The 72,089-nt window shown below is 34.6% G+C and overlaps 4 protein-coding genes and 1 long non-coding RNA gene across 5 annotated transcripts; 4 read left to right on the forward strand and 1 right to left on the reverse strand.

The window, feature by feature from the left end:
- Window positions 1–11,997: 11,997 nt before the first annotated feature.
- Window positions 11,998–33,932, forward strand: LOC106794987 (uncharacterized). The gene is made up of 7 exons (XM_041006205.1): window positions 11,998–12,974; window positions 19,995–20,045; window positions 25,003–25,291; window positions 32,502–32,714; window positions 32,818–33,081; window positions 33,179–33,704; window positions 33,796–33,932. The coding sequence occupies exons 3-7, from the start codon at window positions 25,007–25,009 to the stop codon at window positions 33,930–33,932; spliced, it is 1,425 nt and encodes a 474-aa protein (XP_040862139.1). The 5' UTR covers window positions 11,998–12,974; window positions 19,995–20,045; window positions 25,003–25,006.
- LOC121172971 (uncharacterized) lies at window positions 21,692–24,885 on the forward strand. Its single transcript, XM_041006204.1, has 2 exons — window positions 21,692–22,775; window positions 22,868–24,885. Exons 1-2 carry the CDS (start codon window positions 21,692–21,694, stop codon window positions 24,883–24,885), a joined length of 3,102 nt encoding a protein of 1,033 aa, XP_040862138.1.
- Window positions 33,913–35,216, forward strand: LOC102662887 (uncharacterized). The gene is made up of 6 exons (XM_041006206.1): window positions 33,913–34,252; window positions 34,335–34,502; window positions 34,575–34,679; window positions 34,778–34,850; window positions 34,942–35,037; window positions 35,115–35,216. Exons 1-6 carry the CDS (start codon window positions 34,083–34,085, stop codon window positions 35,214–35,216), a joined length of 714 nt encoding a protein of 237 aa, XP_040862140.1. The 5' UTR covers window positions 33,913–34,082.
- Window positions 35,217–35,424: 208 nt separating this feature from the next.
- Window positions 35,425–37,320, forward strand: LOC106794908 (uncharacterized). Its single transcript, XR_003263115.2, has 5 exons — window positions 35,425–35,623; window positions 35,741–35,830; window positions 36,031–36,115; window positions 36,481–36,611; window positions 37,247–37,320. It is a non-coding gene; the product is annotated as an uncharacterized lncRNA (long non-coding RNA).
- A 4,741-nt stretch (window positions 37,321–42,061) lies between these two features.
- LOC102663025 (receptor-like protein 52) lies at window positions 42,062–47,695 on the reverse strand. Its single transcript, XM_026124244.1, is given in 5 exon segments — window positions 42,062–42,091; window positions 42,175–44,009; window positions 44,012–44,419; window positions 45,984–46,721; window positions 47,692–47,695. Coding segments are annotated over 5 exon segments (3,015 nt in total).
- Between the last annotated feature and the right edge of the window lie 24,394 nt (window positions 47,696–72,089).

Here is a 72,089-nt window from a genome sequence, read left to right on the forward strand (position 1 = left end):
AAATGAACATACCACGATACTATCACAAATTTATACTAACCACAAGAATATCATAGACTATCAGCCTATCACCGATTCATGAAGGAAAAACGGTTGGCAAATAAACAATAAATTATTCATATAGGACAAAAGATCATTGCCTTATTACTAATTCATATAAACAAAAATAATATATATGTATGAAATTGTGTCACGTACAAAATACCAATGTTGGACACATACAAAATACCAACTTTGCATTCGACGTAAAGAGTTTTCAAAAACCTTATATGTATAAAACAAAAAAATAAAACTTTCTTGCTCACAAAATATATATTGTTCAAGAACACAACGCCCGTAGAACCTTTATCCCAAATACAATAATATGTAAGCACATGCGACACAAACAAAAACTGTGTACAAACCCGTAAATCAATGCAGAGGCCTTTTATTCTTTTTTAAAAAAAGAAAAACTTTACGACCATAACATAGAAATTCACGGGTTTTGCAATTTTATTGATTGAAATAGTTTCTCCCCAAAATAAAATTAGGGTTCATATAACTAAAACGATCCAGATATAATACATATCAAACAACTTTAAATCCCAATAATCTAACAGTAATGGTGGCTCTGATACCACTTGTTGGAACTTTTAATAAACCTTAAAATATTAAATAAGCACCAAAACACATTACGTCAGATTATCAAAAGGTTTTAAGGAATACCTGGATCCATAGAGCTTGATCAACACATAGCGAAATCTTACAGCGGTCACGAACAATTGGTTTAATGATCTTCCTCAACCAAATCACCTTCTTTCTTATGGAACCTTTGTTTTCTCATCAGATGGGGAGAGGAGAAACTTTTTTTTATTTGGTGTCTTGGGAATCATAATCATGCCTTAGGTTTTAACCTATTAGGGTTCTCATTATCCTCTAATGGGCCAAACTGGTTTCCGTTCATTAAGTCCATATCAATTTTCTGTTAGCAGTCTAATGGGCTCATTGAATTAGATCACTTTATATTGAATTCATCTAAATATAAATAACTAATATAAATGTTATAGTATAATATGTAGCCCATGTAACGACCCGCCTCGTCGCTACGGTATCCACACTCTAATATTCGATGATTTCAATTTTTTTTATTTATAAAAAAACTTCCTTAATTTTTTATTATGAAAATAGAAGTGATTTTGTCACAACATAAATTCATCCAAAAACACGCCATTACTTAAGTGAATATGCATAATTACATAGAAACAATAATTCGGTACACGTCATACACATAACGAAAATTAAATCTGTTCATAGATATAATTAAAATCCCAGTTTTACATCTTTAACTCAACAAAATAAAACTTAAAAACCAACTACGGAGGAGTTGATTACAAAACACAACTCTTTTCCAAAATAACGCCAATGTCATCACGTCGACTTGGCGGCTCCTCACCAGAATCTTACTCCCTGCCACTGTCATTCTGCTCCCACGAACAAGGTTCGTGATCATCACAGGTATCAACCCCATGATACAAAATTGCAAGGGTGAGTTCATTATAAAAAAAACCAATACCAATTCCAAATAACCACAATTAGCAAGGAACATACGCAAACATGATGAGCATACATAACAATCATTTTTCAACACTCATATCCAACAAATATTCATCATCCACATCCAACAATTACTCATCATCCATCCATGGACCCAATCAAGACTGCACAAAATGATGCATGCACCTGACTCAACACTCAGATGCAATGTGGTACGTACCAACAACAACCAAATCTCAGGAAATAGCCTAAGCGTGTCCACATGACACTCTCACTTAGGGAACTGTGCTGAGTTTGTCGAGACCACCCGGTTGTGCACGTAACAACCCCTCTCCCATAGGTGATCAGCCTAAGAGCCCAAAGATGTTCCCTACCAGGTGACAACCCCCTAGTACAAAGTACACTTGGCCATAGTTACTTTATTTCCTGTGTAGTATGAGCTATGATCATGACCAAAAGTAAGTTCCAAAGACCATGGACCAATTAAAGCGCCTAAGCATCCCCTCAGAAATGCTTAGATTCTCTAACCACGCTAATTACCCACGTTTGGGCCATCCGACAAGGTCAGTGCACTCTACCCCCCATGACATACACTCCATACAACGTATGATCGTGGCCAAAAGCTAGTGCTAAAGATCCTGGAAGGTCAGTGCACAATGCCCCCCATGATCATACACAACATCCAACGTATGAACCTGGCCAAAAGCTAGTGCCAAAGACCCTGGAAGGTCAGTGCACAGTGCCCCCCACGAACATACACAACATGCACATGCCAATGCATTTCCAACATCAATCAACATTCCATTTTCATGTCATTCACAACATAAATATCATCTCATCTCAATGACGTTATCAACAACAACAACAACCTCATTTCATATTCACATATTCATCAATAATAACAATTCATGTTGACATGGTCTTTATTAACAGCGTCATCTCAAATCAATATCATCATAATTATCATTGTCATCACATATCAATTAAAATCCTTAATAGCGACATCAATAACAAGTCGCATTTCGCGCACACACACACACACACACACACACACACACACACACACACACACATATATATATATATATATATATATCGCATCCCATTAGTCAAAACGTAATTTTCTTTGAAGAAAAAATCAGCATGCAACAGGGACAGGCAGATATCCTCATAGCTAGGTTTCCTGACCCTAGCTATGGTGTTAAAACGGTAAATTTTATAATAAACTCCTCTCACCTATCATGAGCTACCCCGCAAATTCCTCATCGCGTCACTTGAAGATTCCTTTTCGTCCTTGCTCTTCGATTCCACGCAAGCCTCTACCATGCCAAAACGAAGGAGACTTAGTATGGATTTCAGAAAACAAAGCTAGTAATAGTGTTTTGGGTCAAACACCCACATCACTACATGAAAGAGCTTAGAGCATTTCGGGTTTTACAAAGGAACATCATTTGGAAATTCCGACCACGCCAATGTGACCGGGGTTCAGTGTAGGTTACGAAAATAACATGCATTTCATGGAAGGATAACGTTTACAAAGTCTCTTTCTCTAAGGTTTTTCAAAGGAAGCATAAGACATGCAATGGCGGTTCCAAAGTCAGAAAAGATGCAAAGACAAAATGAAACTAACAAGAAACAAGCGTAGAACCATGGTTACCTCAAAAGAAAACGAAAGGTCAGATTAGGGTTTTGTTCTCTACCGAAACCGCAAGCCAAGTTGGAAGATTCTGCTTCGGTTGAAGGGTTCCTCTCGGTGTGGGGTTTCAATGGAGAACAACGATGGTTTGTGGTGGCTAATGGTGGCTGTGGGTGATGGAGAAAGTGTTTGGGACATTAGAAATGGCTTTGGAAGAAAGAAAGGAGAAGAAATAACGTTTTTCCTAAGATACACGAAAGCAAAGGCTGAAATGCTTAAATAAGAAATGTTCTCGGGAACGGAAGCTTTGAGAACACTCCGGACATCTTCTCAAAGATCCCAACGGTCAGATCATGGACAAGTTTCTTTTGAAGCTGCAGACCAAATTTCGAGAAGATCCAACGGTTAACAAAGGCTGGGCAGCGTTTTTACCGAGGCAGCTTCATGTAGCTTCCTCGAGAAGCTTCATTAAGAGGCTTCTTCAAGAAGCTTCCCCGTGGCTTCTTTGAGAAGCTTTCTCAAGAGGCTTCTTTGAGAAGCTAGATCCTTATCTACCCACACCCTTCTATTAACTAAATTAACCTCCTTAAAAATAATTACGGATAAAAATAACACAACAAATAATCAAACATCAAACATAATTACTAATAAAATATATATATATATATATATATATATATATATATCAGGGTGTTACAGCCCATATTAATTAATTAGGAATTATAAAATTCTTAACATACATTCCTCCTTTGGAAGCACTTCTTCAAGTTCTTTAAAAAAAATCATCACTTATAAGCAAAATATTAGAAAATATGATTTTGCATTTCTTCTTTGAACGCACTTATGCAAGTTCTTTCAAAAAAGATTCATCACAATAAAACAATGGATTAGAAGAGAAACAAAAATATTTTCTATTTTCTTTTTTGCTCTCAATTCTTTTTTTTTTTCATCTATTTTTCTTTCAACTCTTTTTCTATCTGTATTTTTCTCTCCTTTTTTTTTTTCACTATCTTTCTATCCCTAATTTTCTCTCCTTTTATTTCAACTCTTTATCTTAATGAAAACTGCATCACTCAATGACAAGTATTTTATCCTCTTCATAGATGATCTTACAAGAATGACTTGTATTTACTTTCTTAAACAAAAAATTGAAGTTCTTTTTAAAGAAGTTTAAAGCCCTTGTTGAAGCTTAAAGCCTTTTTTTTGGGAGTTAAGCACCAACTTATAATTAATGAGTTATATTCACCCTATAACAAAATGCATATGACAGAGAGGAAAAATATATTAGTCCTTGAGGTGGCTAGATGCATGATTTTTTAGAAGAAATTGTCAAGGTCTTTTTGGGTACGTAGAACCTGTAAACATAGTTGTCTACTTTTAAAATAGACTTCCTACAAGGGTAGTAGAAGGGATGATGCCTAATGAAGCTTGGACCGGAATTAGGCCGTCTAAAAGTGTTGGATTCTCCTTGTTACACTCTTGTACTAGATGTAAAAGAAGCAAATTGGATGAAAAGAATGAAAAAGGAATTTTGATATGCTATAACTAAAATCTAAGGGCTATAAAGTCTATGGAATTTATTTGGGGAAAGTTTTGTTCACGGAGATATGAAGGTGGATAAGATGTGTATTGGAAATGGGAGACTTCTCAAAAGGAAAGGCATACAATTTTAACTTCTTTTGAGAGCACAAATGAAGATCAAGAAGAGTTTGATGATGATTTTGTTGTGAGAGGCACTAGACCTCTTTCAGAGATTTATCATAGATGTAAAGTTGTTGTGATTGAACCTACCAGCTTTGAAGAAGCTAGTAAGGTTGAAGAATGGAACCAAAGATAACAAGACATAGCAGCTGGTTGACAAACTAGAAGACAAAAATGTTATTGGAGTTAAATGGGTATGTAAGGTAAAGCTGAATCTTATGGATCCATCAACAAATACAAGACCAGAGACTTGTTAGAGACAACTCGGAATTTGACTATGCAAAAACAATTGTTACAATAGCAAGAATGGACACTATATATTTGCATTTTGTGGCTTTGGCAACTCAAATGAAATGGAAATTTTGACATTTAGATGTTGAATCTGCTTTCTTAAGTGGAATTTTTATTGAAGAAATTTATGTAGCTCAACTTGAACGTTTTGTTGTGAAAGAAAGTGAAGACAAGGTGCATAAGCATCATAAAGCTTTGTATGGACTAAAACAAGCTCCTAGAGCATAGTAAAACAAAATTGATGTCTATTTTTGCGGTCAAGGTTTCACGAGGAGCGAAAATGATGCAACTCTTTGTTTGAAAAGGTTGATGGATGGTGGCTCTTTAATTGTTTCTTTGTATGTTGATGATATGTTAGTCACAAGCAATAATTAAAAAGAATGGTGCATCAACTTATGGAGGAGATGCAAAATTAGTTTCAGATGTCTAGCTTAGGAAAATGAACTATTTTCTAAGCTTGGAAGTACATCAAACCGATGATGCAATTCTTCTTAATCAAGAGATGTATGCCCATGAAGTTTTGAATAAGTTCAAAATGGAAAGTTTCAAATCTGTCCCAACTCCTTTGGTGCAAAATTTTTGAAATTGTGCCAGGATGATGGAGTTGGAAAAATGAATGTTTCTCTTTATAGAAGTTTGCTCTATATCTTACTTCATCTAGACTTGATCTTATGTATGTAGCCAGCTTACTCTAAAGTTCAAGTGTGACATATTTTGTAGCAGCAAAGACAATGCTGCTTAGGTAGTTAAAAGACACTACTCAACTTCGAATTTGGGGTAAGATTGGTAAAGTGGAAATTTATTTGGTTATATTGATAGTGATTAGGCTGGAAACCTTAATGACATATACGAAGAGCACTACAACTTACATTTTTTTCCTTAGGCTTTAGCATTTTTTTCTTAGAACTCAAAGAAGCAAGAAATTGTAGTTCAATTCACTGCTGAAGCAGAATATGTAGCACAAGCTATAACCAAGGGCAGACCCACGTTGATGCTAAGGGGGCCTGGGCCTCCCTGATCTGTTTTTCTAATTTTATTTTATATATATATATATATATATATATATATATATACTTTAATATCAGAGTAATTATTTTTATTTTGGAGTTAGATATGCTATTAAAATGTCATTTCTTTCTCTCTCTCTTTTTTTTTCAAATTTATAATTCTCCTTTTATACTTTGTAATGTGAATATACTGATATTTTATTTATATTTTTATAGTATTTATTGTGAAGATAATTGTATTTTTTTTGTTTAGACAAGATATTCAAATAATATCTATTTTTCTTTTCAAGTATTTTTTATCATCTATTATTGCTATTTTAATGACTATAAATGATTATATTTACAAGACTCTATTAGTTTCTCTTTATATGAATTTGGTTATAAATAATTTGATGACTAAAAGCTATTTATTAACATTTGCAGTAGGTAAACTTCATTACAAATACTTTATATAAAATATTAACATAATTGAGGTTTGAGACACACTAACAAAAATTCTTTGTTTCTATAATAAAAAATCATTGTTTCTAATCACTTCTTTGTATTTTTTTTCTTCCTTTCTCCTCTTTTGTTTGGTCATTGCTAGTATATGGATCGAAACACGTCATCAAATAAATCTTGAAAAACAAATCAAATATGAAGTTCTACTAGAGATATGTCAAAATTCTAGCTAGACACGGACTATTTTCATGACATAACATTATTAATCTTCTAATTTTCTTTAAAATGTGGTTAATGTAAACACTAATTTTTATTATAAATTCATGAATTTTCAATGACATGTTAATGATTAAATCTTGTAATCTTGGGTCTTAAAAAATGTTTAGTTTGTTTTTTGTTTACATATATATTTTTTTATTGATATTGTAAAAATTTAATGACATAATCAGTATACACCACTGCATAAAAGTTATTCAAAGATAATTATTTTATATTTTTCATGACGATTATGAACCATCTTTAAATTTACCATCGTGAAAAGTGTTAAGATTTTACGATAATTTTCAAATATTTTAGAATCTTGCATTCTATTCGGTTTTTTAAGAAACTATCTTCAAATGTTTTTAATTTAAAAAATGTTAAAAAAAAGTAACAATTTTATGATTTTCTAAAGAATTATCTTAAAAAGTATATTTTTTTTTATAAAAAAAAGACCAAAATTAATGTATACCTGATTAATGTGCATGAAAAAAAAAAGAACTTGAATCATTTCTTCAAGTAAAAAGATGACATTGGAAAAGAAATCATATGCAAAGTTCCAAGGTTGCCAAAATAATAGTTACAAAGTCCCTCAAACACATCACAAAAACTATATATATATTATTGGCTACAATTTACAAAAAGAAAAAGAAATTGCTATATAATACCTGACTATAGACATGTAAAAAGGGGGTGAATTTTCTTAAAATAAATTTATTGGGACTGTCATGCAGCTTAGCATCAGAAAAAATCTCTTTGATCACCATTGTTCACCTTGATCTCTACAAGTTCCTCAATAGGCTGCCGGCATATAGGGCAGTTATTGGATTGATGTCGAAGAGCATTTGCACACTCACTGCACATACACTGGAAAAATAGAACAGATGTAATATGAGAATAATCAAATAGAGTTAATTTCCCTCTATCATAGAGGTAGTTTTCAAACTTGTTTCATCACATAAAATCCAGCTTGTTATTATTAAATAATTGCATTTTACGCACATAAAATCCCTCTAAGTTGAGGGGAAAACAAGTAAACTTGTTACATTAATTAGATGCTATATCCAACAACATAAATATAATCTAATTTGTAGGTATCCAACACATGTCGTCTATGCCTAGCATAGGTTTATTCAATATTTTGATGTATCCTTGTATGAGGATCACACTTAGTTCCCATATGTTTAACTTAGGTTCCAAAATGTCATTGAGATGTATACACCAGGGTAAAGAAAACAGTTTCAAAATCAGTCAAACTTGCAAGCAAAGATAAACTGCAGAGGAAGAGATATAAGTACCTTCTGGTAACCTGTTTCAACTACAGCTTTCAAAATCATGCTTGAGATGAGAAATCCAGCAAGGGAATCTAGAAACTTCACTCCAAGAATAGACCCTCCTAACATGGAGATGAAAATCTATTGTTAGTGAACCTAAGCAAGACTCAAGACATAACTGGATCAAGTATCCAAAGTCAAAGCCTGCTCTGTAGACAGTAACACGACACTAGTTATATTTTAACTTTGGGAATATGACAATTCCTTAGGAATATTATGGTGTTTTTGGTTTGACTGTTTTCTGTTTTCATTTTCACTGAAAATAGAAAATGGTGATGGAAATGCGTTTGGTTGGATTTTTGAAAACATTTTCAGTGAAAATATTTTCTCAAATGAACCAAAAACTGGAAACAATAAAATCTCGTTTTAAGTGTTTTCAGTTGAAATCAGAAACCTCATTTTGGATAAAATGAAAATGCAGTGATAAGAAATGTAATTTTAAACAAATCTAAAAATACATTTTCTTTTGAAAATGCATTTTATTTCTTGAAAGCAGAAAGCAAGAAGTCAAACCAAACATGTTTTCAGAATTCTAATCTTTTGAAAATGAAAATAATTTTCAGCAAATAAAAACAGAAAATGAAAATGCAAACCAAACACACCCTTAACTTTCCATTCTTGTCTCTCACGTTTTCAATAAATCACAAAGCAGCACCCCCCCTCCCCCAAGCAAACCAAGTTATAAGGTTTTTGCATAAAATGAGTCTTTAACAAAGAATATATGACTAGCACAAAACACTTGGTAAATTTTGTCTGATATCTCCTAAACAGATAAGCTATATAGCTTACACAAACTAGGGACTGACATCTTTATTACCAGGACATGTCAAAGATTAAGTCAACAACACAAATATGAGATAATGTGAAACCAGCTTAGCTCTCAATCGGCTATAACTTGAGCCTGTTTTAGTCAATGCACACTTACAAACTCCGTACGTGAGACACTATTTGTAATTAGTTAAGCCACATTGTGGTAGTTGCCAAGTGATGCACTACTAATAAAGTCTGAAACATAATTCAAACATGAAATTCTACAAAAATTTAGAGATGATTTTAACCTCAATTCTCTATAATCTAGACAGAATGTCTTAGTTCTCCAGCATAACCATGTTGGCAGCGAAACCATTACTCTCAATATCATATGATTAGAACCTATGATCTATTCACAAACTGACAACACATTCTTTTGTTAAGAATAAGCTGAAGAAAATTTGGGTCTAAAGATATCAACCTCAACCAGCATAACCATTCTTTGAGTTCCTTTCTCACAAACTCCTGAGAATGATCAATGTTTGGAGCAGCATGAAAATTATTTTTTTCTCAGGTTCACACAGAAAGTAACAATATCATAGCATGAAAATTATGAATGAACAAAATGTTAAGGCATGTGCTACTGTGTTATAGAAAAAGTACAAAACCTTTTATCTTATTCTGTTTTTTTATTATTATTTTTAGTGCCCAAACCTTTTAACCACATGCATGCAAGTGAGATATTAAAGTTTATCAAGGGGTCAAGAGTTAAGTCCTTGTTGAAAAATTTCATTAATTAAATTGTAATTTCATTCTTTTTTAACCTTCTTTTATTTTTTATGCTTCTAGAAAACTGGAGATCCTTTAGAAGAGAAGAACTCCAAAACTATAAACATCATACTTCGTTGAGTATATGCCTTTTCTCACATACTCAGGAGGTACATACCCACCGCAAAAGCCAACAGGAAGTGATTAGAGACAAGAAGGAGAAACTATAACACTTACCAAAGCTATTTTACTTACTATATTCCAACGATCCTGCTTGTAAAATATAAATATTTTTTTTAAAGATAAATTGAATTAAACACAAATAGATTTATCTGAAACATCTTAAGTGCGGATTAACACCCTAATCTTTTTAAAGTTGAAAAGGCAAAATATCTGATTTGGTAATTCATCGTTTCTACTTTCACAAAGTCAGAAAGCCTTAAATGTTAAGTGACTAGTAGAAGTTTCATAAGCTGCGGTTTTGATTCATGCATATTAAATTTAATGTAACGTTTTATGATATAAATTTGTTAATGAGTTATTCATATCTATTACAGCATAGAGCAGATTTCAAACCTGGAAGTTCTTATAGATGCAGAACATAGAGAAAAATAGTATCATTCAGTAGAGCCACTCCATAAGAACTAAGAGGCAGGAGTGAAAAGAATAAAATGACTCCCAGGATTGAGAAACACTGAACTCTCCTCACAAGACTTCCTACTCTAAAACTATTCCCTCTCCTGGACAGCTGCTCCCTATATATAGCCATGGCCTAAGTATCTCTTTCACTTGCATTCATTTAGTTGGGAGGTTATTGCCAGCTTTCCCTCTATCTTAATAATATAAACTCTCTTAACTGCAGATCAGCTATCACAGGCAACCCTTGAGTTCCCATATAAACTTCCAATATCAAGCATATTCTCAAATGCATCAAGGCCAGTGGGACAACTAATTGACTAATCAACAGAGAAATTTTATCAACTGGAGGGAGGATACTCGTTAACTAATTCATATATCAACATACAAATGTTATCAACAGAAGGAAACATGGGTTCACTTACTCATTAATCAGCATACAAATTTAATTTTATCAGTTTCTTTGGGTGGGAAGGGATAAGATAAAAGTAAAAATTAACAGTTTCATGGAATGACCTTTAATTTTCCAACAACTAGTATTCAGTACAGCAAATTTGATGTTTTATGTAGGAAAAATGAGAATGAGCAATGGACCCCAAAAAAGTAAAAATGCACTAGTTATTAACCTATCATTGTATTTTTTATCATTATTTTATATGAGCTCATTGCCTACAGAAACCACAAGAAATTTTTAATACAAAAGAAATTATACTCTACAAACTAACCGTAATATTATATTTGAAATAGACATTCAGAACTGTAAGAAAATAATCATACACTACTAACTATATCCTATTTTACGACGCACATTCTACGTCGGTCATTCAGTAGCCGACGTAGTAGTCAACGCGGTGGCATTTACGTAATTATATACGATTTTTAAACGGTACATTTCGTAAACGACGACGTTTGAATTTAACCCCGGCTTTGTACGTTTGGTTCAACTTATCGAAGACGGTGCTTTTGAAGACACCGTCGTAGAAATAAAAGGATACAAAGACGGTGTTGCTTATACACCGTCGTAAATTTCGTACTATATATACTCGTGTTTCCATATTGATTCAACACTTCATCTCCTGTCTTCGAAAATTCTACGACGAAAACCTAAAACCTAGCGCACATTCTACTCATCCCACTCGATCTCTTTTGTGCCCACCCTCACATCGCTGTTCCCTGACCTTCGTCGTGCCCACCCTAGCTACCTGTTGGTCCCACCACCGCCATAGCCGAAGTCGTGCTCTTTGGAGTGGTGTCGCGACCTTGCTACTGTCAAGGTAAGGATGTCGAAGTACTCAGAGTTCTTGTTTGCTGATATATATGTGTTATAGTATTAGGGGTTTACTTAAGTAAGACTTTTAAAATGTGATTATTAATGTGTTGAGTTGCCCTAACAATGTCATCGTTGAATATGCCAAAAGGATTATCTAGTCTTGATATATATAGTCTCAGATTAATGGTTTCAGCCATGATACATATTGAGTTTTATCTAGTCTTTATTGTGAATTGAAAAACTCAACTACGTATCACGTAGAGATTGACTAAAACTATAGATACATAGATCATATCATAATTTCTACCAGACAATAGTATAATTTTCAAAATGAAGAGCTTCCGGTGAACATGAATGTAGCCACTATGAACAGTAGAAGTTGAAAACAATTTCAGTTCTTTTTGGTTGAAATTCATGTGTGTCCTATTATTTTGGAAATGAAACTCACCAAATGAGATGGGAAATTTAGTAGTAAGTATGTGAATTTCACCCAATAGAAGATAGTGTGTTAGAAAGAGTGTTACTAAGTATATCAGTAACATTTGTTTAAAAACCAATCTTAATCCACAGATTGAGAGGTATACATGAGACTATACTCCAGATAAACATTCCATAACCAAAATAACCGAAAGATATAGCATTTTAGTGGTTCAGCCATTTTAGCAAACATGTATCAAGCAGGAACAAGAAAAAAAGGAAACAACACAGAAAACCAAAACTTTAAAAATCAACACCAATGTAACTCAGATCAAGATATTAATAATAAAAGAAACTCTTGGCTCATAAAACATACATTAGTCTTAAGAAATTCAATACTTTGTATTCTCTGAATTAGTCTATTAGTCTCTTCTCTTGGTGCCTCTTAGTCTACCTTTTTTGTCCTATGATGTGTCTCTGCAAAATGATAGTGTGTGATAGTAGAAGAATAACATGTGTTTTGCTTATTTTTATTGTGTCCTTCTTTTGTTGGTAAAGTATGTTTTTCCTCCCTTGTTTTATTTTTATTTCCATTTTAATTCTCTAAATAATACTTTTTGCTATTTTTAGCCCATTATCAAATGTTTCACATTGTTTTTAGTCTATAACGTTAATGGTATATCTTTGTATTTTTTAAACATATTTTTTTAGTACTTACAAAATAGTATATGAAATGAATACTAGTGATAAGGTTTAGAATGCGTAATTGAGAGTGAGATCCTTATCTTCTAAGTTGACAATTAATTTCGTTACATTTTTTCAGAGGAAGTTATATCGATTGGAAGAGTTACTCAAGAAGTTTTTGAACGTATTGCTGCCACAAGCATAAGGACTGAACCAGCTTTTGAATCTATTGCTGCCACAACCACAAGGTACTTTTTGTTTATTAAATATACTTTGTGCGTTTAGAAATGATTAAAAATATAAAATTTTGTTATGGGTTCTTATTGGTTGGTAACTTTGTGTATCTTAGTTTTTTTTGTTGATTGGTAAGTTGGTATTAAATGCATGCGTGTCAATTTTGATTGATGCTTTGCCAAGTGATTCAGCAATCTTACTGCCAATACAGTAAGATGTAGACTGAATGGTTACCATGGGTTCATTCAGCAATCTTACTGGCAATACAGTAAGTTGGTATTAAATGCATCCATGTCAATTTTGATTGATGCCCTTTCACCTCACCAAACTCAACACTTTTTCCTTTTGTGCTCTTCTCATTTATGTCTACTTTCTTCATCAAATCTTGTATGGTGATTTGGAGGTTTCTCAACTCCTGTGCATCACAATGAAGTCTTTCTAAAATCTTGCTTTGGTTCCCTATTTCTCCATTCTTTGTGAAAGGAAAAATCTAACTATTTCATATTTCTCCATTAGGGGTACAAATAATTTGAAATGTAGAAGAAACTAAAGACCTTCTCTTTTAGTAGTGATTAAGTCAAATTGAATACATATATTATAAGTGGAAAAATTCTTGCTTAAAGTATTTAACCCACTTCCATATACTTAATACTTGAATTTTAAGACTATTAGTTACTCCATACACTTGATTGATAAAAATGTCTGTAAATAAACCTCTAAAATGAATAGAAGTTCTTTGAAGTATCAAGCACACCAAAATATACTATACCTCTTCGTTTCTTTTTTGTTAGTTTTTCCCTCACTCTTTGGCAGACTCCACATGCTCCTAGAGAGAGGCCCAAGCCAAATACCCACCCACGTTATTGTGTCTGCATACAAGTGCTATGAAATGACCACAACATATCTGCCTCATCTCTGACCCACGCATTCACACACCTCACTTCCCTCCTTTTTCTTTATGTTCTTGGCAAAAAGTTTGTCTCTTTTTTCTCCGCTTCCCTAACACCTTAGACCCTTCACCTTTATAACGAACATTATTCAGACATGACAAAGGCTCGACAATACAACACATCCTTTTACATCTATTTATGCCACTTGACCCGATGGGTATATAGGTGAGTTTGACATTAATTATGAGAACTGGATTTTTTTTCTATCTTTCCTTCTCATGTATTATGTTTGCCAAATGAAAATTTTCCTCTGCAAGGGTTTTACTTTGTTATTTTTTCAATGTGCTGCGTAAGGTTGCATATTTATCTTCTCATTAATTAGAAGCAAAGAACAATTGCAACCTATAAAAAACTGCATTTTTATTCATTTACTCCACCCTCCCCCATCATTTCCACTATCATTTCCCTTTTTTTTTCATACCAAGAATTTAATGTGAACAATATAAATACATGTACATTTTTCTTTTACTGGAACTGGTTTCACACAGCCCTTGATAAGTCCAGAACTGGTTTCTTATGTATTTTAACAACTCTTATCTGTGTCATGCACTCAGATTTTGACACCCCAAATTCCACCCTTTTTTTCTTACGTAATGTAATTAAAAAAATAATCATACATTTTTTTATGATTAAAAATAATTGTAGGTGAATCATTTTTCATTTTAAATACATCATCAATATTTTTTTGCTATCACATTATAAATTTTATTATATTTATATTTTTTATTTCTTTTTTATTTTCTCTCTAAGTGTAGGATAATATATGGAGTATTTATGAAACATTTTCTTAAAAAAAAAGTTTTCACTGTGAGTTTTTTATTCTTCCGACCCAATTTTTTCAACACTTGCCTTGCCATCTTCATATATATAGACCCCATAACTCCTCTCTCACACACTCTTTAGGCTCCTTTATAGCTGTTTTGTTCCCTCTGCAAGAGAAAAAAGGAAAAAATTAAACATAGAAAATAAAGATATTCCTCTGGTCAGTTTAAAGAAAGAAAAGCATCTCTTCTTGGGTCACTCAAATTTTTCTCTCTTCTCTGTGCATCATCACTTTGGAATTGCTTGGTTTCCACTTCTTTTTGTTCCTTCTGCTTCTGCAGGAGATTGACACACACTCACACACATATATATATTCTCTCTTCCTCTATTATGTGAAAGCCCAACATCATCCAGTTTTATGCAATTTTTCTGCTTTTGTATCTCTTTCCTCCATTCAAGGTCATGGACATTCTCTTCTGTTTTCACATGCATACACCTGTAATACATGTAATGTAACACACATAAGCATGATGAAATTTGCATGACCAAGTCTAAAGCAAGTTCTAGTCAATGCACTAGTGTTATCAAATTGTCATCCTCATTAGCATCTTCTCTGCCCAGAAGGCCAATTTCTACTTATATTTCAAATTATTTGTACCCCTAAAAGAGAAGGTCTTTAGTTTCTTCTACATTCTTTGTGAAAGGAAAAATCTAATTATGTCATATTTCTCCATTCCTGTTCAGCGAGTCTATGCTAATTGCTAAACATATATATTTCCAATGAGTGTTTTTTTTGTTGTCAAGCCAATAAGTACTTGGTTTGTATTCCATGGACCGTCCTTACCTATGACCAAAATAAAGCTATTTTTACAAATTGTGTTGCTTTGCTGCTGCTTGAAGATAACCTTGAGGTCTTTCCACCAAGGAGAGTCTAAACTGCAGTTCCTATGAGAAATCAAATTCCTCCAACCACCATATCTACACAATAGAATTGTGGCCCACAACTGATTCTGATTATTTGCCAACTCCCACCCCCATTTAGCAAGCAAAGCCTCGTTGAATTTAATCAAATCTTTGATCCCTAACCCACCTTTACTCTTAGGTAGGCAGACTATGTCCCACCTCACCCAAGGAATCTTAATGGAGTCTTGGAGGCTGCCCCATCAAAAATTCCTTTGTATAGATGTAATCTTTTGCACCACAAGCTTAGGAATCTTGAAGAAGGATAGCAAATAAATGGGTAAGGCTGTTAAGACTGAATTAATGAGGGTTATTCTACCCCCCATTGATAGATTTCTTTGCTTCCATTTTGTAAGTTTAGCCTCGCATTTGGTAATAATGGGCTGCCACACAGACCTATTTTTAGAGCTGACCCCTACAGGAATTCCAAGGTAAGACAATGGAATATCCATTTGACTACAATTGAGAGAAGATGCTGCCTCCCTACACCAGTCCTCGGATTTGCCCAAACACCCAAATTTTCTCTTATTGTAGTTTATCTTAAGACCAGAGACCAATTCAAAGCTTTTCAGGATACACTTTAGAATTTTCCCCGTATCTTCTCCATATGCAATGGCCACCTTCACGATTTGAAATCAAATAAAGATTGGTTGGTGGTGCTTTCTCTTGTGTCCAGCAATTTCTTTGGAAGAACATGAAAATTTTAGATTTTAAAATATATAATATTTAAGTGATTTTTTTTTTGCTTTTTTATATTTACAAAAAAATTATTTATTGATTGAAATTCAAAGTGAGGTCTATTTAATAACCTTCTCATGTGTAGAGATATTCATTTTAGTAGACATGTTTGTCACATGTGTTTCTACTTGATTAATTTATAATATGTAATTTCTATTTTTTAATGTGTTGATTAATAACAATGAAATTTCTTTTTATAGTTTTTAATTTTAATATACTTACAACAAGCAATATTAATATCATTAGAAACCCTCAATGAAAGACTGATTGAATTTTTTCGAAAAATATCATTTTTGTAGATATTTATTACAATTAATATATTTTTTCTATGATCAATTAATGTTGTATGATTATGTTAAGAAAAAAAAATACTTATGTTACAAAATATAACAATTAGTATGTTTTTCTCTCGCAAGTACAAGATACTGCTAATAAACACCTTAAGCAACTCTTGTAACAAAATTACTAATGAAATATGAATTGTCTATTAAAGAATAAAAGATTAATTATTTTATTTTAAATAATATTTAATTTTAATAGTTTTCATATAATTAATTGTTATTTATATTTACATATTATTCAAAATATTATTATAAATTTTAAATATCATAAATTAATTAAATCATACAAGTGAAGGAAATTTACTATTTTGGCTTTTGATTTGTAATAAATATTTCATTTTTCTCTTCGGTCTCTAATGAATTTTTGGTTTACGCTGAGTCGTTACTAAAATAACAATTTTATATTTTATTTTTGATATTTTGTTTTAGTCTCTCATAAATTAGTTAATTTGTATTTACTCCATAATAAAATAATAATTTTTTTTTACTGTCGACTAATAACAAATAATTTTTTTTATTAAGGAGTAAATACAAAATTTACTAATTTATTAGGAACTAAGAATAAGTGTTAAGGGTCAAAATAAAATTATTTTTTTCATTAAGAACTCAACGCAAAATACAAATTTATTAAAGAGTAAACGCAAAATCAGATATTTATCAGGAATCAAAAATATATTTAAGCCTACTATTTTTACTCACAGTCATTTAAAAATAGCTCTCCCACTAGATATATTCCTTACAACATTTTTAATATTATTTAAAATTATTTATTTCCCAATTATTAATAATTTAAATAATTGAAACAAAATATAGAATTTCAATTTGAAAATTTATAGTTATTGAGGGGCATAAACAACGTAATCCTTAATGATTTTCTTTATTATTGTTATTTATATATAAAAATTTATTTTCGTGAATAGCTCTACTTTACTATTTTCCTTTTCTTTAAATATTTAACGAGAAATTTATATAAACAGGAAATAATGTAAACAGTGAGTATGGTCTATTCTTGTCTGCTTACATGAGTTGAAATCTCACTATATTCTTAGTTGTCATGGACTCATCGCGAAGATGGGATAATGCAGTGTGTTTTAGCATAAATGATAGGAGGTTTGCACTGCAAACTTTTAGTTTCTAGTTAATTATTTTCTTGGTGCAAATTATGTCTTCGTAGCATACTAGTCCACTAGAAATCATTAGAGGATGAGTCTTGAGAAAGCCACATGCTGAGATGGTTACCTTGTATTGAATTTGGAGTTTCTTTCTTACCTTATTCCTCCAACTTGCTGCAACAATCACTCCTAAGCACTTCTTTTTCTTCATTCCATTCTTTACATTTTCAAGTATGAATCTCTCAGCTTTACATCCAGTGAGGATCACTGCACCATTGCCTACAGAATCAACCAACCAAGTGGAGTCAGTTCCCTTCTTATCTCTTGTTCTGCAACCATAACAGCATGAACCACAATAGTCATCTGCTGAGGAATTTATAGCCACAGACTCTACTTTGAAGCCCATTTTCTCACATCCTTGTATGAGAATTTGGTTCAGAAAGCTTTCATTGTTGCACTTTTCTGTTACACCAATCCTTCTTTGTATGATGCAATCAAATTTTATAATCTCTACAGGCTGATATTACTAATCAAGGAAAAATAGACATTCCTTGGTTTCTAATTTCATTCATTTGTTAGAGTTTTTTCCCAATATCTATGGGGGTGTTTGTTCCAAGGTTTCTAATTACATTCCTTGGATTCTTATTTTTGGTGGCATTACTATGAGCAAGAACTCCATTCTCTGGTATTTTAGGAAAAAAAAACCATTTGCTTAGTGTACCGTCCAGATATGTCTTGACTAACCATGATGTGGCCCTTTATGAAGCTCCATCTGTGTTTAGAGCTTCAAGGACTGTGTACCATGGCACTCGGATATAACTCAGTCAATCCTGATGTGCCCCCCTATCAGGCTCCATTGCCTCTGTTGAGTGAACAGCTTGGGCCTTTGCATCATCTGGATATAGAATCCAACATGTTGTACTCAACCTCAACCCATCCCGTTGCACATTCACTTCTCTACCCCTCCAGCCTGATAAATGTTTCTGCCCTATTAAAAAAACAAATTGACCTCTAATTCCATATGAACAATAGGTTCATTTTCAACAATATCCCTAAGTCAATCAAACCAATACCTCCCACCAATTGATATCAGGACTGGTCACAATTTAAGATCCCATTAAATTTTCCATCAATATACCACCAGTTTAACCCCATCACATGGAACCTTCACCCTTTACACTCAGGCTAGGCTAGTCCAAGCTCCCTTTCTGGGCTAATATGGTCAATGAGAGTTGTATGCATCATTATCAATTCCTGAATACAGATGCAGAGCATTTCACCCCAAAACTGGTATAGTAGGATAGTAGATAGTGGAATAACCACTATTATGAAATTTATACATATAAATTAAGTAATTTATATTACATTATATGCTTAATCATATTAAAAATTTACAGAAATAGTTTCTTTTAATTTTTTTTTTGTCAGCAAACATAGATATGATATATTAATAATGAGTACCAGTGGTACTGAAGTTACAAATTTTAGGGGCCAGCTGGTTCCTATGATTATTAGTAGGAACAAAGCCAGCACCATAGCACCCTGCTACCTAACCCATGCTACAAAAGTCCAGCCCCCACACTCCCAAGCTAAGTACAGAAACCTAGTGTTACATTGGAAGAACATTGATTAAAGTGAAGTGTAAAATCTTTCTCGTTGGACTTGAGCCATGACCAAAGTAAAAGCAGAGCATCATCCAAATGCTAGCTGTAATTTGTAGATGCCAAGATATGATGTTGTGATATCAGATTCAATAAAGGAAAGCAAAATCTAAGTACATGTCAAATGAAACAGGGCAAGGGCATAGAGATTCCATCCAAATGCTAGGACAATAATTTCTACAATACAAATCAGATCATATTGGAACATTTCCATTTCAAAATTTACACTAATTGTTTTTTTGGAGCCATTTCTTAATTATATATTCCTGTCTTGCAATGATGATTTCAGCTTTATATAGCTAGAAAGAATATGATGTAGTGAAGACCTTCTTCCATCATTTGAGCTTTATATATGACTGTTGGAACTTTGTCTTCACTGCTTTCTTTAGTAAATGCCTTGCAATTTAATTCTGTATCATATCAAGTTGATTGCCACAAATTATTTTCTACATATTACACAAATGTTTGTCATAGAAGCGGTTGATTGACCAAAGTGTTATTATTTTTCAGGCTGAATCAGGCACCAAAGAATCACCAAAGAACTCCTTTCATTATTTGCAGGTGTGTTTATTGTTTCTAGTAATAGTTTAAAATATGTTTTTGAAATTCCACAAATCACAAACATGTATGATGCCTGAAAGCATGTATTCGTTTAATGCCTTCATATTCATGCCGTGTAATTGTTCTTTTGAGCTGTCTAGTATGATGTTTATTATGTATTTTTGTGCCAATATCATACAATTACGAGAGTACCATAGGTACTATAGGAACAAGTATAAATTAACCCCAATTGTGGTTGAATTTGAGGATTGTATTGTGGACCAGCTACACCCCATAACTTAATTACATGTATGCTGCATCTCTTGGAAGAGGTGTCAACATTTACCCTTCCTTTGTTGTTTTTTTTGCAAGGCAAAAAGCAAATATATTATGTATAAAATTCAGTACTAGGTGTACTGAAATATTCTACAATAAATCTCTTCATCTCCGCCTTTTTATGTCCTTACCCGACCACCCCCAGAACATGTATTGCAAGGTGTTCAAATTTCTCGAGTCCCGTTGCATGCACACCATGTCATTGACCGCTGGAAGATGGCTAATGGAGTTGTCGTTCATGAGACAACCTGGTGTTGACCTCCACATGCAACTGCTACATATGGATGGTGTAGTCCCTGGTGTAGTCCTTCTCTGCACATTTTAACAAAGACCAAGTGTGGAACAAGGTATCATCGATAACCTTTTCAGGATCAAACGGGTGGTTCTTGAAAATCATAGCATTTCTATGATGCCATACGAAGAAGGATAGAGCTAACCACAGAAATTTCCATCTGTTGTTTATACTAGCTTTGTTGTTCCATTGAGTGAATTGCAAAAAGTGGTTCTTTGGGTCTGTGGAAAAAGGACCCACTCTATTAACCCATCTCAAAGGCTCCCACCAAAGTCTCCTTGTCATTGTAGAGTTGCAAATAACATGTATGTGACCAGAATGAATCTCATCTACAAAGTCAGCTGCCATTTGTATTTCATAGTCAAAAAAGTCCCTTCTCCAAGATAACTTCCATTCCCATCTACCGTCCACAAATTCTCCCATAGAATTAATTAGAAAATTCTGCTGTTTACTTATTACATATAATTGGGGATACTTTCGTTGGATATTACAGTTGTCCTGCAGCCATAAATCGTTCCGCAAACTAATATTGGACCCCGTACCCACCCTCCACTTTAAATTATCATTAAAGCAGTTATTGTGTTGCTGCTGAAAGATACTCTTTAAATCCTGCCACCATTAGGAAGTGAAATTTCTTCTACCACCAGAAATCAACTACTTTGACATAGATTATTTTTCCCAAATTCAGCTGATTTGATTTTATAAATGTTTAAAAAATGATGTTGAATTTCAATTGCACCACTTTCGTCATTAAATTTCGATGTTGTCGTTTGTGCAGTTTTTCTTCATTTTTTCTTATAAGCATTGGTAATAGAGGCCAACAAACTGAAAAATGCCGAATCCCTTGAAACAGCCATGCACCAATTTTCTTGTTAGCATTGCTGGTCCAACTAACTGCAATTGCTAATGTGTTTTCCACTGCAGCGTTTTGTACAAAAGGTGCAGTTCTGGTGTGTTTTCTACTGCAATTGGTGCTCTATGCTTGTGATGCATGTCAAGTAACCCCTAAGCCACTAACGTTTGACATAGAAGGTGTAACATGGATCGAAGTTGGATGAACGCATCACGTATAACTGAAGAGTACGAGAATGGTGTTGAAGAGTTTTTGCTGTTTGCTCAAAGTAAAGCGCAACCTATGTGGGGAAATTTTTTTTGTCCATGTGTGAAGTGTGGAAATGGGAGGCGCCAAACAATTGATGACATAAGAACTCATCTTATTTGTGAGGGAATAATTCGTAGCTACACAAAGTGGATATGGCATGGGGAATCCCTCGATACAGCTGACATGTCACAGGCTGACGATGTTACTACAGACAGCGGAAATCCTATAGAAGAAATGATTCGTGATCTTGGGCAAGAGGGGTTTGAAGAGGCACATGCAGCGTTGTATGACAACATAGAAGTTGATTCAAAAATGCCTTTGTATTCCGGCTGCATATCTTTCACAAAATTGTCAGCTGTGTTAGCTCTGGTTAACTTGAAGGCTCGATTTGGGTGGAGTGACAAGAGTTTTAGTGAGTTGCTGATGTTGTTGACAAACATGCTTCCTGCTGATAACATCTTGCCAAAGAATCACTACCAAGCAAAGAAGATTTTATGTCCAATTGGGATGCAGTACGAAAAAATTCATGCATGTTGTAATGACTGCATTTTGTACAGAGATGATTTTGCTGAACTAGATTACTGTCCTGTGTGTGGGGTTTCTCGGTACAGACCGACCAACGGAGATTCTACTGTACTAGTCTCAGACGCCGACCGCCGTCCAGCAAAGGTGTGTTGGTATCTCCCAATAATACCAAGGTTTAAACGGTTGTTTGCTAATGGGGAAGATGCAAAGAACCTTATATGGCATGCAAATACTAGAAAATCAGATGGATTGATGCGACATCCTGCAGATAGCCCGCAATGGAAGGCAATTGATCGTCTGTATCCTGAATTTGGGGCCGAGCCTAGAAATTTAAGGCTTGGTCTTGCAACGGACGGAATGAACCCATTTGGAACCTTAACTACTAACCATAGCTCGTGGCCCGTTTTGCTGTTCATTTATAATCTCCCTCCGTGGTTGTGCATGAAGCGAAAGTATGTTATGCTGAGTATGATGATAGCTGGTCCAAGACAACCAGGTAATGATATTGACGTATATCTAAGACCGTTAATTGACGATTTGCGGAAATTGTGGGATGAAGGGGTTGATGTATGGGACGCAAATTTGCAGCATGTTTCAAGTTGCGTGCAATGGTTTTTTGTACCATCAATGACTTTCCAGCCTACGGAAATTTAAGTGGATATAGTGTCAAAGGACATCACGCATGTCCTATATGTGAGCAGAATACTAGTTTCCGCCAACTTAAACATGGAAAGAAGACTGTGTATACTAGGCATCGAAGATTTCTCAAACAGTATCATCCGTATCGACGCTTGAAGAAGGCATTCGATGGAAGTCAAGAACATGAAACCGCGCCAAATCCATTAACTGGTGATGAAGTATATCAGCGGGTCAAGGATGTCGTAAATATGTTCGGCAAGTCCCAAAAAAAACCATCATCCACTTCAAACATGTGGAAAAAGAAGTCTATTTTCTTTGATCTTCCGTACTGGTCCGATCATCATGTTAGGCATTGTATAGACGTCATGCATGTCGAGAAAAATGTTTGTGATTCTTTAATTGGGACCCTCCTAAACATTAAAGGCAAGACAAAGGATGGTTTCAAGTGTCGTCAAGACTTGGTTGACATGGGTATACGTCAAGTGTTGCATCCTATCTCAAAAGGTAACAGGACATATCTGCCCCCAGCCTGTTACACAATGTCAACAGCTGAAAAGAGAAGTTTTTGTGAATGCTTGCGTAATATCAAAGTCCCACAAGGCTACTCTTCAAACATCAAGAGTCTTGTGTCTGTGAATGAGCTTAAGTTGGTTGGCTTGAAATCACATGATTGTCATGTGTTAATGCAACAACTTTTGCCTGTTGCAATCCGCGGAACATTGCCTGAGAAGGTCCGTGTTGCAATCAGTCGCTTGTGTTTCATTTTTAATGCTATATGTGCCAAGGTCATTGACCCTAAACAGTTGGATGCTTTGGAAGATGAGGTTGTCGTTGTCCTTTGTCAAATGGAGATGTTTTTCCCTCCTTCATTTTTTGACATTATGGTACACTTAGTTGTTCATCTGGTAAGGGAAATAAGGTGTTGTGGTCCTACGTATTTTAGATGGATGTATCCAGTTGAGCGGTACATGAAGGTCTTAAAGGGTTATACGAAGAATCGACATCGACCAGAGGCCTCAATAGTGGAAAGATACGTTGCTGAAGAATGCATTGAGTTTGCCTCACAGTACATTGACTCATTGAAACCTGTCGGCGTTCCTGCATCCCGGCATGACCAGCCAATAGCCGGCAAGGGTACTCGTGGATACAATGTTATGACAATGACTAGACATGACGTGTCACAAGCACATTTGTATATATTAAACAACACAACAGAGGTGTTTCCGTACATAGAGGCTCACAAAAAACATGTTAGAGATAGTCACCCCAAAATGAACATGATGAGGGTATTGCAAGAGCACAACAAAACTTTCATAAATTGGTTTAGACAAACAATACTTGCTGATAAAAGTGTTTCCAGACGACTCACATTGTTAGCCATTGGCCCAAATTTGAATGTCCCTACATGGAAGGGGTATGACATTAACAATTATTCATTCTACACAAAGTCCCAAGATGATAAAAGTTCGGTACAAAACAGTGGGGTCTGTGTTGATGCTGATTCGGAGCACTTTTCCAGTACATCGGATAACAACCCCATTCGAGCATCCATGTCTTACTTTGGTGTCATTCAAGAAATTTGGGAGGTTGATTATACATCATTTAGAGTGCCTGTTTTTAAGTGTCAGTGGGTGAACGGGACAACAGGTGTGTTTCAAGATCCATTGGGATTTACTTTGGTAGACCTTAGTAAGGTGGCATATATAGACGAACCTTTCATTATGGCAGCACAAGCCAGACAAGTTTTCTATGTACAAGATCCATGTAATTCAAGTTTGTCTGTGGCTCTGCAAGGAAGACCAAGTGGAATGAATTACCATAATGATGAGTCAACCCTTGACATTGGTCAAATGTCTAGTTTTTCAAAACAATTGCCTTCAATGAATGAAGCTGATGAAGTGGATGATGGACATGCAAATCGTGTAGATCATGATGAAGGTCTATGGGAAAACATCCCTACAGGCTGAGTGCGAAAGTAATGCTTTGTTTAATGTGTAAATATAATGATTATGTTAGTATTACGCCTTTGCTTTTGTTAATGTGTAAATGTAATCGTTAATATTAATTGTGTATTTTATTTACAGGATCATGGCCACAGATCCGACGTCTCCTCCGCAGTCCGATGGTCAATCAGAGGCGACTTCCAAGAGGAGTAGAACAACGACACGGCTGAGAACATTGACATTAAGAACCGTGGATCAGCCCAGACCGGCTGTTTATGTGGATCCCGCTACCGGGAGAGCATCCGGACCGATGCGTGAAAAGTTCCACAGCTACCTAGGCGTAGTGGCGCGAGAAAAGGTTCCCATTATCCACAATAATTGGAAAGACGTACCTGAAACGCTAAAGGAGATTGTGTGGAATGACATTCTAGTAAGTCCTTCATACCAATTACAATATTTGAATTAAGAATCAATTTTTCTGTTAAAAACATAATTGACTATAACAAATAGTTGTCCTTTATAATCTCTACATGTGTTTCATGCCCTTTATTTTAAATGACTTGTCCTTTATTTGAATAGTTAATCACTATCCTAGACTCCTATATTTGTAAAGAACAGCACAAGGGCAGTTTTTATTTTAAACATGAATATTAGTTAGTTAGATGAGGTTGAGAACAAATATTGTCAGATCAAAGTTAGAGACCAGAACAAATCATGTGTATAATAAGTTCACAAATTTAAATTGATAACTTAAACAAATGAAAATTGGCATGGGTTTTGTGTTAGGGAGCAAGGGTAGTATTTTTATCCTTAAATACTTAATAGGGTAATGCATATTATTTTTTATGCTAATGTAACCATAAGTTTGATTTTTATGTTATACTATTTTTGTATGGAATAAATTGATTTGTATCACTGTAAACATCCCAAATTTCCTAAAACTATGACAATAGCTGCCTACCCACTTGCACCGCCAAATAAAGCATTGCTTTCCAATCCACATAATCCAGTGGCCCTCCAAATATTATGATTAATAGGAACTTCTTTTCTTTTTTGTTTTTTACAAACACTTAGAATTATACAAACTCAGTTAACACTTAATAGCATTTTTATCACCCATCTATTGTCTATAAAGCTTTTGCGATTCCAATGAGAGAATTGCATAAAATGATTTTTAGGTTCAATGGGGAAAGGGCCCACTCTATTGACCCATCTCAAAGCCTCCCACCATAAATTCCTAGTCATTCTGCATGAGAACATGATGTGGCCAATATCTTCCTCTTCACTATCACATAACGGGCACCTATACGAAGGCAAAGTGATGTGTCTCTTTCTCAAGTTAGCCTTAGTAGGCAATCTGTTTATGAAAATTCTCCAACAGAAGGCAATCTGTTTCTTTCGTAAAATTAGTCAATAATAATTTAATATGTAATTTCTATTTTTTAATGTGTTGATTAATAACAATGAAAATTCTCCAACAGAAGGCAATTGCTCTTGGGGGGATTTTCAGATTCCAAATAATCTTAAAAGCTCTGTCGTCATTAACAGATCTGCCATCATTCTTGAGGATATTGTAGGCTGACTTTGTGGAATAGGCTCCACTAGGATCAACCTTCCAAATAAGGGAGTCCATACTGGTTGGGCAAATCTGGACAACATCAATCTCAGCATCAATTTCTCCTCCATTGCATCCTCCATTCCCATTTATTATCAACAAGAATTCCCATTAGGCTGATAGAAGAATCCTGCTGGTAGCTCACTTGATACAAAGTAGGGTATTTTTCTTGAAGAGTTAAATCATCGTCTCTCCATTTATCCTTCCAGAACCTGATTTTTGCCCCATTACCCAACTTCCAACACAAATTATAAAACAGCCTATTAGTGTGCTGCTGCTGGAAAATAGATTTTAAGTCCTTCCACCACTTAGAGAAAGCTGTGGAGTTTCTCCCATGAATCAGAGCATTCCAGCCACCATACTTGGACATTACAATTCTGGGCCAAAAGTGATTCTGATTAGTCGCCAATTCCCAGCCCCATTTGCCCAGCAAGGCCTCATTACAATTCTTGGACATTTGAATCTGTTAAAATTTTATAAAACTGTAAATTATTTATAAAAAAAAAACATCAAACAAACAAAACCCTGATTTTTTTCTTTATCGGTCTGAAAGAGCGGCGTGTGTTTGGTATGTCCTAGGGCCCAAGAATTTTTAGTTAAAATGAGTGTAACCCAGAACTTCCATCAATTTCACTAGACAGGCAAATCAGACAGTAGGTTGGCCCAATAATTTAAACTCCAAGTTCAAACCCAATGGCTCTTCATCTTAATGTCCCCACGTGGCTAAAACTTGTCAATTTAGGGGTAACAATCCTCCAGCAACACAGGATCTATATTTTGTAGCTACAACAAGCTCTTTTATATGAACCTTATAGATGTGTGTAGGGGAGAATTTCTTGCTACATGTTTAACATCAAATACTAGTTCTCCTAGTTTTATCCAGTTGTTTCTGGACCAATATGATCTTAACTGCTACTAACAAATACCTATTGACTTCCGATTGCAGTCGTTTTCTTTGATAGTTACTACTCATGCTATTATGCTTTAGGATATTGTAACAAATAGAAAAACTAATTTGTCCCAGGTCTATCAGAATTTATTTTATTTCTTAAGCATACGTCTCTGTTTAACAGCTATATATGCTCCAGCGAGAAAATATTTCAATCATCAACTTTCCTTTTCTTGTTTTTCGCAAATGAGTTAATTATATTTTCCTAAAATATTGTTTTTATTCACCTGGACTTTCAATTTATAAATTTTATTTTAAACTACTGAGTCTACTCTAGATATTCAACAACTAGGTACAATTAATATTTTAATAAGAATTTGAAAGATGAAACGAAGGGATAGAATAAGAGTTGGAGATAACTAATTCTGACCATGGATAGAGTGTGGATACAGGAAAGATAAAATATATATATTAAAGAGTACCAGAGGTACTAGATAAGGTACAAATTAGAGATCAGATTAGATTCCAGGTAGACCTAATTCTGACCATGGATAGAGTGTGGATACAGGAATGGTTATAATACACATATCAAGGTATTCTTAAAAATCCTGCACTAAGATTGGTAGACCAGTGATTATGGTACTATCATGCAAGTACCCTTTGCACTATTAAAATCTTACTTTCAAACCTCTTAGCCTCTTATGTTTCAAAAATTAACTTTGTTTCTGCTCCCACATAATTTAATTTTAAGCTTGGCAAAAGTTCCTTGTATCTTGAATTCATTAGTCTGCTTCAAGTAAATTATGCCAATCTGCTTCAGTAATTTAAGGATATGTTTTTGTTATCTGAGTCAAGGAAGCTAAAGTTTGCAAAACAAAAGTTTACTTCAGATCTTCTCTGGCTTCAAATGGTATAAGAGAACTTAGAGAACAAACATGAAATTAATCAAATAACAATTATTGAAAGGGCCTTCCTAAAATATTTCCCAAACAAGACTTCTTTGGCCTCTTCGAAGACATTATTTGGGTCAGCAAAGAAACAAATCCTTGTTTTATTATTTCTACTTTCTATACAATATTTCAAAGGTCATTGATATTGTTTGAGAACACAAACTTCAAATTTTCAGGTGTCTCTACCTGCAATAGAAACATACAACATATTCATGTATACAACTCTAGTGTCTTATCTAAGCTCGAGTCCACACCACATCATGGAGTTGCTTGCTGATTGATTTAACAGTTACTTGGTCATCCTCACCATATAGAATCCAGAAAGATTAGTCAAACCTAACTTCTGGTATATGAAATTTAGTATTGAACAGAATGTTAGAAACTAAAATCTTCATAGGGTGCAGAAGTTTATCAGTCTTATTTACAGTTTTCAGCCCTGTATTTACTGTTCCAATAGAACTTAAATCTTGCAGTTGCTGGGGTGGGGTAGGACAATTTTTAGCATGCTAAAAATTCATGTCTAGCAGTTTGTGCTGGGGACATCACAAATTCGTCTGCAGAATCCTTGGAAGCAGCATCTTTGTACGAGCAGGCAGCAGTTATTTCCTTGTTTATTGTGCCATGCACAATGTCAACAACTTTAACATAAAAGAGATGAAGAGGTAAGTTACAATTGCAAGTCTTAAGTTATTTCCTTGTTTAAATCACACCAAGCTTAATATTGTTAGGCTTCTTCCTTGTGTCAACTTGTCAAAAGGTGCCCTCTTAGGAACAAATAGGATAGGCTTACAGGCATAAGTGTCCCTCACCTGAGAAGTGCTTCACAGGCAAATGCTCTTCCAGTCATTGGAGTCAATCTTGTAGAAAGCATAATACTCCTCCTTTGTGATCTCCTAAGGCTCTGTCATCCAAATGGCCTTATGCTTGTTCACGAACGAGCATTCATGTGACACTTCCTTGCTGAGGAAAAAAAAATGTGACACTTCCTTAATCTTCTTTAAATTACTTTCTTCCTTCTCGTTCTCTTCGTCAACATCCTCCACCTAAGTACATTAAAAAATTAGATATTGAAGTCAAATTGTAATTCAAAAAATACCAAAAAAAATAAATAAACGTTTTGAAGTACTTCTTTAGATGGTATTCCTTATGGTTCAAGTAGCAATAACGATGACAATTGTATGCATGTTTTGTTTGATATTGATTTCATTTTTTGCATAAAACAAAGAGGGGAACGAACAACAATTTGAAAGTTGTACATTCAGGAACTAAAGAATTCAAAATAGCTAGTAATAAGAGGGATTTGTTTTTGGGATTTTCTGAGCACCAAGAGCGGCTACGCAAGAAGCTTGCACTTGAGGAGGGAAGGATGTTTGCAGATAATGAACAACTTTCTTAACTACTTGTCCTTCAGACTTTCCTGGTTCTTCTTGTTAATATGTACATCACAATAGTATAAGCTATGGCGTAAAAACATGGTCTATATTGACTTCTAATATTGTTAGGGGTCAAAAAGACCATGTCCATAAGCCATAGCCTTATACTATTTATATTTACATATTACCAAAAGAAACAGTCAAATCTGAACGGCAAATAGTTAAGAAAGTTGTTCATTAGCTGCCAATATGCTTCCCTCCTCAAGTGCAAGCTTCTAGCGTACCCGCTATTGGTGCTCAGAAAATCCCAAAAACAAATCCCTCTTATTACTAGCTATTTTGAATTCTTTAGTTCCTGAATGTACAACCTTCAAATTGTTGCTCGTTCCCGTATTTGTTTTTTGCAAAAAAGAAAATTAATCCGAAACAATTCAGGCTGAATTGTTATCGTTATTATTACTCGAACCATAAGGAATAACAGCTAAACAAGTAATTTAAAATGTAACTTTTAAATTATGTGGTATTTTTTTAATTACAATTTTACTTCAATATCTAATTTTGTTAATCTACTTAGGTCGTTTTTTAAATATAAATATGAATTTAAAGGTGATCTACTGATAATATAAAGTACTTGCTAATCACAAATTATGATACGTATCATTTTAAATTTTAACTTAATTTTATAAATATTAATAAATTTATAATAAGACAATTTTTAACATGTGCTGCCGTGATTCCTTTGACTTCACTATAATCTCCCTGACATAATTAAGAATTAGAATTAGACCTGGGCTGCAGTGATTCATTTGACTTCACTATAATCTCCCTTCTCAAGCCTTTGATTGTCTATGTTAACTTCTTTGCCTCTGATACTGTATAACTCTTCAACATGCCATTGCAGCAATTATTTTACCAGGCACATACATTTTTAATTACAATTCCTTTAATTTGTATAAGGATACAAAAATAAAACACGTGTAGCTGAATGGAAAATAAAAAATGAAGGAAGCATGAGACTGTCAAAATATTATGTTTATACATAATATGTTTATATATGATAGCATGAGACTGTCAAAATAAGTAAAGGAAGCATGTACTTTAATGTATTATTTTTTTAAATCATTAGGTCTTAGTCTTAGCTTGTTTTCATTTGGCTTTATGGCTACTGCATAAGGAATGAGACACAGTCATATGAGTTCTTTGTCTGATTTGACAGTAGAGGATATGAACATATATATGGGTGCTTTATTGTGATATTATTCAATATATCAGTTTTTTTAATGTTCTGCCACTGCTATATCTAGTAGTATCTATTTTCATATCTAGGATGCCTTGAGGGTGTATTCTGATTTGGGGTTCAGCCGCAACTTGATGGACTTCATGGTTACCACTAAGGAGCCTGAATTTCTTAGAGATGTTGATGGGACGGAACATAGTTCTAATTCAGCTGAACAAGTATCTGGTAGCTCCAGCAGGTTTGGGAGTGGAAGATATTCCACATTTTAGGTCAGAGTGAGACTACTTCGAAACAGGATGGGGTTTCTGCTTCGAATTCGAAGAATTTTAATTCTGTTGCTACTAAGCTTATCTGGTTTGAAGTTAATTGCTGAGACATTTGATTGGAGTCATGATGCCTAGGCTTGTGAACTTTCCTTGCTTGCAAAATGTGTAGATTTGTTGTTAGTGCATTATTTGTGGATTTCAGATTCATTTTTAGGAAGTTTTTGGATTGAAGGGCACATTGCTTCTTGGTTGAATAACCTGTTTGTACATAGCTGAAATAAAATTTTCAATACTAGCACTACTGGTCCTTTTTTTTGCAATTCTATTACCAGCTTTTGGTTTTTTTATGTGTCAATTTCTTGGCTTATTTTACCTAAGATTTTGAATTAATTTAAGACATGTTTCTTCGGAGATAATTAGGCACCAAACGTAAATACCTCTTACAGCATACATTCAGACCTTTTTTGTCGCCTTGTGAGAGATAAATACCTCTTCATATTTTATTAAATTTGTAATAAAAGGTAGGTATTCTTCTATTTTAAACACTTTGACTATATTTTGTTTCTTCTTCTATCACATCATATAGTTTATTATATTTATATTTTTTAACCATGTATCTCAATATTTAATTAGATGTTAGGTGTTAAATAGGTGGTATGATGTCCACAAATTAATTATAATGCATAGTTGGTAATTTGTGATAACAACATCAGCATAAAGGTAATTTGTGATTGAACCATGAAATTCTAGCATCCAAATTTTGGAAAACAGCAAATACTATCTGCATAGTTGGAAGATGAATTCACTAATCACCTGCACCGACTTTTATTTTGTTTTATTAGTGAATAATCTGCGTATGCCATAAGTTTTGATTATTACTCTGTTGTTTTAACTACTATGCAGAAAACATGAGAAATCAATGTTTTAGTAATGATTTCAAATTACTTAAGAATTATCAATGTACATGGATTATCAATAACATCATTGATAAAAACTCAAATTGTGCGAAGGCTGAAGCATGTTCTTAACAAACCATGAAAAGAAGTTTTTCTAGGAATTCATACTTTAAGGCAATAACTGTTATTAGTGAGTGTCACAATATTTTTTTTCATTTATTATTTGTTCAATTTGGATATTAAATTTGATGGCTGTGACTGCATGGTAAACTTACATTATATGCTGATTGGATGCTTTTGCTTTACTTGGGGTATTATGGCAGAACATTGTCATTAAATTGTTGATTGCTAGTATTGTATAATGATATACATTTGGCTGCCTTTTTCCACAAATTTTGACACCTGGTTATGTAGGCAAAGTTTGATATCGCAGAAGCTACGAAGGTGAAGACGAAGGTTATGTCAACAGTAGCGACGAGATGGCGGCAATTTAAGTCCACATTGACTAGCAAATTTGTGTTTGCTAAGACTGAAGGTCAACAAACACAGGATGTTGTGACAAAATATGGACTAGATCCTGAAGCGTGGAAACAATTTGAAGAAACCCGCCTGACACCTAACTGGGAGGTTAGTTGATTCTGTTTATGGTAACTTCAAATGAATATTTTTTTGCCAATTTGATTATTTTAATTTCAAAAAAATCTCCGCAATTATGTATGTCACATTACAGGGTATTAGGAAACGAGCACAATCAATTCAAAAACACAACGACTGCCCTCACGTACTTTCACGTGGGGGATATGATTTGCTTGAGAAGAAATTGTTAGACCAGAAACGAAAAAGGATACAAGAGGAAGCATTGTTGAGTGAAAATCCAGCAAGTGTTGATGAACCCCCATCCCCAATAAAAAGGCATGTTAAGTGGAAGGTTGCTCGGACCAGGGCTGTTGGCAATATGACATCTGACTCTGCACAGGAAATTGCAGATAAAATAGTAAGTTCACCAATATGTTGCAATGTTCATATGTTTAAGTATTTTGTAATGAAAATGACTGCACGTTGTGTATTTTTGTGTCACTTGTTTTGTGTAGGACTCCTTAGAAGAGCAGGTAACGCAGGGTTCGTTTGTACCCCATGGTCGGCAAGACATACTGAACACTGCCATTGGACGACCTGACCATGGGGGTCGCGTTCGGGCAGCAGGCTCAGGTGTCACTATTACTCAGTACTACGGAAGGGCATCAAGGACATGCAGCAGCTCGTCCACGTCCATCAGCCAACAACAACTAGATGAAGTTGTTGCAAGGCTTAGGGAAGACATGACTGGCCAGATTAGGGAAGAATTGAGGACTCAAATTAAGGAAGAATTGAGGACTCAGCTAGAAGAGGAAAATAAAAGGAGCTTGGAAATAATGACCAATGCATTGAAAGAGGCTATTAAAAAAGAGTTGTCAAATAAAGGATCCCAAGAGGCACTCCAAATTCAGCCGGACATACAACAACTAGGTGCGCGTGTCAGCACACAGGGAAGTAATGCTGTTACCAATGCGCAGGCTTCACAAGAACATGATGCTGATGCCATACCATTGATGGGACTGTTTGTGCAGTGTAACGATGGTACACAAAGGTTTGTAGAAATATTACCTTACTTACAATTGAATCGGAGTTTTGTTTTTTCTTGCAGCTGTAATTGTTGGGTTTGGTGTAGAAACAGTTATTGATCCTGATTTTGTTTTATATGCACTAAAAAAAGCTTTGTTTATGGTTCATACCGTCAATACATTTGTAGCTTGGCCCACACACCTTGTGAAAGTTGTATTAGATGAGGTAACATGTTTCATTTGACATACGTAAAGTAAAACATTCATAGATTACAGTACAAATACTCACCCACTTTCATTAACCATGTAGCATCCACAACGTATTCCACACAACGAGGATGCACATGTGCCGAAGCCGGCTAATGTGAACGCAGATGATCCGTTGCGTGAATTGATGAAGTACAGTTTCGATCTTTACGACAAGCCACTTCAAATCAGCTTTGATGGGAGATTTCTTGGAATTGTAGATGCATCTACATCGATATTCATCACATATTCAGATGTTATTGAAATAATAGCAGGAGACAAAAGTCTGAACATATCTGTCATACAATTATGGTTAATGTAAGTGAATTCCTTCATATAACTCATTCCTCATTCATTCAATATCATGATCCACTACAATACTTTCAAATCATGTGAATAGGTATATTCATGAGTGGAGTCAGATATTCAGTCAAGGTTTCATGTATGCATTCCTTGAGCCACAGTCGTTGGTTTGTTCAAAGGATAGACGCAGCGAATGCGAACAATATCTTGAAAGATGGCTTAAGGAATCTGACCGAGAGGTGTACATTGGACCTTACTTCCATCAGTAAGTGCTATTTAACAAACATACTTCAAATGATGTTTGGGTGTATACGTATCTAATGTGAATGACATGCAGGGAACATTGGCAACTCATAATTTTGTGTCCTAGGCAACATGTTGTTGTTTGGTTCTGTTCTTTGCGTAGGAAACCTGATATGCATATCAAAGCTACAATTAATAGGTTATCTCATACCATATAACTTTTTGCAAGCCTTCTTTAATGGTCATTATTGATTGACATTTTGTTGTATATGCGTTGATGTGGTTTTTTAAAAGCAGTGTAATGACAAAATTGAAGAAGACCTTGTCTCCTGAAACTAAGGCAGTTGCACCAAAGTGGATTGAAGTAAAGGTAAGTCAGCTATGTACCATGTGTTAGTGTTGTCTAGTTAAGTCATGAACTTATGTAATGTATACGATGTTCAAATGTTTTCCATATGTAGAGTCACGTTCAAACCGGCTGTTATGAATGTGGATATTACATAATGCATTGGATCTGGAACATCATAGCCAGCGACATAAAGAGTGATTGGTCCATGGTATGCATAAACTTCAGTACAATTGGAACTGAATTTTTATATTTGCAGTACTAACTTACAATTATGAATACTTGCAGTGGTTTGCTAATGACACACCGTTGGACATCGGCATCATCACCACAATTCGAAAGAAATGGGCAACATTTTTTTTAAAGACAGCAATAAGTCAAAACGGCTAATGATGGCGTTGGAGTATTTTTTTTCCCTGTATTTGAGACAATTGTTATGTTATTTGACACAGCGGCTATTTTATTTTCGGTCATGCTACTAATATTCTATTCTTAGTATTACCTTCTCAATTTCATATAATTGTAGTAATATATTGTCTTTACCCCCTTGTACTGCATTGCATCTGCATTTGATTACCACAGCAACAATTTAGTGCAGCTATAGTACCACCAAGCTTGCCACTGCAGCAGTTAAGTGAACAAATGAAGTGTCCACAGTCATTGGATGGTTGCTTGGTAGAGGTACATGCTAATAACTAATAAGATTTCCTGTGCAGGGTATCATTGTTTTTGCATGACTGATGGCTACCTTGGGGCTGGAGATTTTGGTTGAATCTGCCTCAAGTGTTATTTTGAAGGTAATTGAGATAATCTTTTGTTGTTGTTTGTTTATTATATACCTAAATTTGGGTTGAAGACTAGTTATTCAACATGTGGATTATCTACCATAATAAGTGATTTTATCATTTGAGCAGATGATATTATCATTTGACCTTGCTTTTGCTTTGATTCCGCTCCTAAAGTTCAGTAGCAGCAAAGTGACTAGCAGCACAAGCATTGAAGAGGTGTGTTTCCTCCTTGTTTGTGGATTCATGAACTATAAGTTAATACATGAAACTGAAAAATGTTCTAGTTATAAAATTTGATTAGCTAGGCTTACATGAATTGTTGAATTGATCAGCTAGGCATACATTATATCAACTGTTAGTGTCATTTTTTCAGTCTAATAATATTTTGGTTGATATTATCATTATTATGATTAAAGAGATTGCAGGGATTCCAAGGGAAGGGGACCAGGGGATGAAAAATATGATTAAAGAGAGTTCTTGAGGAGTTTGTCACATGCTCAGGTAATTAGTGCTAAAGCAGTTGGGTGAAATTCTCATATTTTGAATGCTGCATGCAATTAATATCGTCATTTGATGAAATGCAGAATCTTCCTGACTGGTTTAGTGCATGTTTCATTGATTGCATAAGATGTAAAATATTATTAATCAAGAGGAGTCTTGCTTAATTGACTTCAGTGTTGAGCGTGCTGCATTTGTCTTATGTACTAGTTCATTCATTTATTTAATTTTAGTTGACAACTTCTGGAATGGTGATATCAAAATATAACCTATGAAAGAGGATAATCTTGTCAGCTAATTGTTGAGTGGTTTATTTTTTTGTTTTGTCTTTTATGTTGCATTTGATGACTTTGTTTCTTTTCTTGTAGGGAAGTGGAAGATTTTGCACGAAGGTTAAATTCTGCTTGGCCTGAAAGGATGCAAATTTGATCTTTGGCCCAACACAGAAGACTAGTAACAATTTCTATGAATAGCAATGGTTCAACGCAGTTGTATATAGGTATGTTCTATCTATCTTCTCAATATTCGCGGTGAACCCTACTTGCTGCCTTGTTTTCTATCAGAAGCATCATTAAATTTTGTTGACATGAACATGACTGGAATCAACTAGTTATAAGTTACTTCATCACTCTCATGCATTTCATTCATCACATACAACACTCTCTCCAAAGTTCAAATTAAGACTGAGGGGTGACAAAGAGACAATTAATATGGGTGCCGGTCTACTTGCAATTGGTTCTTGTGCAATTGGTCTATGCAGTGATGAACATTACTTAAATGCTTGCAATAGAATCTGGAATGAGCCCTCTTATCCTTGTTGCTTATCGACAACTCTTTGCTACTGTGTCCATTGCTCCCTTTGCTTATTGGCTCGAGTGGTAATTATATATATATATACCCTATCTGGTTTTGTTTTATTTTCATATATATAAACAATGCATGCATGAAAGGCTTTGATGAACTTTGAACCACCTATAACATTCTCACTGTGAGTGTCACCGTCGATATCCCTTTTCTTTTGGTTGATGCATGATTGTGTTATTTATCCTTTAAATGTATTTATATATGTTTGCTGTATATAAATGTAGCTTTGTTTTTGAAATTTGAATGGTATAACCCAAATTTTGTGAGCAGGCAAAATACTTCAACGACGGTCCTTATGAAAACCCGTCTTTATAGCCTTATTTACCAACAACGACGGGTGCTCCAGCCACCGACGTTGAAATCTCAAACAACAATGACGGTGTACACACCACCGACGTTGACATACTACCAAACAACGTCGGTGGTGAGCCCGCCACCGATGTTGACAGGAAACAAAACAAATACGGGTGTTATTGGTACCCGACGTTGATATGGACAACAACAACGATGAGTCTTGCGAACCCGACGTTGAAATGGACCAAAACAACGACGGGTTGTCTAATATGTGCGTCGTTGAATCCTTTTTTATAACGTCTATTCTTTTATAGCCACTGACGTTGTATTCTTGCATTACAAAGACGGGTCCTAGGATGACCGATGTTGTTGTTGTCGACATACAACGACATCTGGAACAAAGACGGTGTGGGGCCCGTCGTAGATACCGGTTTTCAACCGATGTAGAAGCTTCTTTTTGTAGTTGTGATATTCTTTTCGAAACTCATGATAAGAGCATGTGCCATATTTGCTCTGCGAGTGAAATTGCAATATTAGAAAATTGGAATATTAGTACAAGAAAATATATCATTTTGCCTCAAACTAAATAGAAAAAATAATAAACAAATAAATGTGTCGGTAAAGAAATTCTGTAACTACTAATAAAGATATATGTGAAGCTTTGAACACTTTGTTCGGTACCAATTTAAAACTAAATAGAAGCATCTCTATCCATATTCCACAAGTAGTAGATTTTAGGAAAACAGCTCAACTATTATTCAAGAAATGTGCCTTTGTTTTATAATGTACCACTTTTTGTCGTCTAAAAGTAGCATTAATCAGATAGAATGACATGATTTGATAAAGCATTGACACCCTACACAGATAAAATGTCTAATGTCTACAAGGAATGAAAAAGAAAATAGTCACCACCTCCTTGAACACATATCTACGAAAATGTCACCGCCGTATATATTAAGATTTAGAACATATAAATACTTCATATGAAATTTAATATGCATATATGAATCTTAGTTTTCATATTTGACCCCCTTAACATTGCAGTATGGGTCGATCCCTGGCTATAGCAACAAACCAATCTATTTGGTTGAAGAAAATTATGTTTGATTTGAGAGTAGAGCAGCTGGAAGCTATATATTGGAATTTATTGTGACATCAAACCAGCAATTACTATTGCTGAAAATCCAGTCCATGTCAACATGGAAAGGCTAAGCATATTCAAGTGAAATTTTCATGTTGTTCGGGAGGTTGTTAAGATTTGTGAGATCAAGCTAATTTATTGTTGTTCTGATCTTCAAATTGTTGATATATATATACATGACTAAAGCTCTTCCAAGATCGACATTTGAAAGAGCTAGAGATTTTCTTGGAGTGTCCATAAATGCAAGGCCTGCAATCTTTTTGGTCATATGGAGAAGATTTTTAAAAATAAGGCAAACCAACAGGTACAACAAGCCCAAGTTGTTGAGCATGAAGAATAGAATAAGGAGTATTTATTTTGTTGCTCAACAAGGACTAAGAAAGAGGTGTGGATTATATACAGTCATATGACCCACAATGCCTAGCATTTTCAAGGAATTGAATCACTCCGCTTCTCCAAAGTTACCTTTGGCAATAGAGAAAGTGTTGAGGTCAAAGGAAAAGGAGTTGTTGTTGAAACTCCCTCAGCTACTAAATACATTCCAGATGTGTTATATGTATCTGAGATAAATTAAAGTTTGTTAAGTGTGAGACAAATGCTAGAAAGGAATCATTCTGTGTTTTAAAGATATGAGCTGCATTATATTTGATCCTTTTGGATGTGAGTTAATGTCGATTAAAATGAAAGATAGAAGTTTTCGGGTGGAGTGGAAGCAAGAAACCACACAAGCTGTTTCAAAGGAAGTAAATGATTTGGAAAATTCGCCAATTGAAAAGGTAGATCAGACAATAAAGTGTGATTCAAATGAACCCATTACAGAAGTTGCCGAGGAAAAGTTTACCGCTCTTGTTCACAACAAACTTGAGGAGGAGAAAAAGAAGAACAAGTTTCTGAATTTTTTCAGTTTTATCTTGAATCCTTTTATATGGGTCATGGAAGCTGCAACAACTATGGTCATTGCTTTGGCAAATGCAAGAGGTAAATCTCTTGATTGGACATATTTTGTTGGAATTATCATACTCCTCCTTATCAAGTAAAATTACTTAAGAGTAAAATATTGATAATGTAGTTGTAAATTTCATGGCTCGTCTAGCTCCTAAAGCTAAGGTCCTTCGAGTTCAAAATTGGATTATGAGGGTTACAAACATTTTTGTTAAGTAAGGGGATGCAAATGATTGTTTACTTAAAGGTGATCCTCCATAGACGTGGGATTGTGTTAAGATCAACTTGAAGTGTTGAAGAAAATTTTGAAGGAGGAGCCTAGGCAGTTGAGATTTTTGGAAGTTGTTGTATTAAAACATTTTAATGTCTCTGCAATTTTTGTGGTTCCTTGTACATTTGGTCAAAGTTTGCTTGTGTTCAGAAAAAGCAACTTGTAGCTGCATAATGATGCCTACTTTTAGCTTAGTCATAATTTGCTGTTTGTTTTGCCCAAATGAGGGGCTTCATAGTTTTCTATTTAAACAGGTTACTGTAACAGTTTTTAGAGTGCAAAACTGAGTTACAAAATTGAAATACATCACATCAGTTTTGTTCCTCACTTCTTCATATACGTTTATGTTTCTGGTTTATAAATACCATATTTTAATCTTCCGCATCTCTGATAGTCTTTTGCTTCAGTCTGATTGCTTCGACTGCTAAATCTGATTGCATAGTATGTTCGATCTATTGCTTAGTTTGTTCGGTGTGCTGCTCATCTACTTAGTCTGTTAGTTGTTTTTGCTCAGTCTATTAGTTATTTTTGTTCAGTCTTATACCCACTTCTACATGCCATCTCCTAATAGTATTCAAAAACAAATTTTGATTTCAGAATCATTTTCTAAAATAGACAGAAGTAAATCTGACCATGACAGCAAAATACTTTATACTATAAAGAAAGAACTGCTTAAAATTTGCTGTCCTGTAAGGACTGGATTTGCTCTCATGCTGCATCGAGTTTGACATGGAAAAATGGATTTTCATTAACATTTCAATATACTTTTTCGTATTTCTTTTATAGAGTATTGGTGCCTATTCTGTTTTCTTGGGGTTAAGTTATCAGACTGTTGAGATTAGAATAACAACTTAATCATATATTTGTAGCCAGATATGTATTTTGATGCTTTACTTTGTTGGTATGAATATCATTTTCATTATAACGCGACCTTTGGCCATTAACTACCTGTTATGGGTGTATGTCAATTATATACAAAGCCAAGGGACTTGATATTTAAATTATTGAAATAATTTTCATGAGGGTTTTCTCGGATTTATGAATTTCTTTTGGATAAAAAAGGAGATAGGTCCACTACCTAGTTAATTTTGGGACCTCAAGGGCATTTGCTTGCTTCATTGCATGCATGGTTTTGGTCTATAAGTCTGTTTAACAGCCACTTAACCATAAATCATAGCATTACTAGCTTCCACAGTGGCGAAGCAACTTCAAAGCAAGCAAAATAATCGTCCAAGGGTATAGAACAAACAAAAGGCGTAAAGATTATTAATTACGTGTCACTCATCAACTTAAACCTTGCTAATGTATTGATTATTCAAAATGTTATATTTGTGTTCTAGGTTAACTTATCAATGCATCGAATATAAGCATGCCCCAAAACAAGTTGAACTTGCAAAAGCCTTCAAACATCAACTGAAACAGCACGACAATGAACTAAAATATTACCATGTTAGTTGGTGGAAGATAGCATTCATTTGGTTTTACATGCACTAAATGATATATCTCTCATTACAGATATTAAAATATAGTCAGTTGACCTATATTTCTATAATGTCTCATGCATGTCTCTCCCATGGGACTATCCCAATTCAACTTGTCCAGTTCATACAAGACATCCATTGCAATTATGGATGACAAATGAACTTTGAGAAAACTTAATAAGATCTGCTAAAGCTTAGTAACACTGTAACAATAAGGACAGCCAGCTTCCCTTTTCTGACTCAACCATATCAAAAGTTATCCTCCAGATTACATGACCAAAGCATACCAACAACACCAACAAATGATATAACCCTTCCAGAGACAATTTAAGTAAGACCTTGACACCTTGTGTTTCATCTTTCTTGATTCTAAATGTGTTTTGAATCCATACACCCTCTCTCCCTTACACTTGCAGAATCCTTTTATTGATTTTCATTAGATACTGAAAGTTTATTTAAACAGAGGAATCAGAGTAAAACAAGTGTATAAACCGGAGAATTAAAATAGGTAGGCATAGAAAGAGTTTCAGGTAGATGTAAGTAACATTATGATTGGGGCCATTACTTGGGTAATCATCTTTTCCTGTGTTTGGTGTAAGTTGCAAGCATTTCTTTTGCAACCGGTAGATGCAGTAACTTCTAATTTTTTTTTATTATAAAATCATTTATCATTAAATGCATGATAGCTTGTGCATTGGGCACCATAGACCTAAAGGGTACCAATTACCATAGTAAATCTCCTATAACTGAGTATGTTTACTGGTGCATAAACAACTTCCACCAAATAATAAAGCAATAATCAGATTATTGGTGAATAGAGAAAGCTAAGCTTGCAACATTATTAATTTAATAAACTAGAAGAAAATAGCACTACCCTCTAGGCATGACATGAGCATGACAACGCAAATTCTACAAGTAGCAGGTAGCATTACTACCCTTATACAAATGTGAAGTAATCACTTATCAAGCATAATAAACATGAAATCCTATAAATGCATAAAACAAAAACAGAAAGCATAAACACTCCAATAATGTGTGACTCAGCAACAGGGCTTCCTGTAAATCTTGCCTTGAAATTTGATAAATGTATTGCCCATGATACATTTATCCTTTGAGTTGAGTCGTCAATGTATTGAAAGTAAGAACGCCTCCAACTTGTCTTAATCAACAAGCTTCCAATCACAGCCCAAAATCCAAGAGCATAGCCAAGTGCAATGATAAAGTAAAACCACAATTTTGCTACTTTATCCTTTTTGCCATCTTCATCTTCATCTACATTGTCATGTTGGGAATCATCAGCAGAACACTCATTTGGCAGTGGAGGCCCACAGAGAAATTGGTTGCCCGTATAAATTAAAGGATCATCAAGGGTTGACAATTGAGTTCCTTTTGGAATTGGTCCTGAAAGATTGTTGTAGGACAAATTCAAGTGGCTTAACGAAGTTAAACTTGATATGCTGTCTGAAATTGTGCCTGAAAGTTGGTCATGAGAGATATCAAGAGATTCTAGAGATTTCATGTCCCCTATCCTTTTAGGGATATGTCCTGACAGATGATTGTGTGATAGATTTAGGCCTTGCAATGCAGAAAGCAATGCTATTCCTTCAGGAATAGTACCACTCAAATTGTTATTTGAGAAGTCCATGTTGGCTACCAGTTTTAGATTCCTGGTATAGTCAAGTTCCCTTCCTTTAATGACTTGTCTGACCTCTTGTTCATACCATTCAACATCTCTAGGCTCTTCACTAGGTTGGATGACAGAAGATTTCTTTCCTAAAATCATTGCTGTGAGATTTCCAATGCAGTGAGGGATTGATCCCATCAGGTTGTTGTTTGAAAGGTCCAAGATTTGCAGTGCAGAAAGTTGGCATAGTTGTGAAGGAATTTTTCCAATCAACATGTTTTGCCGTAGCCTTAGAATCTGCATTGAGTAGAAAATGTTCCCCATCCATAAAGGTATAATCCCAGACAGATGGTTCTCTCCTAGATCCAGAATTAAAAGTTGCTGTAAATTTCTCAAAGATGATGGAATCCCACCCTGAAGACTTTTATTGTTCAAATGAAACCATGCCAACATGGGTAGGTTACCGAGACAGCTTGGAATAACACCTGATAATTTGTTGGATACCAAATTTAACACATTGAGACCTTGAGTAGCACTCCAACAATCAGGAATTTCACCAGATAACAAGTTGCTTGAAAGGTCAAGATTGTACAAGGAGTCTATTTTGCACAATGAATTTGGAATGGAACCATTTATAAGGTTGTTTCCAAAAAGCAAGTGACTAACATTGGGCAACCTATCAGCAATATCTTGTGGAAGTGACCCAGTGATATTGTTATTGGTGAGGTTCAGGTAAACAAGTTGCTTAGGCCATCTTATGTCAGACACCGAACTCTCCAAATGATTTAGGGACATGTCAAAGTTTTGCAGGTTTAGAAGTTGACCAAGACTATAAGGTATGCTTCCATGTAAATTATTATAAAAAAGATAGAGGGTGATCAAATTTTTAAGTTGACCAATATTTTGGGGAATTGTACCGTTTAAAGAGTTTCTTGAAAGATCTAGAGATTTTAGGCTTACAAGTTGCTCTAGACTCCTAGGAATGACACCATTAAAATGATTAGAAGAAAGAAGTAAGGTGGTTAAATTGAGAAGTTGGCCAACACAGTTAGGAAGACACCCGTTAAAGTTGTTATTGGAAAGTACCAACTTCTTCAGATTAATAAGTTTTGTTATCATATCACAAGGATAGGTCCCAACCAAATTACTGTCATGAATATACAAGTCAGATAGATTTTCAAGTTGTCCCAACCATGGTGGCAAACTATCATTAAATTTATTGTGACTCAAATCCAATTGCATTAATCATACCTAATGCATCCGTACTGTATGTAGACTCCAAGTGCATCTCCTTTAAGATTGTTACTTGACATATCTAATGAATGAAGATGACAACAGTTTCCTAGAAAAGATGCTAGAGATCCTTCAATATGTTTTAAATCATTGCCTGAAAGATACAAGTATTGAAGACCCTTTAACTCACCTAACCAGGATGGAACAGAATCAAAATTGTTTTCTGAAAGGTCGAGGTAAATCAAGGAAGTCAGATTTTGTAAAGTAGATGGAAGTGAGCCATAAAGAGCATTATTTTCAACAGATAGATAGACCAGATTACTATAGGTTCCCAACCAGAATGGAGTGGAACTCAGGTTGTTGAAAGAAAATTCAATCTCTGCAATGGAAGACATGTTTTGAAAAGCATTCAGAATTGGAGCTTGAAGTTTATTTTCTTCTAGATTTAGGACCTCCACTTGGGAAAGGTTTGTGTTGGATCGAGTGGCCTCAGAATAATTAAGAAGGGGGGGTTGAATTAATTATTCATAAACCTTTACTAATTAAAAAATTACTCTTCTAAGGCTTTTACTATGTTGTTAAGAGAATAAGGAGTAGAAGAGAAACTTAACAGAAAGTAAAAGCGAAAATTAAATGCACAACGGAAAGTAAAAGAGTAGGGAAGAAGGAAACAAACACACAAGAGTTTTTATACTGGTTCGGCAACAACCCGTGCCTACATCCAGTCCCCAAGCGACTTGCGGTCCTTGAGATTTCTTTCAACCTTGTAAAAATCCTTTTACAAGCAAAGCTCCACAAGGGATGTACCCTCCCTTGTTCTCTTTGAACCTAGTGGATGTACCCTCCACTAGAACTGATCCACAAGAGATGTACCCTCTCTTGTTCTCAGTCAAACCCAAGTAGATGTACCCTCTACTTGTACCACAAAGGATGTACCCTCCAATGTGTTGAGACAAAGATCTCAGGCTGTTAAACCTTTGATACTTTGTGAATGGGGATACAAAAGAATTCTCAGGCGGTTAGTCCTTTGAACACTTTTGTATTAGGGAAAGGGAAGAATCAAAAGAATTCTCAGACTGTGTCATTTTGAATTCTTTAACAAGGGAGAAGGGAGACACAAAAGAATTCAGGCGGTTAGTCCTTTGTTCTTTTGGAAAAGGGAGAAGAGAGACACAAAAAGAATTTAGGCGGTTAGTCCTTGGCGAATTCATTTTGGCAAAGGGAGAAGAGAATGAAAAGATGAATAGCACAAGTTTTCAAGGTTTGGAAAACCAGAAAACTTCAGAAAGCTTTTGGTACAAAGAAGAAGAAGAAGAAGAAGTTCAAAGAGATTCAAGGCTTGTAAAGGATTGATTGAATTAATGTGAAAAGTATATCGAAAAGCAAATCAAAGCCTTGCTTTTATAGACTCTTCATGTCTAGCCAAGAAGACCATTCAGAAGAGTTATAACTTTTAGAAAAACTTAAAACCAATTTGAAAAAGTCAAAACCTTTTTGAAGAGTTACATCTTTGATTTATTCAGAAACAAACACTGGTAATCGATTACCAAATTGGTGTAATCGATTACACAAAGCTTTTGTGTGAAAGGATGTGAATCTTCACATTTGAATTTCAACATTCAAAGGCACTGGTAATCGATTATCAAAACATTGTAATCAATTACAGCTTTTTGAAAATAATTGGAACGTTGTAAATTCAATTTGAAAACTTTTTCAAAACAATTTTGCTACTGGTAATCGATTACAACAATCTGGTAATCGATTACCAGAGAGTAAAAACTCTTTGGTAAAAGGTTTTGTCAAAAACTCATGTGTTATTCAAAGTTTTGAAAAACTTTTTAATACTTATCTTGATTGAGTCTTCTCTTCATTCTTGAATCTTTAGTCTTGAATCTTGATCATGATTCTTGAGATCTTGAACCTTGAATCTTGATTATTCTTGATTCTTGATTCTTGAAAACTTGAAACTTCTCTTGAATCTTTCTCTTCATTCTTGAATTCTTTGGCATCATCAAAATAACCTTTGAAGGCATTGCTTCCACAGTTTGTGGCTCTAACAAGTTGATAAGTGTGTAACTTGTTTAGTCCACAATTCCTCAATTCTATTTCTATCAAAGAAGGAAGCATGCTGAGTGCCTGCAACAAATTTCGTGTCTTACCAAGATGCACATCACGCATGTAAAGGTATTGGAGTGATGGAAGTTGAGAAATCCAATAAAAGTCATCAGCATATAGAAGAGGATTGAAGCTGAAATCAAGAAGGAGCAATTTTGTGAGGTTCCCAAGATTGTAAGGGATCCTCCCACTAAAATGACAATCAGAGAGAGAAAGGAATTGCAGATGCTCCATAGTTTGGATGAACATTGGTATTGAACTATTAAATTTGTTTCCACTCAAATCTAAATAAGTGAGATATTTAAGCTGCAATATAGAAGGATGAGCATGTTTAGCTTTAAGAACATATTTGTTAAAGTCACAGTTTGGTTGACCTCCTTGGTTCCTCCGTGGGAAGCAAGGATTCCTGAGGTCCAACTTGACAATATATCCTGTAATATTGCTGCAAACTACACCTTTCCATTGACAACAATCCTCTTCTTCCCAAGAGGAAAGCCATGATGATGGATCTTTGAAGCTTCCCTTGATCCATTGAAGACCATGCCTTTCTTCTTCATTGCAACCAAGTGGTGAGTGGCCACATGAAGATAACACTACAAATGCAGTTAAAAGGAAAACAACAGCAAAAGCCAAGCCAAGCATGCCTGCAGAAAATTAATAGAACACAAAGATAGGAGTTGAAAAGGAGCAATGAATGGGAAGTATACAAGCCTCAGGTTTTATTAAAATAACTACGATAATATATTGGATAAATACCAAATTTGGTCATTGAATTTACAAAGCACTAACAATTGGATCCCTAAATTTTGAAAAAAAAATTGTTCGTTAATTTGTAAAAAGTGCGACAAATTCGTCCCACCGTCAATTTTTTCGGTTAATGTAAATGGCAAAGTCTACATGGCATCATTGGAATATTTGGACAACGAGAAATTTTCTAACTATGCTACTAACTTAGATGGACTAAATTGTCATCTGAAATTTCTACAGAATCATTGTGGCTTTCGTCACTACAAATGTAACTAGACCCCAATGACCACCACATCAGTACACTCAATGACATAGGTCAATATGGATAAGCAACATGAAAATTACATGCAATGTGATTTTAGTCATGCTTATTTCCAATTGGTCCAAACTTTATTCTTTATAAAGATCTATTCAAACACAACATAAATATTGCAAACAAAACAAGCAGATAATGAAATGATAAACTTCAACTTTATTTCTATAGAAAATCCCAACAACAAAATTTTTGTAAAACATAAGATATAGAACATAAGTAAGACTTCCACTAAACTAATATACTATTAGGAATTACACCCATATGAGCAGTGTGTAACACCCTGAAATTTCGCTAATTATAAATCAATGTTTAATTGTATTCATCGTGTTATTTGATTATATGATTGACTTGAATGAATTTAGGTATGGTGTGAATTAGTCATGTGTGATTTGTTTGATGTGGATGTTGAGTTATGTGGAGTTTTATTCACCTAAGTTGAAATTATAGGATTTCAAACTTTACTTAAACCTATTCTAGTAAAATCACAATCCTGGATTCGTTAATCGTTGGATCATCTTAAGATTTTGACTATAGGTTTCTGTGACAATTACCCATATTTTGACCATTGGGATTTTTAAAATAATAACTGTTGACCTCTCTCTTAGCGGAAGAAGCGCACTAAGTACAATTCCAACCCGAGGGGTAATTGTCGCGCTTAGCGCAAGAGGAATTGTGCTCAATGCGAATTGTTGTGCTAAGCACAAATCCCAACCCAAGAGGAATTGCACTAAGCACGATAAGTCTAGCTTAGCGCCAAAAGTGGACTTCGCTTAGCGAGATCTGCAAATTATAAATTCGTTCTTCAGCGTGAAAAACACGATTTTTCACCCTTTTTCTCTCCAAACGCCCACCCAAGCCCCAGCATCTCCTCCTCCACCACCCATGACCACCGGTGGCCACCACAAGCCACCGTTGCTCACCGCCGAAACCACCATACCAAGAGGATGTTTTAATCGGAGTAGAATCCTTAGAATCCACCTCAAGGATTCGATGGAGAAAAATCCCTCAATTGTTTCTTTCATAGCTTCTCTAAGGTAATCTTGACTTCTAAGTCTTTCTCCTAGTTAGTTTGAACTTCTCTTAGTGTCTCTTGTGTTTTTGGTACTATAATATGGTGTTTTTAGACTTCCTTTGAAAAACCCTTGAAAATGAGACGTTGTATAAGTTATCTTTTTATAAAATTGATGTTATTTTCGTGACCTTCACTGAACTCGGTCACATTGGCGTGATAGGAATTTCAAAATGACGTCTCCTTTTAGTAGAATTCGAAACACCCCTTAGCCCTTTATGTTTTGACAAGGGTAATGACCTTGAATGTTGTCATTAACCCTGTTTTTGAAATCTATTATAAAATTCCTTCAATTTGGTATATAAAACCTTGTGTTTGGACTAACAAACATGAACGAAAGAGGTCTCTGAGCAACAAAAAAAGGAACTAACTGAGAGCTCGTGATAAGTGAGGGGAGTTTAATTACAGATTTTGATACCATAGTTGGGGGCCAGGGAAGCTAACTATGGGTATGTATGAATGTTCCTGTTGCATATTGGTTTTCAAGAAAATAATGTTTTTAACTAATAGGATGTGATACGTCTATTATTGATAAATGACATTTTTTTTCATTAGACTTGTGTTGTCTAAAGACTTGAGGAGTGTGAATCTCAGGTATGAACTATATATGTATGTATATGCGGAATGTGATTTATTAATGATATTGTTATTGATGATATTAATTGATATGAGGTGACGTTAATGTTTATGATAATGCTGATAGAGAATGATGTTGTTATTGAATATCATATTGATAATAATTGATACGAGACTATGCTGATGTTTATGATAATATTGATATGAGATGATGTTGTTATTGATGATTATGTTGATATGAGATGTTGTTGTTGTGGTTGATAATGTCATTGAGATGAGATGAAGTTGATGTTGAGAATGATATTGAGATGAAAAGATGTTGATGTTGAGAATGACATTGAGATGAGACAATGTTAAGGTTGATAATGACATTGAGATAAAATGTTGAAAATGCATTTTTGATGATGCATGTTGTTTATGTACATGGGGGTGCAGTGATCATGTTGGATATCCCTAGTGGGGGATGTAACATCCCATTTTTCGTAAATAAATTAAAAATACTTTTTAGTAATAAAAAAAATAGAGTTTTGGAAAAACCATGAGGTTTTTATAATTAAATAAATAATGGTTTGAAGGGAAAAAAAGATATTTGATTTATTCATTTGATAGTAAATAAAATAGAGTTCATTTTATAAAATAATAAAAATAAATAAATAGAGTACATAATAAGTGGTGAATACCCTAGATATAAATAGAGACATGTTAGGTCAGTTTTCAGACGCCTCCTCTTCCTCTCAATTTCGTTTTCCCTTCTCCTCCTCCCAAAACTCTTTCTTTTTCCCGCATATCACCAAACCTGTCTCAGAAAAATGACGATCTCGGACTCATTTAGCATTGGATCGTCGTGCAATTTGAGTACCAGGTTAGTAACTTATTTTCAAACATTATCACTGTTGGAAATTAAGAAAAAATGTCTGAGCTAAGAGAAATACTCATTTCATTGTAGCTTTTTCTTTTCCAGCAGAAACCCAAAACTGTCTTAGTAAAGCTACAATCCCGGACTCGCTATCCATTGGATTGTGGTGCAATTTTGATACGTGGTTCACGATTCATTTCCACACATCTTCACTGTTGGGATTTTCAAAATAACGTCTGTGGAGGGAAAAATACTCATCGTACGTAGAAAGTGGAATTGAGGCTTCAATCCCTTCTCCTCCTCTTTAATGTTTGGGAACCCTATCAGAGCAGTCAAAGGAAAAACTTGAGAAATCTTAGGAAACCGCTAGAGATGTCGCTATTACTGTCACAATATACACGTGAGCCCGCTTAGAGGTAAGGGATGAGTTATTCACAATTGGGGAGTAGTGAGAACATGTGTAGGGATCCTTAGACTATCAATTAGAATGAGTTTTGGGGTGTTTCCACAAATTTTGATTATGTCCTTACAATTATAACTGTGAATTATATATGTTTGATGAATCAATTGATGTTCCAATGAGAAATTGTTGTGAAATTAATGTGTTCTTGTGTTGAGTGTGAATCCTTAAAAAAATTGAGTTCTTTTTATTCACGAGAATTATACTCTAAATAATATTCTTTAATGACTTATTTTATACAAATTATTATTTTGTTCTAATTTTCCCATGATAATGATCAACATGATATGTGTGTGTGTGTGTGTATGTGCACTACTACAAAATCTACATTTAACATCGTTAAGTTAACATTAGTTTTATCAAAAATGCGGTGGCAAAATGGTAAATAACGAGACTTTATTGACATCAATTTTTTAAAAAACCGATGTTAAGATAAATGTCGTGACATAATTGTGAATATTGTATATATGTTAACATCGGGTTTGAAGAAAACTGATGTTAACGAAGTGACTTTAACATCAGTTTTGGAAAAACCGATGTTAACATTAATTAGTTAACATCGGGTTTTAAGAAAACCGATGGTAACCTTAGTTTGTTAACATCGGTTTTTTGAAAACCGATGTTAACGTATGATCAGTTAACATCGGTTTATTGAATAAAACCGATGTTAGCGTTAACATGAATTTGTTAACATCAGCTTTTTATTGAAAACCAATGTTGAACTTACAATTTAAATTATATTAGACGGCACCTATTTTGCTCGCGCTTTCTTCTTCTCCTTGTGTGTACCCTCTGCATCCTAAGGTTGTTCTCCATCGAAGCTTGTTGTTCTCCATTGCGCTGAAGACCGTGACAGCTCGACTTTTGGTTGTCCATCTGCAACTTACCTAGGTACGTTTGACTACCAAGTAGGTTTTTTTGTTTCTGCAACTTAGCTAGGTTTCATTGCCAAGTAGGAGTGTTTGTTTCGGGTTAACCCAAGTAGGTTTCACTGCCAAGTAGGTTTCATCTGCAACTTACCTAGCTAGGTTTTTTTTGTGGTTAACCCAAGTAGGTTTTTTGGTTTCTGCTGCAAATGTCGTGGTGACCTGAGGTACGTTTCACTGCCATTGTTGCTGCCATTGTCGTTGTTGGGTTCGAGGTAAGATTGATGTCTTCATTGTCTAATAGTCAGTGTATTTTTGTCTTAAATAGTCACTGGATTTTTTTGATCTTGCATCCTGTTAGTTTTTTGGTTTCTACTGGCAGTGTCGTGGTGACCTTTGGTTTTTAAATAGACATGAGGACTATTTAAAAACTTTGACCATCGTATCGTTCCACCGGTGCCGTCGACCTCCAAGGCTCAAACCACCATCCTTCCACTAAACTGCACAGTAGCACTCGTCGACTCAAGCTACCACCGCAGCACACCTCAACCGCCGCCAGTTAACAAGGTATGAGCTCTACCTTAGTTTGTTGCTCTTCTTAGTAAGTTCTTAATCAGTGCGGTGGGTTTGATACTGTTTCCTTTGGGACAACCATTTTGGGACCTTAACCGGTTCTCTTCTTACTGATAGTAACTTAATATATGTGGTGACAGTGCATTGTGAGTTTGTGACCTCTGTAATTTGCTTGATTAAAATGTTTGAAGTTTTGGGTATTGTTTTGTGCTTGATTCTTAGTCTAAGATGAGTGTCTGATAGTAGTGCATTGTGACCTCTCTAATTTGCTTTTTACTTCTTTATTTTGTTTATCCCATAGTCAATATTCACAACTATTTACCTTCTCCCAATTTGTGTGCATTTCTGGTTTCTAAGGTACTAATAAAAACTTCTTTTTTGTGCATATTCTGAATTTTTATTGACAATCTTTTTCTTTTCTTTGTTTCCTTAACTGTATGAGATGTGCACATTCTGATGTTTTAACTCATGGATGTCGTTAGGAAGTTTGAACTTGAAGAATTAGCTTATGGAATTATATTAATTTCTGATGGCACTAATTTGCAGGATTGAGAGTAGTATCTTGGAGTGGCCTTTGGTTCCAGTTGAAGAATTGTTTTCTTTGGTTGGCATTAATAAAATCATTTCCAGTGCTCATTTTTCTGTTATTTCCTGGATTACATATTGTTTTCTATCTTTTTTCTCCTTGGTGTTTATCACTATCCCAATTTCCAATTAGCTTTATTTCATTGTACAACTTAGGTTCATTGTATCTTAAGAAATTGGGATAATTACCCTTATTTGTGAGTGTACTCTATTAACAATCTCTGTATACATATCATTTAACTGAGTGTGTGTAAGTGTGTATTGACCATTCAAGAATATTCACACGAAATCAATCTTATTTTTATCTTCAACTATATTTTTCACGCCTCACTTAGGTTATTGGCAAATGGTTTTTAAGAGTGGTAGCAGGCAGATATGTAAAGACACTAAAATGCTTTATTTGTTTCCTCATATGTTTTCTGCTTTTGTTCTCTAATTTTGCAGACATTCTGTGACATAGAACCTATCTACACATTTGAAGGCACGTATGACATAAACACCTTGGTTACAGGCAGGGAAATTACTGGTATTTTATGTGCTTTAATCCGGTTGCTAAAAAAAGTAGACTGTGAAAGTGTAAAAATGTGTTCCTCTATGGACTAACTTCATTGGTTTATGTATTTATTTATAATAATGAATTAAATAACAATCATAAGCATTAAATAATCATACAAATGTGTGAATAACAAAGAAGGGAAATGAAAATTAATGATCTTGGGATATTCTTCTAGTCCATATCCACCCTTTGAGTTCTGATAACTTGTACATGCTGAATGTTTGAACTTTGAAACTGCTGCTTTAGCATTACGCATTGTGTTGAGGAAAGGACCAAAAAGACCCCTAAGGGAGAAACTTACTTTGATGCAATGTCAAAGTGAGTGGGACGTTGAAAAGTAATTTTCAAGGTTCCACATCCTATACATCCATCCAAGTTCTTCACTAGAAATTAGAAAACATGTCTTAATATCACAAAAGAAAAATAAATAATCCTTAGGTATCTACTACCTACTTACTATGGTAAATATAGCAACCAATTGAAATCTGGGGTAGCTGCTTGAGTAGAGAGAACCTGGAGTGCTTTCCTCTATCTCAAGAGGTACAAATATATTGATGCTTTTAGCCTCTAGATAAAAGTATGCATTGCATGGCCTTGTTTTGTTCATCATTGTTCAATGGCCACCAAAGAAACTTCAGATAGAGAGAAACAACATTACAGGCAGTGAACATGCTCACTGCCTAATGCACACCACCCATCATGATGATGCTAATAGGCTAAATGCCTATGTATCCATCCTCCAAGTCACTTCAGGTAGATATTTTGTTAAACTGTAGTAGTACCAGTGGTACTATAATTACATAACATGAGATATTTTAAGTACATGCATAAACAATCTGGAAGTTTGAGGAGACTAAAGTATTGAGTACAGTAAGTTCAATTCTGACCATAAGTTAGAGAAAACTAGTTAATTTGGCAACAATGTCGAGCAGGCTCCTAGCTAGGTAACTCCATGATTATGACATGTACTTAAAAAGACATGTTTTTTGAACACTTGAATCTAGCTAGGAATGTTACTGCTAGTGACAACAATTGAAAGGTTTAGTTAATCTATGGGACTAATTTGATTGTTTCAATTTTGACACCGTGGAATTCTATGGAATAGTGGAAGTGGGGTAGTGAAAATTAGCATTTTGTCCCAGCTAAGCATTTTTCTTTTGCTGGTTTCTCAAGTCCTAACTCTATTGGTGGTGACTTTGGACAATGTGTAGGAACTATATAAATCATGGCTAGTTTTTTGTTTTAATAAGACAAAACCAAAACCAAAAGAATACGAATAATTGAATATAGTTATTGTGCAAAATTTCACATCCTCCATTTTCTGACTAACCAAAACAATGACAACGAAGATATATACTTTCCAAACCAAATTATTCAGCCACTCAGTGCAAAAATTGGTTCCTGGTGCTATGTGTTGTGCATATGGCATTACAGAGATGGCATCATCAATGCCTAAACTAAGCTAGCTAAAATCTGAAACAAGACATGTACAATGAAATCCCATGTTTTTTGGGGAATCAAATATGGGCAACATTAACCAATCAACCACTCCACTAAACCAATCTCCGAGTACCATGCACAAAAAACTAGCACCTTACACAAATAGAAATTGCATAAATTAAAAGATAAATCTAGGTATTTGCTGATGCTGAAAACCTCTAGCCCAAACCCATTCCTTCTTTCCTTCAAATCATGGCTACCTGCATTTCCTACCTGCATGTGTGTAACAGACAAATTTCATGTACAAATATTTTTCTTATGCCAAACTAGATAGATCAATTTATCTGCAAAATATTTCATTGACTTTTTCCTTCCACTGAATTTTTAGGTGACCACCACTATTCTTCCCCTGACTTCTTTCTCATCAGTGATTCATACGCTGATAAATTGGTTGTGATTCATATAAGCTAGCTTCTTTCTTTGTATCAGGTGATGATCATTTCTCCAATATCAATGATGTATATATTTTAATTTGTGTATACTTGACAAATGAGAATTGATTTTAACTATAGTTGAGTTTTGTTATATATATATAATATAGAACATACTTGTATGGAAGCATGATATCTCACTGTGGAACACGCGTAGTTAATTACCCCAACACTACTACCAACAAAAACTGCAGCCATCCTAATTTCATGACCAATATACCCCATACACACACATACACACAGAAAGACACACAAGGACACACACACACACAAGGACACACAAATACACAACCACACACACACACACACACACATTGTCTATGGTTTTTGCTTTGATGCATAATACGGTCCTTATAAGGAAAGCTAGAAGTCTGAGAGTTTGGCCACCATGTTGCTATCGAAAAAAAATTTATAAGGTGTTACGTCATGATATAAGATGGTTCACTTGGGACTTATGTTAAAGTATTGTGGTCATGTGTTGCTTCTGTGTAGATCTTTAGCCTCCATTTCCATGTTAGTGGTTCCTTTTTCTTATCACTAGAGTATAGGTCATCATAAGAGAGATCCATTGGACATGCACCCATATACAATAAGCTTCTTGTCTTTGTGGTCACAAAATCCTAATAGAGTGACCAAATTCGGACGATGAAGCTGGCATAGCAACTCAATTTCATTCTTGAACTGCTTGAGTTTTTTACGATGCTTCCATACATTCGGTTGATTGCAACCGTAGACTCGGTGACACCATTGTAGCATGCTAATGAGTCATCAACTCTTACCTCACATGCTGCAATTGATTTATCTCATTCAGACTCTAAACTGGCACCTTTTTTAGCTTCATTACATGTCAATAACTGAAGCAAGCATTTCTTTCTCTCCAATCTTCCCTGCTGTCCATGTTCTCTCCCATGATTAATTTGTCATTGCCATCAAGAATGCTTACTATCTGTGTAGTGCTTGGTCTTAATTTTGGGTCAGAACGGGTGCATGCAGCTCCTAAGCTTACCAATCTCATTAACTCCTTCAAATTGTACTCTCCATTTAGTCCCATATATGCTAATGCCTCAAGTGGCCTTTTTCTCACCTCAAATTCATGAACCTTCTTTACCAATAGCACCTCAGGTTGCCTAAAATTCACAGCCTTAAGTCCACTTACAATCTTAAGCACCACTACACCAATACTACCTAGTCTTGGGCACCACACACACACACACACACAGACACACACACACACACACTCTCTAGCAATTCTGTTGCTAGTCCTACTTCTGTTGATCCCACAACAGATTCAAATTCCAACTCTAGTTCTCCTGTTAATGCTGATTCTAGTCCTACTATTAAGCCTGTAGCTCCTATCTTTGAAGCTGGATCTACTTTTGTGCAAGCTAATTTTCCTCAGTCATTAGATTAGTCTCCTTCTGAAATTTTCCATGTACAACATTGAAAAATGTTCCTGCAGTTAATTCTCATCCTATGCAGATCAAATTAAAGTCTGGAATTCATTTGCCTAGGCTTAATCCAACTCTGTTACCTGCTCACTGTACAACAATGCCTTCTTAAATGGTTTTCTGGAGGAAACCATTTATATGCAGCAACCCCATAGTTTTGAAAACCGTAATACCTCTTTAGTTTGTAAACTTAATAAGGCTTTATACGGGCTTAAGAAAGCACCAAGACAGTGGTTTGACAGACTAAAATCTACTCTCTTGCATCTCGATTTTTCTAGAAGCAAGTGTGACCCATCTCTCTTTGTTTTCAAAGATACCTCTCATATCGTTGGCAGTTTTGTGAACTTAGTCCAGCAATTTAGTGGCAGTTCTGTCAACTTAGTCCAACAATTTACTTGCCCTTGAAGAATCGTGGTGCACTCAACTAGCTTCTGGGCAGACATACACCTTCTTCCTTATAATCTCGTTGCTTGATCTCTGCTTCAACTTCCATGGTAAATTGAGCCCTCTTTTGTGAAGTTGGAGATTGTGGTCTCTTTGAAATCCCTTGTTGCAGATCTCACAAATGAACCTATTAGTTGCCAAGAGAGTCTTTGGAGACCACCTTCTCACTACCAGTGGGAGGGATTTCTCTTTTACTACCCACACTAGAATCCCATACTTCTAATGTGGGACTAGTCTCATACCTTGTTGGATCCTAACTTCCGATCTTAGTTAGCATCTTGCTTTTGCTTGTATTATTATAACTTTATAAGGATAAAGCATGTCTGTTAGGAGCTATTCCCAGCACAACCAGACTTGTCCTTACAAATCATCCTTCAAAACGCCAATCCCACACCAAGTTGGAGGAGAAGCACAGAATAAGACATGGATTTGGGGTTTTAGAAGAGAGGGTTTGACTCAACAAACTCCATTGAATCAATAATGGCCAAACAAGACTGTTGCTTCAAGACCGTCCCTCTCTAATCCAAAAGCCTCATATAACAATGAATCACAGATAAAATGAATCTGTCATACCTCTAACATATTCACAAAAGAAGACACATACCCAACTACAATAGTAAAGCATAAGCACCCCCCAAACCCAAAATTCTAAATTAGTTACATAAAGAACTGTTAATGTCGATATTTGTCTATAATCAAAATTTACATTTTGTATGTTGTTGTATGTCATGAATGTAATATGCTATACAAACAACTATTGATGTCGATATTTGTCTATAATCGAAATTTAGATTTTGTATGTTCTTGTACATCATCAATGTAATTTTCTATATAAACAACTGTTGTTCATGCGTAGTGAACCTTAGATTCCCGTTTGAGACTGAATGCAATGATTCTTGCAGACAGTTTGCATTAGTCATTGTATTTAGTCTTGAATTGTCCGTTTGGACAGTTTGGGGAGATTGGTATTTTTATGTTAGATTCATTCGTTAAGGTTATTATTGTTTTGATTAATTTGATGAAATTTCGGTACAATGCATTTCAAGTTGTTCTCTGAGTGCGTACTTGATTATCGGGAAATTAATTTCACCGATGTCATGTCGTGTACTTGGAGACCAATGCGAAATGCTACCGAAATTTAGTCTAATTTTTCAAAATAATGCTAACCCTGACGTATGAAGCTAACATAAAAGACAGTCTTCCTAAATGGGATAGGGCCACACATATAAATAAAAAAGTGAGATTTTCATGCATGGAATTGCTTAGATGGATCGAAGTTGGATGAATCAAAGTCGCATGAGCCCAGAATATGAGGATGGCGTCGAGCAGTTCTTGCAATTTGCTTCAGAAAGAGGTCGACCGAATGAAGAAGGAAAATATTATTGTCCTTGCATCAACTATTTGAACGAAAGACGACAACTATTGGACGACATATGAGAGCATCTATTGTGTGCTGGGATTAAGAAGAATTACACGACGTGGATATGGCATGGTGAAGTGACAGACATGCAGAGTGGGTCCCAATCTGAACCGTTTGATGTAGAAATGGGAGATCGCTTGGAGGACATGATTCATGACCTTGGACAAGAGTCTTTTTAGCAAGCACACACCCCTATGTATGAAGGATTGCAGAGTGATTCAAAGAAGCCTTTGTATACGGGGTGCAAGAATTCCTTAACCCTGTTGTCTGCGGTGTTAAGTTTGGTTAATGTGAAGGCCAGGTATGGGTGGAGTGACAAAATTTTTTCCTCACTGCTTGAGGTAGTGCACAATCAGCTTCTAGAGGACAACACGCTGCCTAAAACTTACTATAAGGCGAAAAAGATACTGTGTCTAATGGGTTTGGAGTATCAGAAGATTCATGCTTGCCCCAATGATTGCATACAGTATAGGCTTGAATTCCAAGAAATGTCCAAATGTCCTATCTGTGGGACTTCATAGTACAAAGTGAAGGATGAAGAGGAAAGCAGTTCTTATGAAAACTCAAAGAAGGGCCCTCCAGTGAAGGTTTTGTGGTATCTTCCAATCATTCCAAGGTTTAAGCATCTTTTTGCTAACGAGGACGATGCAAAAGACCTTACATGGCATGCAAATGAAAGGATTTATGATGGAATGGTCCGTCGTCCGGCTGATTGCTCGCAGTGGAAGAAGATTGATGGTTTGTATCCAGATTTTGGGAAAGAGCCAAGAAATCTTAGACTTGGACTAGCCAATGATGGAATGAATCCATATGGCACCTTAGGCACTCAACACAATTCATGGCCAGTTCTGCTAGTAGTTTATAATTTGCCTCCTTGGTTGTGCATGAAGCGAAAATACATGATGTTGTCTATGATGATATTGGGCCTTAGACAGCCAGGAAATGACATTGATGTTTATCTAAGTCCGTTGATTGAAGACCTGAGAAAGTTGTGGGACGAGGGGGGTTTTAGTGTTTGATGCATTTCGCAAGGAGACGTTTGAAATGCGTGCAATGCTTTTTTGTACCATTAATGACTTTCTAGCATATGGGAATCTCAGCGGTTACAGTGTTAAGGGTCATCATGCATGCCCCATCTGTGAAGAAAACACAAGCTACATACAACTAAAACATGGAAGAAAAACAGTCTACAGTAGGCATCGCCGTTTTCTAACACCAATCATCCTTACAGACAACTGAAAAAAGCTTTTAATGGAAGTCAAGAGCACGATATTGTGCCAATAGTGTTGACTGGTGAGCAGGTATACCAGCCGGTTCAACACCTTAATACTATATTTGGAAAGACCCAAAAGAAGGATAAAAGTAAGACTTGCATATGGAAGAAGAGGTCCATTTTCTTTTATCTTCCGTACTGGTCTGATCTAGACGTTAGACATTGTATTGATGTTATGCATGTGGAGAAAAATGTATATGATAGTGTGATTGGGACGCTCCTTAACATTCAAGGCCAGACGAAGGATGGCTTGAATACCCGTCAAGATCTAGCTGAGATGGGGATACGATCACAGTTGCATCCAAGGTCTGATGGAAAGAAAATTTACTTGCCCCCAGCTTGTCATACTTTGTCCAAAAAGGAGAAGATAAGTTTTTGTCAGTGTCTTCATCGGGTGAAGGTTGCACAAGGATACTCTTTAAATATTAAGAGCCTTGTGCAGTTGAAGGAGCTTAAGCTTGTAGGGTTAAAGTCTCACGATTGTCATGTGTTGATGCAACAATTATTAGCCGTGGCTATACGAGACATCTTGCCAAACAAAGTCAGGTTAGCCATAACTCGCCTATGCTTTTTCTTCCATGCCATATGTAGCAAAGTCGTTGATCCTGTCAAGTTTCATGAGCTGGAAAATGAGGCCACAATTATACTGTGTTAGTTGGAGATGTATTTTCCCCCTGCTTTCTTTGACATCATGATTCACTTGATTGTGCATCTGGTCAGAGAAAACAAATGTTGTCATCCTATTTATTTGCGGTGGATGTACCCGGTTGAGCGATACATGAAGATCTTAAAAGGGTATACAAAGAATATATATCATCTAGAAGCATCTATTGTTGAGAGGTACATTGCAAAAGAAGCCATTGAATTTTGTTTAGAATACATTGAGAAGGCTAAACTTGTTGGCCTTCCTGAGTCTCGGCATGATGACAGAGTGGGTGGTAAGAGTTCAAGAGGACTGCATGTGATCACTCCAAGTCTAGAAGATTTGTTACAAACTCACTTGTATGTCTTGAACAACAGTAATGAACTTTTGGCATACATACTTAAGCATGAAGCTTTAGTCAAATAGAATAATCCAAAGATGTCAAAGAATTGGGTGTTGAAAAAGCATAACAAGACTTTCTATGATTGGTTTAAAGATACAATCTTTGCAGATGAAAATGCTTCTGAAACATTAAGAAAGCTAGCATATGGGCCTAAAAGAAATGTTATAACTTGGCAAGGATACGACATAAACAAGTATTCATTTTATACAAAAGCACAAGACGACAAAAGTACAATGCAGAATAGCGGGGTCACCCTAAGGGCTCAATCTCAACACTTCACAAGTGTGCATGATGTCAATCCCTGTGTAGCTTCCATCCCTTACTTTGGGTTCATTGATGAAATTTGAGAGCTTAACTATGTGAAATTTACTGTTTGTGTTTTGAAATGTAAATGGATTGACAGCAACACCGGTGTGCATACCGATGATATAGGATTTACGTTGGTAGACCTAATGAAACTTGGTTACCACAATGACCCTTTCATCATGGCAGAACAAGCTAGACAAGTATTTTATGTGCAAGACCCTTGTGATGAAAGGTGGTGCGTGGTTCTACAGGGCAAAACAATTGGTGCTAATGTAGAAGATGATGATTCATACATGGACACCTATGTTAGTCCTTTGTCCACATAAATCACTCCTAATGTTGTTGGAGAAGAAGAAGTTGACGACGTTCATGCTAATCGTAATGATCATGATGAAGGAGAATTAATTAATATCGTCTAATGTAATTTTCTATTTATATATTTGATTTTGCTAGATTGATTTACATAAGTCATACAGTTATTTTTTGTAATGTTTATTAACCCTGGTTTTTTTGTATAAAGGATCATGGCTTCTCCACCTGGCTCGCCTCCTCCTCCTCCTCCTCCTTCAGACGCATCATCTTCCCCGTCTACCTTGAAGCGGACACGCAAAGCCACACGTCTATGATCCTTGTCTACTAGACCACCTGGTGCTGAGAGACCAGTGGTCCATGTTGATCCTGCTACCAGCAAGGCCGACGGTCCCCACAGGAAGAAATTAAGAACATATTTGGGGATTGTGGCGTGTGATAAGGTAGACGTCACGTACGAGAACTGGAAGGAGGTCCCTACTACTCAGAAGGACTTGATTTGGGAGGATATTAAGGTATTTTTCTTTTCTTATTTGATGTACTCTAATTAATAGCCAAAAAATACATTATTGTAACAAATAAACCTTATTTGTTATTGTTAGGCGGAATTTGAAATCCCAAAGGCTTCTGACAGTAGGACGAAAAAGAAGTTACTTAAGACTGTCGGCGAGAGATTAAGGTAGTTTAAATCAGACCTCACGAGGAAATGGGCCCTTGCAACCAATCAGGACGGTGTGGACGACACTGTTTATGAGAAATACGGCATAAGCAAGGAAAAATGGGCCCAGTTTTGCCAGACTCGCAGAGACCCTTCTTAGGAGGTATGTACCTTGCCATTTAAGTTTCTTTTTTTCAAAAAACATTAACCTGTTATAATTCATTCTATCAATTTGAAAGATTATTGTTTTATTTTTGCAAGATGTGCGGAAAAAGGCATAGGCCATTCAGAAATAAAACACTGCCCCCCACGTTTTGTTTCGTGGGGGTTATGAATATTTGGAGCAGAAGCTCCTGGCTGAGAAGACCAAGAAGAAGCTGGAGGAAGCTACACAGTCAGGAAGTGTTGATGGCGTCATCGACCATCCATCCCCTGTCAGACACCACGTGAAGTGGAAGATGGCCCGCACCAAGAAAACAGGGGAGATGACGACTGAGGCCACAAAGGAAATCGCTGAGAAGATCGTAAGTCATTTTCAACTAACCATTAGAATTATATTTCTTTATTTTGTGAATGCCATGTACAAATGTGTCTTTTCTGTGCAGGATTCCTTTGAGGAGCAAGCGTCACAAGGATCCTTCATCCCCCATGGACATCAGGATGTTCTCACCGCTGCTATTAGACGTCCAGAGCACCCTGGACGTGTCTGTGCTGCTGGAGCTGGTGTCACCATCAAGCAATACTTCGGATCGGCTCCACGGACGTCCCCGAGCTCTTCCTCATTGCCTCCTGAAGAATTGCAGCAGCTGACCTAGCAAATCAGGGACCAGCTAGAGGAGTCAATCACAGAAAAAGTGACTCGACAGCTCATGGCATCGTTCAACCAGATGCAGTCCCAGATGCAATCTCGGGGACTTGCACTGCCTCCGGAGCCTTGGTTGGTCCCTCAGGTCCTTAAGTAAGCACAAAGGAGAGTTGTGTTGATCTCTTAGGAAACAATCCTGAGACGGGTGACTCAGACAGGTGCGGCTTGTACATTGAAGCAAATTCTGCCCACCTGGTTGCCCTAGGAAGAGTTTATAAGGGATCCACTGTTGTTTATAACACTCCTTTGTTGCCTGGCCAAGTAAAGGTGGGTGTGGAGGAGGTTAAAGATCCAGATTCTCCCGTTCCTGTACCCATTGATGAGGTTTCTTTAGTAGGGCAGGCAATTCACACCTTCCTTGCTTGGCCGACACATCTGGTCAAGCCTTTATCACAGTAGGTACTTTACTCTTACTATATGTTTCTTCTTTTTGAATTAATTCATTCAGCATGCCTCAAATTAGGCCATTTAACTTTGTTTCATGAACAGGCAGTTGTCCCAAAGCACCTCAAACGCCGGATCCGGAGGTCGATGATCCGCTTTATCTGATGACATTGACCATCCCAAAGATTTTCTTGAGGCCTTACCAGGTTACATGGGATGCCACCGTGTTCAGGGTCTTTAATCCAGACTTCCCGCTCTACATAAAGCACGAAGACCTCTCTGAAATCGCACATGGTGGTCAATGTCTCAGCATATCGGTGTTACAGTTGTGGATTATATAAGCCATTTTATATTTCTTTTAATTACCTAAGTTATTGCTTTCAATTCATAAATATTTAACTTTGACTTAACATAAACAGGCATCTGACTGAAACAAGTATGCGAGCGGGGAATTCTGATCTGTATGAATTCCTCGAGCCACAGTCCATTCAGAGGTTTGGGCAATCGTAGTTTGAGGCTGAAAGATACATAAAGAGTTGGATGCAGAGTTCAAAACACGATGTCTACCTTGGAGCCTACCTGAATGGGTAAGTCACACAAAATAACTGAATTTAATTAATGTTTACTAATATACTAACCCATATTCGTCTCCACTGCAGTGGACACTGACAGTGGTGGTCATCCTGCCCAAGGAACACCTAGTTGTATGGTTTTGTTCATTGCATAACAGGCCAGACAACTACCTTAAGGGGATAATTAACAGGTCAGTGTTCTTTTGAATACATTTGTATTGAAATACCTTAACAACACCAGTTTTTAATTGTTACTCGTCTGGAACAGTGCTTTAAAAGGTCTTGATGATGCTCCACAACCTAAATCAAAAGTTGTTGCTAGGTGGATTGTTGTCAAGGTACGTCATTTACATAAAACTTCCACTTATATATATTTCTTATGTGCGTGTACACTAATTGTTTAATTAATATCCAAATTTCATTATGTATTTAGTGTAATAGACAAAAAGGAAGCACTGAGTGCAACTATTATGTCATGCACTGGATGTCCACCATCATATTAGGAAGTTTTAGGAATAACTGGGAAGCAGTACGTTTATTTCAAACAAATTCGATTTTTTTTATAATTTGTATTACATTATTAACTTAAAAACAACATCGGTTATTAATAAAAACCGATGTTAATATAATAAACAACATCGGTTATTTAGAAAAACCGATGTCAACATACACCTTAACATCAGTTTTTCAATAAACCGATGTTGGTTATTTCTAATAACATCGGTTTTTTATACATAACCGATGTTAATATACAAACGTTAACATCGGTTATTTATAAATAACCGATGTTATATATAACTAACTACAACAAAATAAGTGTATAGATGATGGACGTTCACATTTGTTATACATAAAAACCCGATGTTAATCTATTAGTTAACAACGGTTTTATATCAAAACCGATGTCAACATTCATCATGTATACATTTTTATGTTAACATCGGTTTTTAAAAACTAATGTTAACAATAATATATTCAACATCGATACTTTCAACATCGATTTTAAAACCGATGTAGAATGTCGTAAATAACCGATGTTGAAAGTGTATTTTCTAATAGTGGTGTGTGTGTATATATATATATATATATTATAATACTAAAATAATAAATTAAAGAAATTTGTAAGGTTAATGCCTAGTAGTAATTTCTTTTGATACAATCTTAAATTAATTGTTATAAAAACTCTTTGATTAAAAATAATGTAGTTTGATTTACTATATAGTTTTGTGTTATGCAAATATTATTATTGTGTGATGTGTATGTGAGTTATGAGGCGTGATAAATTATTACAATGAGATTATAATATTGTTATAGAGATTGAATCGTGCATAGTGGAATGTGTTAATTTGAGAGATACATGTACACATGTGATGGTGGATTGTGACATTATAAGATGTGAAATTGTGGACTTGAGTTTTAATTGTGAATAAGTGTGTGGTTAACACTTGATGTGACATTATTTGTGTTGTGAGCTGTGAATTATACAATAACCTGACCAGTGTTTATCTTGAGAAAAGTGTTGATGCGCAATGTTAAAGGGAAAATGTAGGTTTCCTATTTAGGAATCAATGTTAAATTGTAACGCAATGTGTTAAACATGTTTGAAACACTAGTGGGAGGTCGTGGGTATTGTATAATTCATGAGCAGTGTCTTTAAATAGAATATGTGATGAATTATGGAATAATATGTTGCTTTGAGATTACAATATTGTTATTGAGATTTAGTATAAGTGCAAAGTGGAATATGTCAATTTGCGAGATACATGTAAACATGTGATGGTGGATTGTGACATTATAAGATGTGAAATTGTGAACATGAGTTTTAGTTGTGAATAAGGTTAACACTTGATGTGACATTACTTGTGTTGTGAGCTGTGAATTATACAATAACCCGACTAGTGTTTATCTTGAGAAAAGTATTAATGCATAGTGTTAAAGGGAAAGTTTAGGTTTCCTATTTAGGAACCAATGTTAAATTGTAGCACAATATGTTGAACGTGTTTAAAACCCGAGTGTGAGGTTGTGGGTATTGTATAATTCATGAGCAGTTTCTGCATACAAAAATTGTTTTAGGGGTTGGACCTGAATCAGGAGGGAGAGACCCTGACGGATTCTTCGAAGTGTAGGCCTTGGGGGTAAATACACCTGGTTTGAGTGCTCCTTTAAGCCTGTGTCGATCCCACATGGTTGGAGCATTCTTGCAAAACAGCATGATCCTGATTGGTCTCCCTATGATTTTACTTAGTGAGAGTGGCCTGGCATACCCATTTTGTGGTGTGTCTTGTTATGTACTCCTAAACGCCCCAAGGTGGTTTTTCACTAACATGGTACTACATTGCATATAAGCTTGAGTCTTAGCATAACTGTTGCATAATGCTTGCTAATTGTTTATTATGAAATTGATGTGTTATTATGTCTTGATCGAGGTGTGTGATTCATGTGTAATGTGATTGATGATTGAAAAGTGAATTTTAAATGACAAAGTGGTGGAATTACGTGAGTTATGTTGAAGTAAGTTGTATCTCATTTATATGATATGTATATCTAGTTGTCTTGTTTCTCTATTAGTTAGGAATGTGATAACTCACTCTCTGTGTGTTGTTTGTGCTTAGATCTTGTGATGATCTTGAACTTTGTGTTCGAGGAAGCAGATGACTAGGTGAATTGTTTTAAGGAACCTTGTGTTGAAGGACGTCGGGACACAATGCTCTGATAGGATGTGACATTGGGGTGTAGGTTTCTATATTAAGTTTATGAAGTCTTAGACGACCTTGTTTGAGCTGAAGTGATTTTATTATTTATTCGAACAAGTTTACTATGATGCAAGGAAAGTGAATGTGAGTCTTTTACCCTTTTGAAAGACTTTCATTTAAACATGTTTTAAGAACTTTTAATTAATTATAATTTATTATTCATTTTATTATTGGTACATATATGTATGGGGTAGAGGGTGTCACAGGGGAAGTAGAGTGGTTAAAGAGTTTTAAGCATCTCTTGAGGGGGATGACTTAGAATCTTTAATTATCCACAGTCATTGATGGTGTCCATGTTTCATACTTCATATTGCATGGAAGTAGTATAAACTTTGTCAATAAGTACGTGTAATTTCTCACAAGCAGGAATACTCGTACTTGGGGGCATGTCACTTGGTTTGGAACTCCCTTAAGACTCAGGCTGATCACCATGGAGGGAGTTGCATGTGCACGACAGGGTGACCTCGACATTTGCTGCCTAGTTTTCCTAAGTGAGAGTATCATGTGGACATGCTTAGGCTATTTCCTCAATGAATGGTACCACATTGCATTTGAGAGTTGAGGTTAGGTGCATGCATCATACTAAGCATGATTGTTTGAAATTGTGAATGGAAGATGACTATTTGTTGAGTGTGTGTTAGACTAATGAATGTTTGTGTAAGCTTATGATATTTGTTAATGTTTTCTTACTAGTTGTGGTAATTTGATTTTTGTATTAATTTCTTTTATAATAAACTCACCCCTCGCAATTTTTGTACTGTGTGGTTAGTACCTGTGATGATCGCGAACCTTTGTTCGTGGGAACATGATGACAACAATAGAGTATGTGAAGTGAGATTCTCTTATGGAGCCGCTAAGCCCACATGATGACGTTGGAATTATTTTGAGAGAAAGTTGTGTTTTGTTAATTTCATAGCTAATTCCATAATTCTTTTTTTTAATTGAGGATGTAAATCACATATTTAGTTATATGCATGAACTAATTTACTTTCCATTATGTGATTGATGTGTACTGAGTTACTATATATATATATATATATATATATATATATATATATATATATATATATATATATATATATATATATATATATATATTCATTTAAGTAATTGTGTGGTGTTTGGTGAATGTATATCACGAAAAATTTACTTTCATTTTTCATAAGCAAATTAATGGAGTTTTCATTTAAAAATTAAAATTTTCACGATTTAGAGTGGTGATATCATAGCGACGAGACGGGTCAATACACAGTGTTCTCATGAAAACCTTTTAAGTATCATATCTTTAGTAAGTGGATCAGCTAACATGAGTCCCTATAGGTTCTATTCAAATCTGTATTTTCTGAATTCTTTATTTAACAACCAAATACTTTATGTCAACAAATTTTTACTTGATTAATTCCTTAATAAGACTGCTAAGATATTGTTCCAATAAACACCTAGTGGCTATTTAATATTGGTGACAATAGGCAAGCCAGTTACAATAATTTAGCAATCATAAATTCTAGTATGATATCTCATAGCAAAATATTAACTCCGCCAACATGGACTCCAAACATTGTACCTTATGTCATATATACCATAGTATTCCCCATGGTTACATTTGACAACCTTGATTTTCTTTCTTTTTCTTAGTTGAAGTTCAACTTCATATTTGAAAGACTAAATGTTTAGAGACCAAAACTTCTCATAATTTAAATAAAGAGGAATCATCTATGAACATAATAAAATACATTTGTTCATTCCATGAATTCATAAGGAATAGAACATAAATATATGTATGTATTAGTTCTAAGACATCCTTAGTTCTTTCAGCACCGGATTTTATTTTATTTGTTTATCTTCCCTTTATATACTCAATATAGACTATAAGGTCCAACCAATATAAAGGATCCAAAATTTTCTATAACACAAGCATTCAAATTCTCTATTAAGAGATATGACTTAAGTGTTTATGTTATAAAGTAACGAAATTTTAATTTTAATTTTTGTACCACCCAAAATTGTTTGCAATAGAAAAATTCAAATTTTCATAAAAGAACTCATAACTTGCAACATTTGAATCACAAGAGAGACAAACTTTATTATTTCTAATTGAAAAAAAATAACTGAATTTTTCCAAATTAGAAATAAAATTTGGTTTAATAAACAACTCAATATATGTATCAATCAAATTCAAATGAAATTGAGTCTTTTAAAGTAACATAAAATTTCTCATAGCTTCGACTGCAACTTTAAGTCATCACCCACATAAAAAAATCTTTTATTATCACTTGGCGAATGACTCCATAGGTAGCATCTTATAGACATGCTTTTATGAGTAGTAGAACCAAAATCTACCCACAATTGATTCGGTACAAAATTAAATTAACTTTAAAACAAACAAAAATGAGAAGTTTACCATTTTTTGCGCACTAAATAATGTAATTGGGATTTTTATTTAATGTATACCTCATCCTACAAAAGCAACAAGAAAATTCCTTATCTTGTTTTCTTGTTTATTTTCTAAAAAAACAAAATTATGCAATATCCTCAACACTCAACTGACTCCCTTTTCAAACTCTAAATTTTATACATGCAGATTTAGGATTCAAATAATATGAGTAATTTAAACCATAGTAGTAACAACCAAAACAATTAAAGAAGAGAACAATAAACATACAATGCACAAATAATCTTTATGGTAAATTTTAAGACCCAAACAAGATACCTAGCGCACCATTAATCCTCAATCTTTGGATTGAAAAAGACTAACTGCAAGTGGTACTCTCAACGCATTGATCAAACATTGGTGATAAGTCCTTTCAAACAAAGGTTGTCTTTGGACAGTCCATTGCTTACATGGAAAACTTATGATGATTACTCCGGTCAAATAATGTTTATCTTTGAAATTTCATTATTCACATAGAAAATCACTCTATTTATAATCATCACATGTTTAGCATCGTAAGCATGTAATTATTCTGCAAAATCGTGTTTTCCTTTGGGCCGAGCACAATTCGCATGAATAATTTCATGCCACATCCATATAAATTCAATCAAATCAACTTACGCAACAAAGGTTACTTTAGCAACATGTTGTTTCAATCAATTTAACCAAAAAATAAAAGACAATTTAATATAATAAATGGAAGGTCTTAAAATTACATAGTTATATAAAAATATATATAACATAATATGCAAATATTTTGTAGAACAAACCCATCACAAGATACCTAGTACAACATTATTTCATAGTCTTTGGACAGAAAATTAATTTGTAATTGGTACTTTCAATGAAATGATAAAATATTGACGATAAATTCTTTCAAATAATAGTCTTTCTTTGGATCAACTATTATTCACATGAAAACACCTTCTAATTGTCAACATTTATCATCACAGGTATAAAATATTATTTGGCCAAATTGTGTCTTTCTTTGGGCCAAACACGATTCGAATAAATAATTTCATACAAAATATATGCAATTTTAATTAAATTAATTTTCACAATAGGGATTGCTTTTGCAATATATCGTGTCAATCAATTTAATTAAAAAAATCTAGACATACAAATAAATGGAAAGGATTTGTTACTGCTAAATTTACACTCAATCATGATAGCAAAAAAATGTAAAACATTAATTACGACAAGTAAATATGATATCCTTAAATTATATTAAATGCTATCATTGATTTATGCTTAAAATATCCCAAGTAAATATTGCATCCGTAAATAACGTTATCACAAATTTATGAAAGGAATTAAAAAAAATCATGAATAAATTCCTAAAAGAAATCTTTAAAAGATTTTATATAAATAAAAAATAATAAGATTATTCATAAAAAATATTTCCTTAGTACTTATTTATATATTAACCTAATAGGATTCTCATTATCTCCTAATGAGTCAACACTAACATCTACTCGTTTAAGTCAATATTCTCGAATTTAGTTATCTAAGAGACTCACTTAATTTGATCTCACAAAATAAAACCGGCTAATAATAAATAATTAATATAATTATCTTATATTAACCCACATTAATTATTGGAATAGAAAATTCAAACTATTGTGAGAGAAGTGCAAATACTTAGTAACTACTGATGTAAAACACAATTGTTCCAAAACTGAGAAGAAGAAAAAAATTAAACCAAGTCTGAAATGGCCCTTTTTTTCACGTTTTTTTCCCTCATAGAAAATTCATATTTAAATCTTATCCAATTCAATTTACTTCTCATCGTCTACGTACATGGTAAACTGTTTAGACCCTTAATTCCTGGCTAGCTAGTTGCCTATGTTTTTTCAACTTTTGGATCTAATTCAAACCACATATTAATCTCAATTAATAAAATGTCAAATTGATGTTAACGAAGAATAGTGACACGATTTTTAAAATAAAAACATTAACGTCAACCTATTGAATTATTTGGCTAGTACTTTATTAGTATCTTTATTAAATTTAATAAATATATATACTTTTTTAAAAGAAATAAATAAATCTATCTATTTATATGAAATAAGTAAATGAAATTTAAACTTTTATGAACCCCGTTGAATTGAGATTTTAAATTTCATAATAGTCATTGATTTGAAACTCACTCAGAAACTATTATAAAAATTGATAAAAACTCATATTTCATAATAGTTGTTGTTGATTTTAATAAATCTGATTTAATATTAATTTTAAAAAAATATTTTACTAAATCAATTCTTCTAGCCGTTTCATTATTTATATGTAATAAACATTTTTAGTTCATTACAAATCAATTCGTTTATTCCGATAAACATTTAAATCATCACCATACATTTGTTCTATCTTATATGTTCTTTCACACATATTTTCATTTAATTCGTCTTCACTTTCAAGTTTCAAATATAGTTATTTTATTCATGAATATATGTTGTTGTTTTTTTTCTGAATTGTACATGAATATTTGTTATTAATTGAATAATTAACATAGATGCAATCAATTTTAATTATAATATTTTAGTTTTAAAATATATTATCAACTTACTATAAAGAATTAAAATGATTACATAGATTCCTATTAAATTCGTAAGAGTTAATTTTATTTGTGAGAATTAAAGGCAGAATTTACAATAACTTATACACTTTATTCAATAAAGTGAGTTAAATCTCCTTAACCTCTATAAAGATAATAATTTTTAATGATAAATAATCCTTACTATACTAATAATTTAAAATGACAAATATTAATTTTTTGTTCAAAATATTTAAAATAACACTTTAACTTAATTAACAACTATATTTAATTAATAAAAGTCACATTATTTCAATAAATTTAATTTTTTTACAATAATCCACAAGAATTCATCATCACCACTCATTCGGCAAAAATAATCCAAACAATTAATCTTTGAAACCGCCTACATTTTGATAAATCAACCAAGAGATTCAACAAAACCACAATCATCATTCGGAAATTGCTACGTGCACCATTTGTTTTGCTGGTACACCACATATGTGATTCCTATATTGCCCTTAAATAATTGATTTACGGATTATATCCGCAAATCAATTACAGATCAGCCCAATTCATATGTGGCCCATTCAATTTTAAAAAAAAATCAAAAATATGTTTTACAAATTAATAGTCAAAATAGGAATTGAACCTACGACTTTCAAGTTATTAGAACAACACTCTAATCAACTAAGCTAATATACCAAATATATTATAAAATAATTAATGTAGCTATATATAACACTCAAATTTTTATTGTATATTAAATGCACATGTAAATTTACATAATAAATTTTATCACAATTAATTTTGATCTAATAATTAATTTATTTATATATATAAATTGTAAATAAAAATCGTAGGTTTAATAAAAATTTATACATGTAAGAAAAAGACATTATATAAATTTATATATGTAAAATAAATAAATCTACTAATGTATTTTTTGACCTTATACAATTATATATATATATATATATATATATATATATATATATATATTAAATAAAAATCATAGGTTTCATTTATAATTCA

Source organism: Glycine max, chromosome 10 (genome assembly GCF_000004515.6).
Source record: "Glycine max cultivar Williams 82 chromosome 10, Glycine_max_v4.0, whole genome shotgun sequence".
NCBI classification, from domain to species: domain Eukaryota; kingdom Viridiplantae; phylum Streptophyta; class Magnoliopsida; order Fabales; family Fabaceae; genus Glycine; species Glycine max.

Coding starts and splice junctions, on each gene's coding strand:
- LOC102662887 (XM_041006206.1), top strand. CDS start 34,083: ATGAAGTACAGTTTCGATCTTTACGACAAGCCACTTCAAATCAGCTTT. Junction 34,851..34,941: donor CAAAGTGGATTGAAGTAAAG/GTAAGTCAGCTA, acceptor TTCCATATGTAG/AGTCACGTTCAAACCGGCTG. Junction 35,038..35,114: donor TAAAGAGTGATTGGTCCATG/GTATGCATAAAC, acceptor GAATACTTGCAG/TGGTTTGCTAATGACACACC.
- LOC121172971 (XM_041006204.1), top strand. CDS start 21,692: ATGGATCGAAGTTGGATGAACGCATCACGTATAACTGAAGAGTACGAG. Junction 22,776..22,867: donor AGCTGGTCCAAGACAACCAG/GTAATGATATTG, acceptor GCAAATTTGCAG/CATGTTTCAAGTTGCGTGCA.
- LOC106794987 (XM_041006205.1), top strand. CDS start 25,007: ATGGCCACAGATCCGACGTCTCCTCCGCAGTCCGATGGTCAATCAGAG. Junction 25,292..32,501: donor TTGTGTGGAATGACATTCTA/GTAAGTCCTTCA, acceptor CTGGTTATGTAG/GCAAAGTTTGATATCGCAGA. Junction 33,082..33,178: donor AGGAAATTGCAGATAAAATA/GTAAGTTCACCA, acceptor TGTTTTGTGTAG/GACTCCTTAGAAGAGCAGGT.